This window comes from Gossypium arboreum, chromosome 13 (assembly GCF_025698485.1).
Source record: "Gossypium arboreum isolate Shixiya-1 chromosome 13, ASM2569848v2, whole genome shotgun sequence".
NCBI classification, from domain to species: domain Eukaryota; kingdom Viridiplantae; phylum Streptophyta; class Magnoliopsida; order Malvales; family Malvaceae; genus Gossypium; species Gossypium arboreum.
Window position 1 is genome coordinate 118,509,333 of NC_069082.1, and position 72,089 is coordinate 118,581,421.

General features: G+C 31.6%; 2 protein-coding genes and 1 non-coding gene across 4 annotated transcripts; 1 reads left to right on the forward strand and 2 right to left on the reverse strand.

The window, feature by feature from the left end:
• Nucleotides 1-794: 794 nt before the first annotated feature.
• LOC128287209 (small nucleolar RNA R71) lies at nucleotides 795-897 on the reverse strand. Its single transcript, XR_008277905.1, has one exon. It is a non-coding gene; the product is annotated as a small nucleolar RNA R71 (small nucleolar RNA).
• Nucleotides 898-26,749: 25,852 nt separating this feature from the next.
• LOC108463300 (transcription factor MYB54) lies at nucleotides 26,750-28,490 on the forward strand. Its single transcript, XM_017763248.2, has 3 exons — nucleotides 26,750-27,410; nucleotides 27,536-27,925; nucleotides 28,054-28,490. Exons 1-3 carry the CDS (start codon nucleotides 27,101-27,103, stop codon nucleotides 28,290-28,292), a joined length of 939 nt encoding a protein of 312 aa, XP_017618737.1. The 5' UTR covers nucleotides 26,750-27,100; the 3' UTR covers nucleotides 28,293-28,490.
• Nucleotides 28,491-39,676: 11,186 nt separating this feature from the next.
• LOC108462997 (WUSCHEL-related homeobox 11) lies at nucleotides 39,677-42,592 on the reverse strand. Of its 2 annotated transcripts, XM_017762923.2 has the most exons (4): nucleotides 41,945-42,592; nucleotides 40,791-40,966; nucleotides 40,086-40,108; nucleotides 39,677-39,862 (listed from the first exon to the last, which is right to left on the reverse strand). In XM_017762923.2, the coding sequence occupies exons 1-3, from the start codon at nucleotides 42,483-42,485 to the stop codon at nucleotides 40,091-40,093; spliced, it is 735 nt and encodes a 244-aa protein (XP_017618412.1). In that variant the 5' UTR covers nucleotides 42,486-42,592; the 3' UTR covers nucleotides 39,677-39,862; nucleotides 40,086-40,090. The 2 variants fall into 2 exon arrangements, with proteins under 2 accessions (XP_017618412.1, XP_017618411.1); XM_017762922.2 differs by lacking the exon at nucleotides 39,677-39,862 and having other exon boundaries at nucleotides 40,011-40,108.
• Between the last annotated feature and the right edge of the window lie 29,497 nt (nucleotides 42,593-72,089).

The following is a 72,089-nucleotide window of genomic DNA, read 5'->3' on the forward strand; positions in this document are numbered from 1 at the left end:
CTCAACATTTTACAATTGGTATCAAAGCTAGATAACTGACGTACTAGGTGAAGATCCTGTTATTGAATTGTTTAAGAAATGGAAGGAATCTTAATATCAAGAACCTCAAGAATGATGACTTTAACTATGCCTACTAGATGATCAAAATGAGAGCATTTATCCTGTCGATAAAAAAAGAGCTTGGAAATTTGTATTAACTAGTTGGAAGCATCCTACAATTTATGTTAGTGGCATGAAGACTCCCAAGTGAAAAATCACTTAGACTACTGATCTGCCGTAATTTGTTGTAGCAGATTAAACTATTTTTCATACTTAAGGAGCTCGTATAATAGCAATTTAGTTATATTTTTATTTAGTTTTCATTTCTAGTTCATAGATAATAAAAAGTGTAATTTGAGCCATTTATATGACCTTAGGGGCTAAAGTAGGCCTAAAGGTAAGCTAACGTATTCGGTGAGTGTGCAGGACATCATTTCAAGGCATAGGAACATGAGACTGACCATAATGTTGCAACATAGAGTGTCGATGTTGTAACATAGTGAATAGAGCACTCAAAAGGAGCAAACTGGCTTCAATGTCGTGACAGAGCCAGAGGGTGTCGCGACACAGCCCTGTAATTAAGCCTTAGCTTGTAAACTGCCATCAGTGTCACGAAACAGGCCAGAAGGTGTCGCTACACCGGCGTGACGAGATGAGTTAATGAATCAAGGGTGTTTTAGTCCACACAAAAAACTTTAATGCAAAAATATCAGCTGAATTAGTTCAATGGGCGATGGTCAACCCTAAGCCTATAGATAGACAGCTCTAAACACTTTATAGTCAATTGGAAGGAGAAAGCTTTCATGAAGCTTGGGAGTGATTCAAGTTGATAGTACAAAGATGCCCTCACCATGGTCTACTTGACTAGCTATGGTTGCAAATTTTCTATAATGGGCTAGATGTACAATCAAGATCAGGACTAGATGGAGCCGTAGGAGGAGCCTTGATAAACTAAAGATACGAAGATGCGTATGAATTGATAAAAAAATATGGTGATGAATTCCTGTTAGTGGCCAAACAAGAGATTCACTTACGGGAAAAAACCATCTACAGTTAAAGTTGTGCACGAAGAAGACAAGTACCAACAAATTCTAGATAGGCTTACCCGAATAGAATCGACATCTATTAGGCTCATGATGAACAATGCAGATAAACCAATTGACCAGTACCTTGAGAATCCAGCTGAGAATGTAAACTACATCAGAAATAAGGGTGGAAATCCCTATTTTGACACTTATAATCCCGCTTGGAAAGACCATCCAAATCTGAGATGGGGCAAAAATCAAGGAGGAGGTAACAATGCTAACCTGATTAAACAAAATATTAATTATCAACCTCTATATTTGCAGAAACCTTAGGAAAGGGTCAATCCCAATGACCATACTGTATATGGTCAAAGACTAGACCAGATTGAGGGAGAGATGCAATCAATGTGAATGAAAGTAAAATAGGTGTAGCATAAGTGTACCCAAATGTCGAATACATTGACGAAGCTCAAAGATCAAATGAGCCAACTCATAAGCATGATGGGAGACATAAAACGACAAATTGGCAGGGGTATTGTAACACCCTTAACCCTTATCCGTCACTAAAACAGGGTTATAGATTATCACCGGACTTTACAGAATAAATACGGACATTTCTCCACCTTTATTAATCATATTAAGAATCAATTATATAATATTTATATTGTCCCTTAGATGTGCCCTCGAGACCCAAAATACACCTTAGAAGTGATTCGGGACTAAACCGGATACTCAGAATTTTTTTCCCAAAATTTTAAAAAACATTTCTTAGGAACAGGGGACACACGCCCGTGTCTATGCCCGTATGGATGAAAATAAGAAATTTTTAAGGCCATTTTTCTCTCCCAATCTCAGTATCAACTTAGGCACAACCATTTACACATTCGCAAAACACAATAAGATCTTCAATTCAAACCAATACCAAGTCTTATAACTAACATATCATTACATATATTCAAATATCCAATCTTACCAAATCAACCATATACACATTTATGCATATTTTACTAAATTTACTAAGTCAAATTATACCTCATTATACCTATTAATTAACCATCAATTAACCATTTTAAACACACCTCATGCATGTTTAATTCATATTTATATAAGTTGGTTAGAAACTTAAACAAAGTATACATCATAACATTACACAAACCAACTTTACTTAAAATCATACCAATCCCTATACATGCCATATAAACCATAGTATGTATAACAAAATCTACCAGAGCAAGCTGGATAGTGTGGCTCGATGTGCTGATCCGATCTTCCAATTTCACGTTAATCTACAAGAACATTAAACAACACGAGTAAGCTTATTGAAGCTTAGTAAGTTCATTAGGTTAGGTTAAACATTGATCTTACCGAACTCAATATAATAAATTAAATTGCAAATAAATCATACATTCTTCCTGTCAAACACAACATAAGCCAATGAACACACTTCCTTCAAATTAATAACAATAATAATCAATAAAACTTTCAAACTCCAGTCACATAAGTCTTTTACCAATTCTTACTAAATTGAAGAATGACTTACGGATATAAGTACATCGTTTTCTTTGGGCCATAGTCCAACTATGGTCTTACATATATGTTGCCATGGCCCTACCATGGTTTTACATTCATAATGCCATAACCAAGTTGTGGTCTTATCATCAGAATGCCATAACCCAGCTATGGTATTATATAAAAGCACTGCCATGGTCCAACCATGGTCTTACGTTTATAGTGTCATAACCCAGTTATGGTCTTATCCGTCAATTCATCATTTACATTAATGGCATAGCCCAGTTATGGTCTTACATATAAACACTGCCATGGTCCAACCATGGTCTTATCCGTTAATTCATCATTTATCGTAAAACGATAGTGCTAAATCCCGTGTTCTACTCAATTTAATCATTCAATTCGTTTTCACAATTTAACAATAATTTTTATTTTCAACAACAACAAAAATGACTAATTACATAATAACATCCATCAATTAGTAAATAAACATTAAAATTTAACCAAACGAACTTACCTGGGCTAATTGTGGAATTTGTAGTAGTTAGGTACTATTCTGTTAATTTTCCTTTTTCTCGTTGATCTGCGGGCTTTTAATATGAAGTAAAATAAATAAAACCAGCTTAAAACCTTCTCCTATGGCATTTTTGGCTAAAAAATTGAAGAAGAATAAACTAGAAAAATTTAGAATTCAATTTATTTTAGGCATAATTGCTCCTTAAGTCCTTCTTCATTTAACATTTACGCTATTTTATCACTCTGGCAAGTTTTGCACCTTTTTCAATTTAGTCCTTTTTAATTAATTAAATATCAAAACGTTAAAATTTTGTAACAAAACTTTAATACTAACTTAATGACACTCCGTAAATATTTATAAAAGTATTTATAGCTTGATTTATGAAATCGAGGTCTCAATACCTCATTTTCGGAACCACTTAACCTAATAAAATATTTTAAATCACAAATTACTAATTCAGAAGTCTTCTAAAATCATACTTGACTCATAAATAATATTTAAATAATAAAATTTTTGAAATCACTCGTCGGATTTAGTGATCTTGAATCACTGTTTCTGACACCACTAAAAATTGCACTGTTACAACTCTCCCCACCTTTAGGAAATTTTGTCCTCGAAATTTGTTACCTGAGAATAAGTTTGGATATTGTGATCTCATTGATTCTTCTATTTCCCAAGTAGCCTCCTCCGAACTATGACAGTACCATAATACTTTTATTAACGATACCCGTTTATTTCACAATTCTTTAACCTCTCGAGCTAAAATCTTTACCGGTTCTTCTGAATACGTCATGTTTGGTTGAAGTTCAATCTCATTGTGAGGAATCACGTGTAAAGGATTAGATCTGTACCGTCTCAACATTGATACATGAAACACATTAGGAATTTTCTAAAGTTCTAGAGGTAGAGCTAATTGATAAGCCACAGGGCCAATTCTTTCTACAATTTCATATGGTCCAATAAATCTTGGGCTCAATTTTTCTTTCCTACCTAGTACTTTTTTCCAAGGAGAGACTTTTAAAAACACTTAATCACCAGCCTCAAATTCTATATCTCTTCTTTTCAAGTCTGCATATGATTTCTGACGGTCAGAAGCAACCTTCAAACTATCCCGGATGAATCAAACTTTATCTTACGTTTCTTGGATCAAATCGACTCCCACTAGCTTGGATTCACTCAACTCAAACCAATACAATGGAGTTTTACATTTTCTTCCATAAAGAGCTTCAAATGGTGTCATTTTTATACTGGACTGATAACTATTGTTATAAGCAAATTCAGCCAAGGGTAAATACCTTTCCCAGCTATCTCCAAACTCGAGTATACAATATTTCAACATGTCTTCTAGAATTTAAATCACTCGTTCTGATTGCCCGTCAGTCTGAGGATGAAATGTTGTGCTGAAATTTAGCTTGGTACCCAAAGTTTCTTGTAGTTTACTCCAAAACCTCAATGTAAATCTCGGATCTCGATTCGAAATAATAGATATTGGAACCCTGTATAGTCTTACAACCTCAAATATATATAATTCTGCCAACTTCTCAAGTGAAAAGTCAGTTCTGACTGGGATAAAATGTGTCGGCTTAGTCAATCTGTCAACAATCACCCAGATCGAATCTTTCTTTCTAGGAGTCATAGGTAATCTGGATATAAAATCCATTGTAACATGCTCTCATTTCCACTCAGGAATCATGACAGGTTGTAACAAACCCGTTGGTACCTGATGTTCTACTTTGACTAGCTGACAAATCAGACACTTTGCTACAAACTCACAAATCTCTCATTTCATACCCAGCCACCAATACATTCTTTTCAAATCACAATACATCTTTGTACTACTCGAATGAATGGAAAACATACTATTGTAAGCTTCATAAAGAATGTCATTTTTCAAATCTGAATTATTTGAAACTCAAATTCTATTGTGATAATGTAACATTCCATTATCATCAATGGTATACTCTGAACTCAACTTGTCCCAAACCATTTGTCATTTCAAAACCAATTTTGGATCCTTATTTTGCAACTTCCGAATTCGTTGAAGGAACATAGGTTTCATTCTCAATTCTGCTAATACAAAACCGTCTTCATTAAGAGACAATGACGACTTTCAATTAAGTGCATCTGCAACTACATTAGCCTTCCTCGGGTGGTAATCAATAACCAGGTCATAATCTTTTAGTAACTATAACCACCGTCTCTGTCTCAAATTCAGCTCTTTCTGAGTCATTAAGTATTTCAGACTTTTATGATCTGTGTACACATAACATTTTTCACTGTATAAATACTGTCTCCATATTTTCAAAACAAACATAATTGCAGCCAACTTAAGATCATGTGTAGGATAATTCTTCTCATGCAGTTTTAACTGCCGAGAAGCATAAGCCACCACTTTACTTGACTGCATCAATAAACAACCCAAACCATTAAGAAATGCATCGCTATAACAACATACGATACACTTGATTCTAGTTGAGCCAAATTGGAGCTTCTGTCAACATCTTCCTCAACTAATCAAAGCTCTGTTGACATTCATCAGACCATACAAATTCAACATTTTTCTACAACAATCGAGTCATTGGCAAAGAAATCATCGAAAATTTCTTAATAAAACCTCGGTAATAACCTGCTAAACCCAGAAAACTTCACACTTCTGTAATATTCTTCAGAATTTTCCAATTCACCACTGCAGATACTTTACTTAGATCTACTCAAATCCCACCAACTGATACAATGTGACCCAAAAATCCAACCTCATAAAGCCAGAATTCACATTTGCTAAGCTTTGCATATAACTGATTTTCTCTCAAAGTCTATAACACAATTCTCTAGTGTTGTGCATGCTCAGATTTTGTCTTAGAATAGATCAATATATCATTAATAAACACAACCATAAATCTATCCAAATAAGGTTGAACAATCTGATTCATTAAATCCATGAAAGCAGTAGGGACATTGTCAAACCAAAAGGCATTACCAAAAACTCATAATGATCATATCGAGTTCTGAAAGCAGTTTTCGGCACATCACACTCTTTAACCTTCAATTGATAATACCTGAATCTAAGGTCTATCTTCGAAAAGACTGCAGCACCTTTCAGTTGGTCAAATAAGTCGTCAATATGGGGTAAGGGATATTTATTTTTAATTATGGCCTTGTTCAGTTGTCTGTAGTCTATACATAATCTCAAAGATCTATCTTTTTTTTTTTACAAATAAAACAGGTGCACCCCAGGGAGACATACTCGGCCTGATGAACCCTTTATCTAATAACTCTTGCAACTGTGTCTTTAACACTATTAACTCAACTGGTGCCATACAGTATGGTGTTACTGATATCAGAGCTGTTCCCAGAATTACATCAATTACAAATTCAACTTGACAATCAGGTGGTAAACTTGAAAATTCTTTAGAAAACACATCAGTAAACTCATTAACAACTGGTAACTGTTCTAACTTCGATTTAGAACCCCGAGTATCAAGAATGTAGGCTAAAAATGCCTCATTCCCTTTTTGCATTAGTATTAGAGCTGAAAAAGCTGAAATAATTCTAACAATTTCTTTCGGATTCTCAGACTCAACAATAATCATTTCACCTGTCTGACATTTCAAATCAATCCGTTTTTCTTTACAATTTACTACAACATCATGTTTTGTCAACCAATCCATTCCCAAATTAACATTAAATTCTCAAAAAGATAGTAACATCAAATCAGTAGGCAATTCATAGCCTTTTATTTTCACTGGACAGTCATGATACACTAAATTAACTATTACACTTTGGCCTAATGGATTAGTGACTTGAACATCATAATTGGTAGATTCAATAGACAATTTCTTTTTTTATGCTAATGTAGTGCAAACATAAAAATGTTTAGACCCAGGGTCAATTAATGCATATAAGTAACATCGAAAAGATAGAATGTACCAGTAATTACGATGGAGCTGTAGCTTTTTCCCTTGCTCGGATAGCATAAATACGTGCTAGCGCTTTAATCTCTGACCAATCAGCCTTATCTCTCATATTCGAACGAGCAGCCCCAATAGCACTATTTTAACCTGAATATTTACTTTTTTGGGAAATGGCTAATTTTCTTTTCCTTTTATTCTTCTTCCTCTTTTTGCAGCTGAGGATAGTCTCAAATAAAATGGTCAGTGGCCCCGCATTTGTAATAAGCTCTTGCCTTACCTGAACATTCACCAAAGTGATTTTTCCCATAATATTTACATTTGGGCTTAGGAACATTTTTCACACTACCCACACTAGTCTTAGGTCTAATAGTTATCCCGAAATCTTGTTGAGTTACTTTATTCTTATTTGATCGTTTAGGCATTGAAATAGCTCTATTGAATTCCCTTATAGGCTTTTTAGCCGGAAATGCTAAAAATGATTTGGAAGAGCTTCTCTTGTAGGATTCTTTATTTCGTCTATCTCTCTGCATCTTTCTATTGTACACTTCTTCCATCTTTTGAGCACGATCTGATAAAACAACAAATTCCCTTATTTCAGTGCCCCCAATCATCATTCTAATTTCATCATTTAGTCATTCCTAAAACCGAATACACATTTCTTCTTCAGTTGGTCTAATTTCTCGGGCATATCTACTAAGGTATACAAATTCCCTTTCACACTTAAATACCGATAGATTACCTTGTCGCAAATCAAGGAATTCCCTCTTCTTTTTATCTAAATACCTCTTGCTGACATATTTCTTTTTAAATTTAATATGAAAGAATTCCCAAGTAATTTTCTCTTTCGGCACCATGGCCACTATAGTCATCTATCAATTATATGCTTCCTCTTTCAGTAAGGAAACAGCACATCTCAAATAATCATCTGGGGAACAAGCCATTTCTTTAAAAACTCTTACTGTATTCTGAAGCCAATATTTAGCTTTGACTGGATCATCATCTGATCTACCCCGAAATTCTTCAGCCCCAAATTTTCTGAGTTTTTCTATCAGAGTACCCTTACTAGATTCAGTTATCGAAAGAGGTGGAGAAGCAACCGGAGGCTCTATAGATGGTGCAATAGGGGAAGGATGTTGTTGAGCCTGATTTCTCTCTTGCATAAATTCGTTAAACCATTGATTCATAAACCCAAAGAACATGTTTTTACGTTCTTGTTCTTGAGCCAGAGGAATTGGGATGTTACTACTTGTCCTGTGTTCGGATGTCTGAACTCTACTATTAGCCTCATCATGTTCAGCAGGTTCAGATCTATCTGACATCTTTACAATCTATAAGAAAAACAAGGGTTAGATCGAATCATACACATCACACTATCACATATTTATATGGCATGTATTTCTAGACACTTTACACACTACATTCATTCCGACAATCGGCTTAACCGAAGCTCTAATACCAATAAATGTAACACCCCTAACCTCTTTCTTTTTCACAAGCATGAGTAGGACTTCTAGTCTTGGGAAAGTCACCCGACTAAGCAAAGAAGGAGGACCCAGTTTCGGAGGAATCGACCGAGGTCAGGGAGAGTGAGCCACCCTATCTAGCACCAGAATAAGGTTATAGAGCATTACCAAACTTTACGTAATAAATACGGACATTTCTCCACCTTTATTAATCATATTAAGAATCAATTATGTAATGTTTATATTGTCCCTTAGATGGGCTCACGAGGCCCAAAATACACCTTAGAAGTGATTCGGGACTAAATTGGATTCTCAAATTTTTTTCCAAAATTTAAAAAAAAAATTCTTAGGAACAAGGGACACACGCTCGTGTCTCTGCCCGTATGGATGAAAATAGGCCATTTTTATGGCCATTTTTCTCACCCAATCGTGGCATCAACTTAGGCACAACCATTTCCACATTCACAAAACATAATAAGACCTTCAATTCAAACCAATACCAAGTCTTATAACTAACATATCATTACATATATTCAAATACCCAATCTTACCGAATCAACCATATACACATTTCAAATTATGCCTCATTATACCCATTAATTAACCATTTTAAACACACCTCATGCATGTTTAATTCATACTTATTTAATTTGATTAGAAACTTAAACAAAGTATATATCATAATATTACACAAACCAAGTTTACTTAAAACCATAACAATCCCTATACATGCCATATAAACCATAGTATGTATAACAAAATCTACCGGAACAAGTTCGATAGTGTGGCTCGATGTGCTGATCTGATCCTCCAATTTCATGTTAATCTATAAGAACATTAAACAATATGCGTAAGCTTATCGAAGCTTAGTAAGTTCATTAGGTCAAACATTGATCTCATTGAACTCAATATAATAAATTAAATTGCAAATAAATCATACATTCTTCTTGTCAAACACAACATAAATCAATTAATACACTTCCTTCAAATTAATAACAATAATAATCAACAAATCTTTCAAATTCCAATCACATAAGTCTTTTACCAATTCTTACTAAATTGAAGAATGACTTATGGATATGATTACATTGTTTTCTTTGTGCCATAGTCCAACTATGGTCTTACATATATGTTGCCATAGCCATGCCATGGTCTTACATTCGTAGTGCCATAACCCAGATATGGTCTTATCAATAGAATGTCATAGCCCAGCTATGGTCTTACATAAAAGGACTGCCATGGTCCAACCATGGTCTTATGTTAATAGTCTCATAACCCAATTATGGTCTTATCCGTCAATTCATCCTTTACATTATTGCCATAGCCCAGCTATGGCCTTATATATAAACACTGCCATGCTCCAACCATGGTCTTATCCGTCAATTCATTATTTGTCACAAAACGATAGTACCAAAATCCCGTGTTCTACTCAATTTAATCATTCAATTTGTTTTCACAATTTAACAATAATTTTTATTTTCAACAACAAAAAAATTGACTAATTGCATAATAACATTCATCAATTAGTAAATAAACATTAAAATTTAACCAAACGAACTTACCTGGGCTAATTGTGGAATTTGTAGTAGTTAGGGCCTATTATGTTAATTTCCCTTTTTCTCGTTGATCTACGGGCTCTTGATATGAAGTAAAATAAATAAAACCAGCTTAAAACCTTCTCCTATGGCGTTTTTTGGCTGATAAATTGAAGAAGAATAGCCTAAAAAAGTTTATAATTCAATTTATTTAAGTTAATTTCACAAAATTTATAATTTTTCCCTTTAATCACATGATTTTTGTTTTCTTTTCTGCTTATGCCGCCTCATGCCTTTATTTTAGGCATAATTGCTCCTTAAGTCCTTCCTCATTTAACATTTAGGCTATTTTATCATTCTGGCAAGTTTTACACTTTTTTCAATTTAGTCCTTTTTAATTATTTAACTATTGAAACGTTAAAATTTTCTAACGAAAATTTAATATTAACTTAATGACACTTTGTAAATATTTTTAAAAATATTTAAGGCTCGGTTTATAAAATCGAGGTCTCAATACCTCATTTTCGAAACCACTTCACCTAATAAATTCTTTTAAATCACAAGTTACTAATTCAAAAGTCTTCTAAAATCATACTTGACTCATAAATAATGTTTAAATAATAAAATTTCGAACTTATTCGTTGGATTTAGTGATCTCAAATCACTATTTCTAACACCACTAAAAATTGGGTTGTTACAGGTATCCCAAACAACACTGAAAATAATCCTAACCAATAGGAAGACAAGGAGGATGCCAATGATCTTCAAGATGAAATCCCTCAAAACGACAATGCTAAACAAGAACTAGAAAAGATAGCCAAGCCGGCAGCAGAGTTGAAAGCCAAGCAGAACATAGAACCTGTCCTCATAAATGTACCATTCCCTTCATGGCCAGAGGATAAATGAAAATGGGATGAATCGGAGTTTGTAAGTTTCTAAATTTATTTAAATCAGTAAACGTTAATTTGCCTCTCATAGAATTAATCGAAAAAGTTCCTAAATACACTAAATATTTAAAGCAAATAATGGCTAGGTGTAGGAAAATTAAAACGGGAGAGCAAGTTAATCTAAACGCATCCTATAATGCGATCATTACAAAATAGGTACCTCCAAAATTAACAGACTCGAGGAGTTTTACAATTCTGACAGGGATAAGGGACATTAATTTCAGTAAAGCCCTATGTGACCTAAAAGGCAGTATTAATTTATAAAAAAACTAGAGTTAGGGGAGCTCAGAAATACACATATCACATTACAACTAGCTGATAGATCTTCGGTACAATCAAAATAGGTACTTGAAGATGTGTTGGTTAAAGTGCGTAATTTTATCATCCCGGTAACTTAGAAACATCTAGGTCCACCATTAACTTAGAAAAGAATGAATTAATAATGAGAATCAAAGGTGAGACTGAAATTTTCAAATGTGGTCTTTTGCAGAATGAGGGTAATAAGGAAAGCATATGGAAAATGTGTTATGAAATATCTGTAAAGTTCCCTAAAAATATTGATCCAAGAAGGGTATTTTCTGTGATTGATGCAAGGCGAAAAAGTAAGTTCTAAGAGCAAGATAAAGGAGTACGGTGGAATGGCATGATAGAAGTTGGATCAACATGGACAGAAAAATGACCAATGACACATCCATATACAGCCGGACTAAGCTGATGAATGAGTCAAGTAGAAAAACTTGATGATTTCTAGACATTATATTAATTTTGTTGTAAATTTCTGTAAAAATAGTTTTTGATACTTTTGAATAGGAGTAGGGCTAAGTAAATACATTAGGATTTATATTATTTTAAAAAAAACTGTTTAAAAGTAGGGCTTGTTTGTACTAAACACCTTGGAATTCAAGAAAAAAGGCCAAAATAGGCCAATGTCACAATTCGACACCTCTGTGTCGCAATACCGAGGCCAGATTGATTGAGCATTTGGATAACGAGGTGACCTGCATCGACAAGCAACCGACCCTATTGGGAAATCAGATTAAACTCTTAAACAGGAAGAAGTGTAACACCTCTTAACCCTTATCCGTCCCGGTAATAGGATTACGGGGCATTACCAGTCAATACAATTCAATTACGGACATTAATTAAAATAATTGTTTACACTTATCCTAAATTTAACATATCGTCCCTTTAATGGGCCCTTGAAGTCTAATATGAACAGTAAAATCAATTCGGGACTAATTTAAAATCACTACGATTTTTTCTCAAAATTTTCAAAAATTTCTATCGAACAGTACCCACACGCTCGTGTGGTCTAGAGGACACGCCCGTGTCCTTTATCCATGTAACTCTCTAACTTATTACTTATGAACAAATTAGTTTCACACAGCCAAGACACACGCCTGTGTGCCAGGCCGTGTGGACTCAAAATGAGACTTAGAATTCAAGTTTACCAACTTTGCAAATCATAAACCACAAGTAATTCAATTTCTAAACTTTTAACATGTTATATAATCAACCATAATCATTTGTAACAATATTTACAATAATATCCCAAAATGACCACTTTTAACACCCAAGGTACATGCCATTTACCAAAGGAAAGTACTTTCCCACTTTGAGTTCGAGATCGGCTTGGATGCTGAGTTGTTAATCACTTTCGTATCTAACCTGCGCACGGAAACAAACCGTACACTGAGTGTGCACTCAGTGGTATTTCTATAATCCAAACACTTAACAATATATCATACACTTAAATCAGAATTATATATATATATACATATATATATATATATATATGTATATATATATTCATTACAAAAATTAAATCTTTTATAACTCACTCAATTTTTTTTTCTCATCTACTAACCCGATTAGCTTTCAAAATAAATTCACAAATCATTTGAACAATAATATTGTAATGACCCAAATTTTAAGGTCATTGAAAAAAAATTGAAAATTTTGGGTTATTATTTTTGCAAAAATGAATTAGTAAATATTTATTAGAAATATTTACGAAGCTAGTACTGTAGTTGATTGGACTTTGATTAAGTGAATTAGCTTGAATTAAGGCTAATTTAGTGAAAGGACTAGATTGAATAAAGTGTGAAGGTTTAATTATAAACTGTAGGAAAGCCAAGGGACTAAATTAGCAATTAGGCCATAAGGTGACAAATGTATGGTAAAATAAATAAAATGTGTAAAAATATAAATGTTACACATGTAATAAACATGTGTATTTACTTATTTTATAAGAAAATAATAATAATGATTAAAATATATTATAATAATATAATATAATTAAGTAATTAAGTAAAACAAATAAAATAAAAGAAAGAATGAAAACGAAACAGAGCAGGGAAAGAAAGAAAGAAAAAGGGAAAGAAAAAGAAAAGGAAAATTTAGGGTTTTGGAGTTCCAAGCTTGATTGGTAAGTTAATTTGATCCCTTTTTTTGTAATTTTGATGTCTATGGAATCCTAGAAAAGAATACTACTTGAGTTATGTTGAAATTTAGAAAGTTATTGAATTTTTAGATGTTGATTAAGTTGAATAAATGGAAAAATTAAGTGTTAATTTGATGGAAATTCAAGTTAAAAGTGGGAGAAGGATTAAATTGTGAAAGAAAATATAGGTCTTGCAATAATAGGGATTGAATTGAAAAGATGTTATAATTAGTGTTTTATGCTGTAAATTTAATAGTTGGAATAGTTTAAAATGATAATTGGATGAAAATATAGGATTTGTTTTGAAGAAAAAGAATGGTTATGGTGGAAGGACTAAATTGGAATTTAAGTAAAAGATACATGGAAATACAAGAGTGTGTTATTAAATAATATATATTGATAATTTTAGATGTTAAATTTTATGTAGCCAACGTAGCACCAGAAACATTATCGAAAAAGGGAAAGGAGAAAGTGAACGAGGATATCGAGTAAACTTGAGAAATTCAGTTTGTATTTCTATAAACTATGCTTAATCATTTAATACAATGTGATTGCTATTCTTAGTAGTTAGAATGTATAATGAATGATAAGATAGAAATTATTACTGCTTTTGTTTTGAAATGTAACGATTTGTACACCCTATTAACAAGTGTCGGACTAGTCGGATATAATTGGCATGCCATAGGATTGGAAATGTTCAGAGATATTCCGACTGTGTGTCGATGAGACACTATATGTGTCGACTACTGTCACTGTTCCGGATTTGTTCCGAAGAGCTACTCTGTACCTGACTATGACTGTTACTGCTACTGTTATTGCTACCCTATGATGTATTCCGGTTTCGGCTGATGAAACACTGTACATTATCCCCGGTGTATAGGTTGGATCCGTGTATCCGTCCAGGTCCGAGTTATGTTAATAGGGGTAATTGAAAGTACTAAAGACAAAGACTGACTGTTATTGATTCTGTGACTATGACTGTTATACAAGTATTGAAAGATATTGAATGATATGAAAAGTATAAAAAGAATTGTTTAAATACATTTAAGAGCTATAAGTTAAAGGTAAGTGATAAAGCTAATAAGATTATGAAATAAAAAGTTATGTTACAATGTATATACATAGCTTATTATTATTTTAAGTATTAGTTTATAGAAATACCACTAAGTGTATACTCAGTGTACGGTATGTTTCCGTTCGCAGGTCTAAGTACGAAAGAAAGTTAAGGACTCAGCATCCAAGCCAATCCCGGACTCAAAGTGGTGAATACTTTTCTTTTGGTAAAATGGCATGTACCTAGATTGTTAAGGTTTTATTTTGTATATGATAGTGTATAAACATGAAAGTTGTTGAAGCATGGTATGAAATATGCATATTTTGGAAGTTAAACTTATATGAGTTTGACTAGTATGATAATGTTGTATAATTTTGATATGAATTGTGGTACATAATTCTTAAGAGGTATTAAAATGAATGAATGAATATTTGCTATGTTTGAATGGCATAATGAATGATATTTGATTTAAGAACTACTAGTAAATAATTAGGCATGAAATAGATGTGTTTAGCATGTGAAAATAGCTTAAAAATAGTTGCTTTCTTAGCATATGTTATTAACTTCAATTCAGCTGAGAGTCAGTGCAATAAAATTCAGACTGTATGTGAATTTCCTGATGTGTTTCCTGAAGAATTGTTTGGATTACCTCCTAATCGGGAAGTTGAATTTGCAATTGAAGTATACCCGGGTGCAGATCCGGTGTCAATACCTTCATATCGAATGTCACCTACTAAGTTGAAGGAGTTGAAGGTACAACTACAAGACTTATTGGACCGAGGGTTTATACGACCTAGTACGTCACCGTGGGGAGCTCCAGTGTTATTCGTTAAAAAGAAAGATAGTTCGATGCGGTTGTGTATTGATTAACAGTGTTATGTATGCGATAACTGTATGGGCTAAGGCCCGATTGTTCTGATTCTGTACCTGAGTGGGCTAAGGTCCACACCGATTTCGTAAAGGGCTCAGGCCCGAATTATCTGTACTCCATTATATGTTTGTATGTATGCTGTTTGTGGGGTTGTACACACTGAGTTTGCGAAAACTCACCCCTTTATTGCTTTACCTGTCAGGTAATCCCCAGCAGTAGATGGATTGGTGCAGCGGAGGGCTCGACGATGACCACAGCTACATATACTCTGGTTTTTTACAGTTTTAATGCTTTTATTACTTTAACTGCTATGATTGTGAGTATTTATGTAATTTCTGGACTCAGAGGGTTTGGATTAAATTCGGGATTTTGGAACTACTGCTTATTATTTTGAAACTGCAACATGTCACGATAACTTTATTTCTTTTTTTAGCTTCCGTGTATAAAGAGACGTTTTCAAGCAAATTAATCAATATATATGTTTTCTGAGTTAAGTAAAAGGTGGTAACTGGAACGGGTTTTGGGTAAACACGGTTTTAAATACATTCTTATGTGACTTCGCCAGATTTGGCCATAACGTCTAGGCCGGGTTTGGAGTGTTACAAGCTACACTTAGATTTTAGACTTATGAATTAGAGGAAATTAACTCTAGCCAACCGTCACTTTTGTGGGACCCTCTTACAATAGATCATCACTTTTCAATGGCGAATGCCACGCCATTTTATCTATTGGGCTTGACAACCACTGACGCAGTAAGCTAACAAACCAACTATGCAACCTTTCCAAAATATACAAAGTGGTCGTTCTTTGCACAAGTTGAAAAGATCATTTTTGAAGGGACATGGATGGAAGCGTCAGCTCCGTAATGCAGAGAAACGTTGAATACTCGTTGAGAAGGCTAAGCGCGGATTCTAAGCCTCATGAACCCTTTTGGGGGAATTTCGAAAACCTTTGGCTAGATAATTTTAATGGCTCATGCTTGTTGGAGAAAAAGAAATAAACGTAATGAAAATAGAATTTTATTTAACAATATGAAAGGAACGAAGGCTAAACTTTTTGGGAGAGGGAGTGTTTACCGAAGAGATGTGTGAAATTTGTGTCACTCCATTCCTTATTTATAGTACTTAGAAAACCTAGACTATTCCTAATTAAATTCTAAAAGATAAATAAAGATAAAAGCTAAAATTAAATCTAAATAATAATCTTAACAATTATCCTAATATAATTAAAATTTAAATAGAGTCTTGTGTTTTTAAAATCTCTTCTTTGAACTTTTTCCCCCAAGTCTTCCATACTTTGCATTTTCGGCACCACTTCTTTCGTATTTCGCATGTTGGCCCATTTTATCTTTAAATTCATGCTTTTTGCCCGTAAATTTCCTTTTTCCTTCAATTTAGTCCCTACAAGATAAAAAACCATAAATAGCTCAAATTAGTAGGATCATACCCAAAATAAATATGTAATTAATACATAAAAATATGTCATTCCAGATTATTATCAAATTCCCCCTACTTAGCTCATGCTTGTCCTCAAGCATGGTTCCTATCCACTGTGTAATTTAGATTTTACCATGAAAGAAATATCACTCCAAAGTTTTATAAAAATTAGGCATAATGCATATGAAAAATAAAGAGAACCTTTAGCTTACTTTAAGTAAAATTGAAAAAGTATTCCAATTTAAACACACAAAAATCAAAATTGACTTAGATTATTTAATGAAAATTAGGTAATTTACTAAACTTACCAAGACACCCTATTTGTTTCCACCTTTAGTCCTTAAATGCAATTTTATTATTAATACATCTCTTTTTTTTTTTTTTGCTTAAGAATATATTGAACCTTTTAACGAGAAGAGAGATGACAGTCACGCACCCCACCCCTATTACTCAGCCCAACATACTCCTAATTTATTATATTTTTATATGTTTTTTTCTTAAGAATATATTGAACCTTTTGACATGAAGAGAGATGACAGCCAAACACCCAACCCCGGTTACTCAGTCCAACACATTCTTAAAAAAAAAATTTGTTTAATTTCGGTTAGCAAAGTTTTACTTAACACGTCACACAACCTTAGACCGATGTAAGATGACAACCCAAGTACCCTACCCCGGTTACTCAGCTAGTCACGTTTTTAAGCTGCATTCATAACTACGGAGACATCAAAATTTATTGTTATCATTAAATAAAATTTTAATTTTGGAGGACTAGGAAAAACAATCAAGTGTCAAAATAAGTTTCAGCAACCACCTAACAGCCATGAACATAATTTTAGCATGCAATTATATTAAGTGTCCTCTTTGCATTTAGACTTAATCGATTTCACTATAAGTAAGATAGGGTTAACTCTATTAATCATAATTATTTTAGCATAATAGAAATAAAACAGTGGAGACGAAATCAAACTAGCAAAATCATAATTAACTCAGTAGACAAGAATCATGCTCGCAGGTCAAATAGTGGGCAATTCCTGGTTAAAATCTTGGGCATGAAAAGAGGCAGAATATTCTAAAAAATTAAATGTGGGCAGAAACGAACATAAGGCAGCAGCAATAGTAACACAACAGTAAAAATAGTAGATAAAATGACAGAAATAATAAGCAATGCCTCCCCCTACTTAAAACACATTATCCTCGATGTGAAAGAAAAAAGAAAACAAATATGTGAAAGAAAAAGGTTTTAGGAAAAACTCTCCATGTAGTCACTGTCGTTCATTCATAGCTGGAAGGAGGAGAAGGCTCGGCGTCGCGTAGAGGATAGGAAGGAGGGGAAGGCGTTTATTGGCTAAGTTGACGTGTTGGGGCATTGAGAATTATCGTCGGCCGCTGTTGATGGCAAAGGAGGGTTCGGCAGTGGCACGACTTCTAGCCCTAACCATGGTGGTGGGAAAAATCAGTGGTAAGGGTAAGGGAGAAGGGGGACGGCGGCTGGAGGGTTATTTGGGTGAAAATAAAGAAAGCTTTAGGGTTTGCATGTGTAGAAGAAAGGTTGTTTGACTATAGGGTGGGTGTTTGGATGTAGGTTTTAGGTAAGTGCAAAATAGGGATGCACTATTCCTACTTAGAATAGGGATGGAATAAGATATGTTTGTGAAAGTATGCCAAATCCTGAGTTTTTTCCTCGTCGGTTTACTTAGACAGAAGAAGAGAAATTTATTAATATCCAAAAAAATTAAAGTAATAAATAATAATAAAATAATATATAATATATAATAAAATAAAATAAAAATAAAGAAAAATAAAAATTGGGTTACCTCCTAACAAGCACTTGTTTAACGTCATTAGCTTGATGTCCCAACTAGTATTGGCATTGTTCCAACTAAATTATTTCATTCGTATGGGCTTGGAAATTCTCCTTTTTTACCATATCCACCATACTCTTGCTTTGACACTGTTTTTTCCTCTAAGGAAATCTTATGTGTGTCTATCAAGGGGTTAATCCCTTTTAAGTCGGCAGTGGTCTCATTATTCTCTAAAAATGCGCATTTAAAATGCTCGGGAAGTGGTTTTAATTCTAAATTTGGTGCCTGCACAACAAAAGGTAAACGTTTAGTATCCATAAGAGCCAATAATTCATTAACAAATTCACAAATAGAACCTGAATCGAAATTATCATCAAACAATGTTTCAAGTTTATCTTCATAAGGTGACTCAAAAGTTTCTTCTACTAATGAATCAATTATGTCGACACTGTGTATGTTCAAGATCTCACTCGGGTGACTAATAGCATCATAAATGTTAAACTTCACGATCTCCCCGTCAAACTTCATAGCTGGAAGGAGGAGAAGGCTCGGCGTCGCGTAGAGGATAGGAAGGAGGGGAAGGCGTTTATTGGCTAAGTTGACGTGTTGGGGCATCGAGAATTATCGTCGGCCGCTGTTGATGGCAAAGGAGGGTTCGGCAGTGGCACGACTTCTAGCCCTAACCATGGTGGTGGGAAAAATCAGTGGTAAGGGTAAGGGAGAAGGGGGACGGCGGCTGGAGGGTTATTTGGGTGAAAATAAAGAAAGCTTTAGGGTTTGCATGTGTAGAAGAAAGGTTGTTTGGCTATAGGGTGGGTGTTTAGATGCAGGTTTTAGGTAAGTGCAAAATAGGGATGCACTATTCCTACTTAGAATAGGGATGGAATAAGATATGTTTGTGAAAGCATGCCAAATCCTGAGTTTTTTCCTCGTCGGTTTACTTAGACAGAAGAAGAGAAATTTATTAATATCCAAAAAAATTAAAGTAATAAATAATAATAAAATAATATATAATATATAATAAAATAAAATAAAAATAAAGAAAAATAAAAATTGGGTTACCTCCTAACAAGCACTTGTTTAACGTCATTAGCTTGATGTCCCAACTAGTATTGGCATTGTCCCAACTAAATTATTTCATTCGTATGGGCTTGGAAATTCTCCTTTTTTACCATATCCACCATACTCTTGCTTTGACACTGTTTTTTCCTCTAAGGAAATCTTATGTGTGTCTATCAAGGGGTTAATCCCTTTTAAGTCGGCAGTGGTCTCATTATTCTCTAAAAATGCGCATTTAAAATGCTCGGGAAGTGGTTTTAATTCTAAATTTGGTGCCTGCACAACAAAAGGTAAACGTTTAGTATCCATAAGAGCCAATAATTCATTAACAAATTCACAAATAGAACCTGAATCGAAATTATCATCAAACAATGTTTCAAGTTTATCTTCATAAGGTGACTCAAAACTTTCTTCTACTAATGAATCAATTATGTCGACACTGTATATGTTCAAGATCTCACTCGGGTGACTAATAGCATCATAAATGTTAAACTTCACGATCTCCCCGTCAAACTTCATCGTGAGTGTTCCATTACGCACGTCAATCTTAGTATTTGTAGTACTAAGGAAAGGTCACCCCAACAAGATGTCTAAAGACCCAGGAGCATTATCCTTTTACATTTTTATCACATAAAAGTCTGAAGGAAAGATAAGTCCGTTGACATTCACTAATACGTCCTCAATGACTCCTTCAGGATGCACAATAGACCTGTCTGCTAACTGAATGATAACACCTATTTTTGTCAAAAAAATCTTGTTAAGTTATTCATAAATAAAAAATGCATTACATTTATGGAGGCCCCTAAATCATACATAACTTTTTTAATTCCTAAGTGGCCTATTTTGTATGGTATTGCGAACATGCCCCTATCTTTGCATTTCGCTCACTTCTTCCGCTATAACACTGCGAATACATTCTCACCAACACTTACCCTTTCATTACCAGTTAATTTTCGTTTGTTGGTGCAGAGCTCTTAAAGGAACTTGGCATATTGCAAAATTTGTTCGATGGCATTCAACAGTGGTATGTTGATCTTGATATTTCTAAATGTTTCGAGGATCTCCTTGTCCTCTTTACCTTTCTGACATTGGTTCAATCCTCCTTGAAATGGAGGTTGAATTTTAGGCAATGGAGGTTTCGTTCAGACTTGTTCGTTGTTCTCATGTTTTTCTTGGGTGGAATCTTAGCCAAGATTTCTGCCAAGAATTGGTTCCAGTATTTTTCCACTTCACAATACCACTGCATTTACGTGCTGTCTTGGATTATGTTCCATTTGTGACTGCAGCTTCCCTTGTGAGTTTATTTTCTTAATTGATATGGTAAGTTCTCTTATATATGCCTCGATTTTCTGTTGAAAATCAAGCATATTAGCTGCTAATTTATTAACCATGGTTTCTAGAGAGGTATCTGAATCTCGCGGCTGTTGCGGAAACTGGTTTTGGTATGGTTGGTTGTACTGCAGGTTTGCCCTATAACTCAAGTTAGGATGGTCTTTCCATCCTGGGTTATATGTATTTGCATAGGGGCCATATCGCCTTTGAGGCGGTCTAAGAAAGTTTCCCATAGCATCTAAATAGGCCATAGTATCGTCACACAAACTAAGGCATGCATTAGTTGTATGTTCAGGTGTTGCACAAATATCGCACAGTCAGGACTATTTTTACTGCAAAAAGAGAATTCATGATATTAGTAAGGTGATCAAATTTATCTACTAAAGCTAAAATACTTAGCTAGTGAACCCTTCTAGTGAGTTTAAAATTGGCTCGAAATTGTTGAGTATTTGCAGCCATCGTGGATATCAAGTCCCTTGCTTGTTGGAGAGTCATGTTGACCAACGTTCCTCTACTGGCGACATCTACCATATTTATTTCTATAGGATTCAAGTCTTCATAAAAGTATTGGAGTAGAGACTATTCTGTTATACCATGTTATGGGCAACATGCACACAACTTCTTAAATCGCTTCCAATAGTTGTAAAGAGACTCCACATCTTTTTACCTTATCCTAACGATCTCTCTTCTTAATTTAGCTGCACGCGATGCTGGAAAAAACTTGTTGAAACAAACGATAAATATCAGTACAAGTTGTAATAGATCTAAATGGTAGATAAAATAACCATTCTCTAGCAGAATCTGCTAGGGAAAAAGGGAAAGCACGCAATTTGATTTGATCCTCAGTTACGCCCTGAGGTTTTATGCTAAGACAAACCATATGAAACTCTTTTAGATGTTTGTGGGTATTTTCATTTTGCAATCCACGCAAAGTCGGCAATAACTGGATTAATCTTGGCTTCAGTTCAAAATCAATATCCATGGTAGGATACGCAATGCATAATGGCAGTTGTTCTGCAGGAGCTTCAGCCAATTGTTGAATCATTTTAGCCATGGGTTAAGATGCTAGATTCGGGTTTTCGTTAACCCTAACGTTAAACACTTCTTCTGGTGGATCGACTCATACTCTTTTGCTTTCAAGTGTTTGAGTAAGGTTTTCGTTAACCCTAGACTTAACTTCGTCGTCTACTTCAATTTATGATGGTGGGTTACACTGAGTCCCAACCACCCTTGACTACTTTTTCAGTAGCTTTGTTTCCTTGCGATTAGCTCTCGGAGTCTTCCCTATTTCTGAATTAAATGCAAGAATACCTGGAGCAAATCTAGTCATAAGAAACAAAAGAAACAAGATTAGTACGTTACTAGTCCCCGGTAATGGCACCAAAATTTGATGTATCGTTGAGAGCACTAAAAATATATTATCCCTATAAAATAAAATAAAAATAGCATAAGGGAAGTAGGGTCAAACCTCAGGGACTAGATTTGTACAAGTTCTTGTTCCTCGAGATCTCGGACAGAGTCGTGCCCAAGAAAACCTACGTACATGGAAAAAGAATAAAAAACAGAATTAAAAGTTTGATTGAATTGAAATTGCGAAAATTAAAATTAAAATTAAAATTGTAGAGATAAACAGATTTAAGAAAAAAGAGTTTTTATGGAGAAATTCCAGCCTTCGGTTGTTTCGATCCACCTTGGGTTCAATCCTAGGCTTTTAGGTAATCCTTCTTGAATAGAATAAGCTAGTTATAGTGGAAGAGAACGCCCACGACCACCAGCTACACTTAAATTTTAGATTTACGATTTAGAGAAATTTGACTATAGCCAACCGTCGTTTTTGTGGGACCATCTTACACTAGATCATCACTTCTTAATAGCGAATGCCATGTCATTTTGTCTTTTGGGCTCGACAACCACTGGCATAGTAAGCTAACGAATCGACTGTGCAACCTTCCCAAAACATACAAAGCGGTCGTTCTTTGCACAAGTTGAAAAGATCACCTTTGAAGGGACATGGACAAAAGCGTCAATCCCGTAATACGGAGAAACTATAAATACTCATTGAGAAAACTAAGCACAGATTCTAAGCCTCATAAACCCTTTTGAGGGAATTTCGACAACCTTTGGCTAGATAAATTTAGTGGCTCATGCTTGTTGAAGAAAAAGAAATAAACATAATGAAAATGGAATTTTATTGAATAATATGAAAGGAACAAAGGCTAAAATTTTTGGGAAAGGGAGTGTTTACAGAAGAGATGTGTGAAATTTGTGTCACTCCATCCCCTATTTATAGTACTTAGAAAACCTAGTCTATTCCTAATTAAATTCTAAAATTAAATAAAGTTAAAAGTTAAAATTAAATCTAAATAATAATATTAACAATTATCCTAATATAATTAAAATTTAAATAGAGTCTTGTGTTTATAAAATCTCTTCTTTGCACTTTTGCCCCCAAGTCTTCCATACTTTGTATTTTCGACACCATTTCTTTCCTATTTCGCATGTTGGCCCTTTTTATCTTTAAATTCATGCTTTTTGCCCGTAAATTTCCTTTTGCTTTCAATTTAGTCCCTACAAGATAAAAAACCATAAATAGCTCAAATTAGTAGTATCATACCCAAAATAAATATGTAATTAATACATAAAAATATGTCATTCCAGAGTATTATCATTTAATATCGCAGCCTTCAAACAGCTCGTTGATTTAACATCACAGCTGATATCACTAGGGCTCGTTGATTTAAGATCACAGCCTCCAAACAACTCTCAGATTTAATATCGCAGTTGATATCACTAAGACTCGTTGATTTAAGATCGTAGCCTTCAAATAGCTCGCTGATTTAAGACCACAGCATCTAAACAGGTCGCTGATTTAACATCGCAGCTAATATCGTTAGGGCTCGTTGATTTAATATTGTAACCTCCAAATAGCTCTCTAATTTATTATTGCAACTGATATCATTAAGGCTCGCTAATTTAAGGTTGCAGCCTTCAAATAGCTCGTTGATTTAAGATCGCGACCTTTGGTATTCTAACAGTTCGCTTGATTTAATCTGGCGGCTATCATTTTTAAAGCTCGTTACTTTCTTCGACAAGGTGATAGACAATTTTTTACTTACAAGAAATACATTTCGCAGTATTTTACAACACGGTTCGTTTCTTTAGAACCACTCCTTTTAACTTCAATATCACACCGTTAGACAACGAAACCTACTCAGTAAAGTTTCGTATTAAAACTTTCGAAGTAAGCCCCCAATTACATGTTACATGCATCTAAGTTTGTCTTAAAAGAATCACTTTATAACTCTTCTTCGACAAGGTAGGGAAAAAATTATTATACAATTATAATAAAATATATAATAACCTGACTCGGGATCAAACTCGAAATACCCATTATTCAAATAACCTCAAGCACTCCATTTGAGGAAGGGACTCTATGCAAGCCACTAAATTGTCTTAATCTTCTTTGCGTCTTCATTATCCCCATTTTTTCCATTTCCATTAATACCATGTATCAACAAAGTTTATCTATATACACATATCCTATCCACCTGTTTTGATTGATCCATCAAGATTTTATTCTATTTTTACTATAATTTAGTGCTATAATCTTTCCTTACATAATGGTATTGCTTGTTCTAAAAGAAAAAGTACTTTAAAATATTGTATCAAATTCTTAATTTAAATTCAAATGAACTCAATTTATAATTTAGTAATAATAATTTAAATATAATTATAAAAAATAACTATTAATATAATTCTTTTACTATTTTAATATTTTTTGAATGATGAATCAAGGTTGGCTTTGTGCAAAGGTAAACAAAGTAAAGAAAATCAGACGACAATTGGATCCGACCTAATTCAAGATCTATAAGAATCCTAGCAATCACTTTGGAAACAGAGCCAAAACTCAAAACATTTGATTGGAAAGGTTGTTGGTGTTATGGGGTAGTCTTATTATCCAAATATTCCATTTAGAACAAAGGTGGAAGATGTGTTTCCTTTTTCTTGGCTACTCATTCAACAAAGGCTGCTTTTTATGTCCTTTTCTGTTCAAAGTTGAAACAAGACCTAGCTAAATTTCTGTGTATATTTTCTAACCATCATTTTGTTTTTGGTGGCAATCACTATATTTGTTTTCTTTGATGTAGTATTTTCAAACACAATGCTATACATGGTTTATTGTCTCCATCAATATTAGGTGTTTTTTTTTTCGTAATTCGTTAGATTATTCATAGAACATGTATGTATGAAAAAACCTATCCATATATTTTGATTTTCAATCCCCATACTTATCCTCAATAATTTGCCATTAAAGAAAAGCATACAATATACACAAATCAAACTACAAATTAGAAAAAAAATTCATTTGACTATATATTTGAAAGTTATAAAATAAAATTTTCAAATTCATAAAAAAACTATTCCATGCTTGAGTTTGGAATATTCGGCGTGATTTGATATTTGAAAATATGTTTTTGTTTTATTTTTATTTTTTAAAAAATTGTTATTTCTTATATTTTGAATTCAAAATTATATTTAATAAATAATATATATATTTTCAATAATGAAAATATGTTTCGTAATTTTTCTCCAAATAGAATAAAGAGAAATAAAATAAAACAAGTCCTATATAAATGTAGATTTGAATCAGTGCTAGAAATTTATATTTAAAACTTATGGGTTTAAATTTTAGCAAAGTTATTATTTTCAAAAATTTCCAATTTTTCAAAACATTTTTAAATAATGATTTTTTATTTTCTAATTTTCACATATTCTTATTTTTATTTTTTTCAAAATATTTTTAAAACGAAAATGTCATATATCTACTAAAACAAATTGGAGTATAAATTTGCAATTTTAAATTTAAATTTTGCTTGTTATATAAATGGTAAGAAAGATATGCATACATTAATGTATAAAGTAGTTAAATTTTGATTATATATTTGAAATGAATATATTTTGAGATCAATCTTATATCTATATTTTATAATATTATTTCGAGCCTAAATTTGGTAAATTCTTTTTTCAAGTTAACCTCTAAATATAGTAACTGTTTTATATTGGGACTTGAATTAGACAATTATTCTCACATTAGGACTTAAAATTTTTTTTCGAGCTAATCCTTGATCTCTAAAATTTATGCTCTAATGTGAGAATAATTGTCAAATTCAATCTCAAAAATAATTTAACTTTATCTTTTACAACTAAATAATTAAATATTTACTTTACTAAAAATTTTGCTTGCATGATGATGGGCGTACCTGAATAGAGCACCAGATATGATCTAACTAAATAATTATAGATTTTATAGAATTTTAAAATATGTAAAAGAATAAATCAGTTTTACACTAATACAGTCATAAAAATACTCAACTTTCTAAGAAAGCATAAAAGTTAATGATTTCACTATTAGTAGAAAAGATTCAACATAAAAAGTATTGTATTATAATTGGAGTAAATTCAGTTATTAATCATTTACCTTCTATAAATTTATCAATGAAGTAAAAGCTAATCGCAAATTTTAGAACTACGGATGAGAATCAAATCTAAATCACATGTTAGAGTTAAAAAAAATCATTTCCATTCCATGATTTACATATTAAGCAAGGAAAGTATACAAAACATAATGTAGTTAAATTAATTCATTCTCACTAAATCAAATGATATGATGTGATTAAAAACTTTGAAAAGCAAATTCAATATTACTATACATATATACTATCAATACATTTTAAGTTTTTAAACTTTTATCTTAAACTATGTTAAATTGAAAATAAAATTCAGACCATAATTTTAAAGTTGAATTTATTTATTTATTCATTTTTGGAGCAATGAAAGGAAAGAAGGAAAAACAAGAACCCAAGAATCGTGTGGGTTCTGCTCTCCTTTTTATTCTGCGAAAAGAGCCAAAGATTTTACCTTTCAAACCTTGTTTTTCCTTTCTGATTCTCCTCTACTCCCATCCATTTGATTACCACCAACTCTCCCTCCTGTTTTCTTTTTCCTTTTCTCAAATACTCCCTTCAAATGGCTCAGATAGATAGCTAGCTTCTTTCATCTCCACAGATCATTTTCTTGGATTTTTGTTTCCAGGGTTTATCCTAAGTTTCGAGGGAATATACAATAAGTCTCAGTGGGGTTTCAGACCCCTTCAATGGAACAAAGTAATAAATGTTTGAGCTTTGAGCCATTAGAAAACAGGGAAACTATGAGAACAGCAGGTTGTGATGGAAAGAATGAGATTTGGGGTGTTGAAGAAAAGGGACTGACTTTGAACTTGGATGGTGAAGAAGATGAAAGTAATAAGAACTCCAGTACCGTTTCTGGTTGCAAAAGCGGAAACACTAAACTTTGTTCTAGAGGCCATTGGAGACCAGCTGAAGATGCTAAGCTAATGGAGCTTGTAACTTACTATGGTCCTCAAAATTGGAACTTGATAGCTGAACATCTTGAAGGAAGATCAGGTGATGAGTCATTAAACTTTACATCAACTTTCATGTACATCACGACGTATGTTAGCTGAATTAGCTTTTGTGAAGTTCAAAATTTTTGCTAAAAGAAGACTGGTTTTTGTTTGCATGGATGGCAGGGAAGAGTTGTAGATTAAGATGGTTCAACCAGCTTGATCCAAGAATTAACAAGAGGAATTTTACGGAGGAAGAAGAGGAAATGCTGTTAGTTGCACATAGGCTGCATGGTAACAAATGGGCGAGGATTGCTAGGCTTTTCGATGGTAGAACCGATAATGCAGTGAAGAACCATTGGCATGTGATCACGGCTAGGAAACATAGAGAGAAATCAGGCGTTTACAAAAGGAAAAAGCCGCCTTCTTATGCCTGTCGAGCCCTCCCTAAAGGATTGGGTTTGACGATTGTAAACAGTTCTTGCAGCGCCAGTGATCAATCAACCATTTCTAGCAATATTGATCAGTCAGCTAAAGTTTCCTCGCCAGTTCACCAAATGGACGTGTCCAGAAGATGTAATTATCATTTTCTCTCCAATTCTTTATGTGATGATTTTATGTTTGAGATTTGAATCGCGGTCGAATTTATTGCAGTTACGTATAATTTATAGGTTAAATGTTGTGAAATGTTTGTCTTGTCACAGGTTCATTGTTTGAGAATGTTGCGACCAGGGGCATTGGCTACGTGGTTTACCAACAAGGGTTGATGGAAGCGGTTATGAGTGTGAACAGATCTGCTACCTCATTGGATTCGAACTCGGAAGTATCAGCTGAGTCGGTGGGAACAAATTGGACCAGCCATTTCATTTCTGGTGAAAGTTGTGGAAATGGAAATGAAAAGATACCCTTCATTGATTTCCTTGGTGTTGGAAGAGCTTCTTAAAGACTAGCGGAGATTTTTTGCTTTTGGTAATTAGAACTAAAGAGATCCAGCTGAAAACACAAGGGAAATAAAAAAAAAAAGAAAAAAAAAAGAGCAACATTAGTTTGCTGAAAACTTCGTTATTTAGATTCAAATTTGTGTAAGATATGAATATATTTTAAAGTTATTTTTGTCTTTAGAAGATTTTTTAAGATGAAATTATTGAGTTGTTTGTCAGTTGTTAGTCTAAGTTACAACACGAAAAACAACCGGAAGAATAAAAAATAAAAATGGACGCAAGAATTAGTAATGCATTTCGGAAACCTTTTCTATAAAATGTGGTAACTTAAATTTAACTCACTTACCAACTTTCAATCTTATTCTTATACATAAAAAAAAAAAATCACTCTCCTATTAAGATTTTCTTCTTAAAAGCTTAACTATAAACTGGGCCTCATCACATTTTGATTACAATGTACTTGCGCTGAAATAAGTTTATATGAACTAGTTTTATTCTATTTAGTTTGTACCAAATCAAGTAAACAATCTCATTTAAGTAGGCATTGTAAGCTTGCAAATCTTCGGTGGGAACATGATATGTCATGCAATTGTGCCTCAATGTGGCTTTTATGTGATGTAAAATATGTAGAGATTTTTATGAATTGAATTTTTATAGAAATTGGATCTTCTCAAATATGGTAATACAATCAGACAAACTCTTCATATAAAGTCCTTACTTGACTAATATTCAATAAGATCACATCTATATAACTGCTGCTCAAAATCTTTAATGATATATAAAATGTAACACCCCAATCTCCAACAGCGGACTGAGGCGTTACACCCAAAGCAAACGTATACTTGGTTCGATCTTAATTTAGTTTCAATGTAACAAATTGAACTAGATTATTAACTCAGAAAAATTTAAAAAAAAAAAAAAACAAGTAATCAAACTGGTATTCACCATAATATAAATTTGATTGAGTTTAGATCTTTCGACGAAAGGCTTTCCTTTAAAATACAACACTGGCAATAAAATAACGTATAAAACAGTTTGGCGTATATAAGTAGAAATCACTTCATAAATCATAATTCATAAAAATTTAACTAATCCCTCAAGGGTAACATTCTTTTAAAACATTAATTTAATAAAAAAAAAGTATTTTTACTACAAATCTAGTTACAAAACAAAACTACATGCCACTCTAAAAGAACATATGCATGTTACAAAACAAACACAGGCGAAGCTCACAATAGAGGTCACTCTTTATAATTGAGTCCCTTCAACAAGCTCTACGACGAAGTACCACCTAGAAAAGGGGTAAGTTCAAAAGAACTTAGTGAGCTCCAGAATAGAAATACTCAACCCTTTCCAGAAAAATTAAAAAAGCAGTAATACTACAACTGTATATACATACATATAAACTAACATATCAATATTCTACGCACAGAACATTTTGGGCGGATACTTCTATATAAAGGTGGATACCAATCCTTGGTGGATAATATCTCTGGGCGGATACCTTACTTCTCTACTTTCACTAAGAACTATTGACTTAACCAAACAAATATTTTCCTTCGCATACACAATCTTTACCACACTTACCCTGTTTCATCACAAACATCTCATCGGGCTGATTCTTACCCGCTTTTTGAACTCTTTCATTAGAGTGCATTTAATACGCCAAATTCAAACACCTAACGAATACGCTACATGCTCAACACAACAAAAGGGATAAAGACATGATTTACCACTTAACATTCAATATTATCAAAAAAATTTATTCAGTGTCTCCTTCCTTTCTACAAATAAACATAACATGCAACACATCCAGAATTAATATTTTCTTACTCTTTTCTTGTCCTTCCCTAGGCTAAACCTCGAATCCCATAATCACACATCAAAACAAATATCACAATTCTTATTATTTTGAACACATGCGTGTTCCCATGAGTTTAGGGATCTTTGTCATGGTTAACAACTAACATGTCCTACTGTAGGCATCACCCATATCACTAGGCTAGTTAGCAAATAACATTCCCTTCCAGAAACCTAGCACTCACAACAATATGGTTTGTAACTAACGTACCTTACTAGTGGCCCATCATTCATGCCAATCTAGATAGCAACTAACATGCCCTACTAGTGGCCCATCTTATTCTCCCACCTGGTTAGCAACTAGCATGCCCTACCAATGGTCCATCATATCTGCCATTTTGTGTAACCTCCCAAACTCAGCCTAGACGTTATGGACGAATTTCAAAGGTTACATTGGCCACTGAAATTGCTAAGTAAAAATGTGCAGCACCCCAAAATTCATGTTTTTGAATTGTTAAAACATGTCGCAAAGTCGAGGTAAAAATTCATTTACTTAGTGCTATTAAATGAATACCAATAAAGGATTATGGCCCCTCTCCTTATCCTTTTTCTCCCCTTACATATCATTCACGCCCTAGGTTTGTCATTAGTGCCTCAGCGCGTGAACTTCAACTTGTTCGCACTATTTTGTAACAACACCTTAGCTTTCAATTCCACTGTTTGCACCCCTGCGCTAATCTCGCACTAGACCTGCCCATGTGTCAAATCAAAAGGCTCATCTAAAAAGCGGAGGTTTGGCTAAAAAATAAAGTAGTAAAAGCGGGTTAGGCCTCAGGTAGGTTCTTTTTTTTTTTTGCATGAGTCACCTTGATAGGACTGAATTTGCAAAAAAAAAAAATTGTTGTTTTCTCGCTGTTTTACTATCATTTCACTATTATGTGATAAACCATAATATATACATATTTTTACCCCATGCTTGGCATATTTTTGGATTATTTATCATAAGATTTAATGAATTTGATGCTCCTAATCCTTTAAATTCATGTTTTATACTTAGGTGAGCATAGGAAAGTGAAAAGAGCAAGAAACGGGCCAAAAACGAACAAAATAGGCTTATCTCAGTATTTCACACAGCCTAGGCACTTTCACACGGGTAAATCACACGCCCGTGTGTCATAACTGTGCCGACTAAAAACTAACTCAGAATTACACATGGCTTGAGCACCTTCACACGGGCGTGGCACACGGCTGTGTCCCTATCGAGCCCAAGTCTAATTCTACTCGAAAAAGACTAATTTTTAGGGTTTGAAAGCATTCCAAAGTCTATACAAACACCCTAGAAGAGGATCAAAGGGACACGCAAAATAGAAAGTAGAAAATACTCGAAAAACAGCCATTGAATCAGCTCGGAAGCAAGATCTCCTTCAAAACTGAAAATCTCCATTCAATTTCCTTAGAAGTTCTTTGGGTTTCGTTATGTTTTGTTGTTGTCCCTGTAACGCCCCAATTTTCGGGAATCATGTGAATGTTGGGATAGGTTTAATTATGTTAGTGGGCCTCTAGAAAGCCCAAACTTAAGATAGAACCCGACAATTTTAGTTAATTTTTGTTCCATAAGAAAAAGGGGGTGGAATTATGAAATAGAACCTATGTGAAAATGTTTGAAAATGCTATAGGCTAAATTAAAGTGGCCAAATAAATAGGAGTGCAAAATAGGAGGATTTGCGTGACAAACCTCCCATTTTACATGAAGTGGCCAGCCATCATGTTGTTGTAGACAAAATGTGCACTTGATATCCATAATTTATGGTACAAATTGATACAAATTGATAATAGGTTAGGTAAATGTTCCATGATAATAGGTTAGGTAAATGTTCCATGATAATGGGTTAGGTAAATGTTCCATGATAATGGGTTAGGTAAATGTTTCATGATAAGAATTTCATGTCTTTTGTATTAAAGAATTAAATGGATGAAATATGAAGTTTTATTAAAAGAAAAGGGTGAAAAGAACAAAGTTTTGTCCATCTTTGTTCATCATAGCTGAAAGTTAGAGAAGAGAAAGGAGAGGAGAAAGCTCTTGAGTATTCGGTCATTAGGAGGAGGAAAATTGAAGGTAAGTTCTTGGTACCTTGCTTCTATTTTGAGGTTCATGAGTTCTTCTTGATTCTACCTTAACTCTTGAAGTATATTTTGATTTTTAGTTGTGTTGTGAGCATTTAGTCATGAATTAAAATGAAGGAAATGGTTGTTGTTTCATGTTCTTTTGATGAAAAATGGAAGATAGGTGAAGTTGAGCCAAACAAATGAGCATGCATGTGCCTTAGATGTTAAAGGGAAAAATCAGCTAACATGTTGTGCTTTAAAATGATGAAATGGAGATTATACTTAAGTAAAATCATAGATATGTGATGATTGATTAGTGATATACATGTTTAAATAACAAGCATGCAAGTTAGGTGTGAAAGAGTGATTTGGTAATAAATCTGCTTGGGACAACAGCAGTAACGTGACTTTGGAAAATCACCATAAATTGTGGGAGATGAGTTAGAAGCTTCATAAATTATGTAATTAAAGCTTAATGAGTCTAGTTTCAAATGGAATAAACAAGAACATATTTTGAATTCTGTACAATGAGAAATTTGATTCGTAATGAAGAGTGGTCAGATTAGTCAAACAGTGAAACATGGGAAACTGTGAGAAAAATCTGGTATTGATTGGCTAAACCAAAAATACTGAAAATTTTATGGATAGAAGATATATGAGTCTATTTTCAAGGAAAATTAACGGAACTTGATTTGGAGTTTCGTAGCTCCAGTTATAAATGATTTAGTGACTGTTGCTCAGGAAGACAGCTTGCAGTGAAATTATGATTATGTTGTAAACATTGACAAAAATTTGTTAATGAGTTGCTTATTGTTTTCTTATAAGCTTACTATGATCTGTAGGTGTAGTTGGCCGAATATTGTAAGGGGTTAATACGTAGTTTGTATTTGAATAGTTAGATTAACGTGTTAGTAATCCAATTGTAAGCGGTTCGTGTGTGGATTTTGTCAGCATATCGTCGCAAACAGGTGTGTAACTAACACCCTCTTTCTTAGTCTAGATCGGCAAAAGTCGAAAAGCCGAAATGCCGAAAATCGGTATTTTGTAGATTTGCGAGTGTGCGAATGCTCGTGAGGTAAATCGATTAATGCTTTTGGTAAGCTGCAATGTTTGGACTGCAAAGTGCATGATTTCTGTGCCCTCGATATTTTTAGGCTTAATGGGCCAAAATTGGAATGATGGGCCAATGGGCCCAATTCAGTAAGAACCTTGATGCACGTGATTTCGTAGTACGTGAAAGGTAGGAATATGCATGAAAAACCCTAAAATAGATAAATTACTGAAATACCTTTAAAATGGAAAATTTACGCTTTTACCCCTAGGAGATAAATTACCGAAATACCCCTAGGTTAAATTGACTTAAATGCATGTTTGATTGTTGTTATTTATCGCATGCCATGTTGTTATTATCGATGCATAGGATTGGGATATTGATAGAGGAAGTACTGAAAGTGGCTTGTCCACGTCTTGGAGGCTTTGCCTCAATTCTTTGTTAATCGGCGCAATCTTTGCCGCAATGTGGAGTGTTAAATTTGGGTGGGTTGAGCTATCCCCACATGGAGTGTATGGTGATACGGGTGGAGTGTAGTGGTTGGTGGGTTGAGTAGTCTCCCAAATGGGCTTGCATATGTTATTGATGTTGCATGTATTTTGAAATGGGCCTATGGGCCATCTTGTTATCTGAATAAGGGCTAAGGCCCGTTTATTGTAATCTGAAAAGGGCTCGTCCAACCACCATGTTACTGAATGGGCTTAGGCCCAATAGGCTTGAGTGACTTGGGCTTTGAATAGGTTTTCCTTACACATCGAGTTTCCCCAAACTCACCCCTTTTATTTTCATCCGCAGAAATCCCCAACCATAGTGGGCTTGGAGTCGTGAGGGAATTTGGAGTGGCCACCGCTTTGAAAGTTTGATTTTCTTCCGTGAACTGGACATCCTTTTATTTACGTTTGAAGTTTTGGGTTTTAAATGTAATAAGGCCGCTTAATTATTTTTGATGGTTTTAATATGTATTACTAAGATAGGTATTACTTATTTTAACTGTTGAAATTGGATAGCTTTAGGCGCGTTTTCAAAAACAACAATTGATTTCAAAATAACACGACAACAAGCAAAGCTTCCGCAATGAAAGTATTTTCCAAAATTAATCACTTTTCCTAAAATGACTTAATCAAATCGGTTTCTAGAAATATCCATGACGTTAAGGTGTGGCAATGGCGGTATGCATGTTTAGGATCGGATCCGAAGGAGCTTGGTATTTAAGCGATCCGATGGACTCACCACCTCTTTTCCGGTTTCCTACCGGTGCATGACTTCCATTCACTTTAACCCTTAATGAATTAATCTTTTGAACATCAAGTACGATTTTCTGGACTTAGAATGGAATTTTTTTTTTTACGTTTTTGATGTGGCATGCCGGATCCGGCCATAACTTTTGGGCCGGGTTTGGGGTGCTACAGTCCCAATTTTGAGATGTTTTTCTCTATTGTTATAAACTAAATTCCCTAAATACCTAGGAAGTTGAAACCTAAGACGGATCTTATTACTATTTGAATTATATGATAAATACTTATTCTTATTCTTAATTGTGAGATTTAATCCTTGTTTTAATATTTCAGGATATTAATTCAGGTTTTGATGTGCTTATTCAGTTGAGCAAAAGTCCCTGTTTAAGAGTAGATCCTCTATAATTAAGCGGAGTTGCATGCAATCCTAGAGATAGGACAACATAAATCTGCTGGATTAGAGTCAAATCTAACAAGGGAATCCATAGGTCGAGTTAGTACGACAATAGGGTTTTAATTAGAAAGAGATTTCAATTAATCAACCTAGAGTCAGTTGTTTTTAGTCTCGAGAGAGATAATAACATAAATCAGGGATTTCTACGAATTAAATCAAGTGAATAAATCGTCTAATTCAGAAGTAATAAGTGAAGTCTAGGTGGATTCTTCCTTGGGTATTGTCTTCTCCATCGATTTTCCAAATAATATTTTCCAACTTTTATTTCTGTCGCGTTCTTAGTTAATTAGATAATTAAGTTTAGTTTAGAAAACATCCCTTCAATTCTTAGGCTAGATAATAAAAATATAGTAATTACTAGTAATTTTAGTCCTTGTGGATACGATATTTCCGGTCTCACCTTAACTATACTACTGTTCGATAGGTGCGCTTGCCTTAGTCGAATTTTTAGTTAGTTTAGCGGCCATCATTATGTTGCTACTATTTTTTTTATTGTTTGAACATTGTATAACTCTTGTTTTATTGTTAATTTTGCTACTAACTTAGAGGCATTTACTTGTTAAGTTGCACCTATTTTAGTGTTATTTAAGTATAAAGATTTTTTAAATTTATTTTCAATTTATTGGGAAACATTTATTTTAATGTTTTTGATGTATTATAAATTTTTAATTTTTTATATAAAAAATAAAATAAAAAATTTTAATACGGGTCGAGTCGGGCCCGAGTCTAGCATCTAAAATTCAGGCTGGGCTTGGAAAAAATTTAGGCCCATTTTTCTGACAACTTGAGCCCAGGCCTATCAAACGGGCCTAAAATTTTATTCGAGCCTGACCCGACCCAACTCATGGATAGATCTATCTGGCACTTTGGCGTGAATGAAAACACTTCCCGCTCAAAATTTTCCGTGGAGTGGACAGCCTAAACTTGAGTTTTAAGGATATTTTGGTATTTTAAAATTTTTTTATATTATAACCCTATATCTAACTTTCTAAAAGTTATTTTACTTGCTTTAGCCATTTTTCTATTTTCTTCGAACTTAAGCATAAGAAAATAAAAGCTTCAACAACAAATCAATGGAGCAACTTCGAAAATTTGGTGAGATCGTTTTAGTATATTATTTGATTATTTTTTTCTCATTAAATTTTCATTGTTGTTGGATTTTTTTTTTCATGTCATAGGGACCACACTTTAATAGAATGAGATTTTCACGCCTCGAAAGGAATTAGGAATAGGTCAAGTTTGATATAATTTATGAGCGAAGTTTTCTTTTGGGATGTAATAAATGTATAAAATTTATTAAAATAAAGTGACAATTTAAAACTTATTTATTTATATAATCATATGAATTTTTATTCGTTTTAAGGTCTGAAACTAATCGTATTGAGATTAGAAATGACATCTAGATAAAAGCTTCTCAATAAAGACAATTTTAAAATTCAAACCCACCAAATGGCTAAAGAAAAAATTGAGTACTACTTCTTCCAATCACTTGTTGATTTATTATTATTATCATCATATCCTGTTTATGTTTAATAATCTCATTGCATCGATTTTAAAACTAACCTTTCAAACTTATTTATTATATTAATACATAAACTTAATATATTTTATCTTATCTTGATATATTCATATTTTCTCTCGTGTTTTAGTTATTATTATTATCATATCCTCTCTATGTTTAATAATTTCATTGTGTGGATTTTTGAAATTAATATGAAAAAATATAAATACGTAAAATTGTTTTTTTTTGAACTAAACTCGAATAATTTGTTGACATCTTCTTATGAGAGTTTGAACCACTTTATTTTGAGAGAAAATAGTATAATTATAAAAGTTATATGGTTTATAGACACAATTATATATTATTTATTTTTCACTTTAGGAATTTTTCTGTATGTAATAGACTATTTTGATTGAATATTTAGTTTTCACTAAATTTTTATGCAAAGGTGAAGATAATTTCGAGCAGGTACTTTATCTAAGGCCCATCAAAATAGAACAAAATATTACAAATATAGGCCTTTCATATTCTTGTATTAAATGGGTTTCAACCCATTGGGCTATCTCTTTTTTATTTTAAATTGCTCAAAAAAAATAAAAAGTATAGAGACTATTTTTAACTAATAGAAAATATAGAAAAACAGAGGGAGAAGTAGAAAATATAGAAATGGAGAAAGGAGAAAAACAGGGGGAGAAATAGAAGATAATAGAAAATAAAGATAATTAAAAGAACATAAAAGAAAAAAATATAAATTGCTCAAAACGAAAAGATATAGGGACTAATTGTATAAATTAACCTAAATTTTTTATTTGAAATGATGATTTAACGTGTCACATCAGCTTATCGTTACACCGTTAACAATAATTAAAGACTTGGTAACTAAAATGTTACAATGTGATAACGTAAGTGACTAAAATGTAACTTGAGGTAAACAAAAGTAACTATTTTGGTAGTTTACCTTAACTATTATGGGTAAACTGCACCACGTATAACTCTAAAATAGCGTAATTCCTATTTTGCTCACTATAAATTTTATTTTTGTTGATTTAATCACTCTAATTAAGATAATTACTCAAATTAATCATGTCGTTAAAAATTCTGTTAATCCATTAAGGGATTGCTGATGTAGTTTTATTTTAGTTTAGTTTTTTTTTACTTTTAACAAAGGTTAAAGACCTCTCTATAACTATGTGATAATATCGTTACAAAAGTTTTTCTTTTTAAGTTTTGTTACCAAAGTTAATTAGTTATTAAAGTTTAATTATCTATGTTTGTTCTTAAGGGTTTTAATGAATAATTCATGGTTCGATGATTATTAGTGTATAGATGGAAAAATTAAGAAACTGATGTATATAGGAGCGTAGAGATAAAATTATAAAATTTTAAGAAGGTAAAGCTAAAATTATGTAAAAAGTGTTAAATTAAATTATTAATATTTTAAAGGATAAAAGTGAAAATTTTGATTTAATTAAGAGGCAAAAGTGTATGTTTCCATTTAGCAGGGTCAAGGTCTAGTAATTATGCCCATGTGTATAGATTTATATTTTAAATATATCTATTAAAAGTTTTTTAATAAAAAGGTAATTATTTACTCAAATCAGCAGTAAATAAATTGTTGAACATCCTCAATGGAGCAAACAAAAAGAAATCTAAATTGAGTAAAAACAATCTCAAACCCAGTTTGTAAATGTAGAGAAGAGAAAATAAAAATAAGATAGGAAAAAGGGTATAGTGGGATAATAAAAAAAGATAGAAGTTGGGAATTATGAGGAATTTCTTAGTAAATGTGCCAAATGTATCAGTATTAAAAACAAATATCCGTCTGATTCAGATTGGTTATATTGGTCGGTGGTGAGTGAAGGCCAACCTGCTTTTTTATATTATTTTTCTTTGGATTCTCAGCTCTTTCTTTCCATGGATAACCCACGTACTGCCCATGCATTCTAATATTACCCAACATATCAAAATATGCTCTTTCTATTCAATAATTTATTATAATATTCGATTCTTATTGTCCCTCCTAATCTTCTTTTTCTCTTTTTCTTTCCAATCTTCCAACTCCATTCTTGTTTTAACTTTTATTTACTTTTTTTTCATCAAATATAATTGCATTTAGTAATGAGGAATGGCAATGTTAAAAGTTGAAGTTTATGTCAAATTTTTTATTAGATGTTTCATGTATGGATTTTATTTATATATATATTTTTTAAAATTTAGATTCAGGTGTATTTTTATTTTCAATTTCTTCTTGATTTAATTCTAATTAATGTCATTTTATTTATAAGTAATGATAAATGGAATTTTTCTTAAAATAGATTCAAATATATGAAATTGACTAAAAGTCAATAAAATTCTTAATATAGTCTTGAACGTGCATGATATATTTTATAGACTTGATTAAAACATATTTTTCTAGATCCTTTGGAGGCCAATGTTTACAATTTTTCAATTCAAATTGGGAATTGCGACTGTTAAATTAATTTGTTTGACCAACTAATATTTAAATATATGTCCAATACAAGTATAAGGTACTAATATTAAAAAAAAAAATTACATCAACAGATTTTGAACATTGATTATGAGGGTGGTTTAAATCATTATTCTCTTGTACTATTGATAAAATTTTTTAAAAAATACCCATCTTAAATTGACATTATTCATATTCATGATTGCACTTTTTATATTTTTGTTGGAATATATATCAGATTTATAAAAGAAAGAAGTAAATTAAATTATTTGTATATATGTTACGTGTGTTTAGAATTGCATAAAAGAGAATTGAATCCCCAAATTCATTGCCTTCCATACCCATATATAAACCAACCGATCTCTCTTTCTTTCAAATATCCAACATAAATGGTAAAACCAGATGGAAAGCATAAACCTAGTACTCAAATCTACTAATTGTATTAGACACCACATGATTCTATGACAAAATACAACATTAAAAAAAAATTAAAACACAAAGCGGCACAACAAAAATATATTAATATATTTCATTGGTAAGGGTGTTTTTCGGTTCTCAAATCTTTATGGGCAACTCTCTGTGTGTGTTTCATGGAGCTTTGGATGGATTCAGAGATTGTTTTTTAGTGATTTGTAAGTGTTTAAGAGTCATGGATGATGTCTGATGATTCATTGTGTTTACTTTGTTTTGTATTTTTTAGTGTTGGTATGAATAACCTTCTGATTAGCTTAGGCATTTATGTTCTTTTAATAAAATGCAATTTGGGTTAGTAAAAACACAAATATATTAATATATCAAAATTTATACAAATCATTAAATATACCAAAATTTATGTAAATATAAAGTATCGACTCACATGGCAAATATACGAACACGAAGCATACATATTACCAATCCAGGGTTGGATTGTGGAAAAGGTGTATGTAGATTTATGTAATATTCAGGTTGAGTTGAGCTCCTATGAAACAAGAGATAATAAAAAGGAAACAAATTAAGGAGAGATATATGAATAAAGCAAAATAGCTAGGAAAACTTGGGACTTGTTACATGATATGTAGCTGATACTAGCATATTTATCACTTAATACTGGCAGCTCTCCCACTTGCTTGCAACTTTTTCTAGTACAAACTTGAAAATAGAAAAAGAGATTGTGGATGTTGAAATTTTAAATCCGAACTTACAAGGTTTAAGTTACTCTAGAAACCTGCAATTAAAAAATGAGATGTATTGACAAGAGGTACAGATATTGAATTCGAAACGGGTGATAATTAAAGACTTAAACACAATTTCTTTATCACCTCACACAAGTTTATTAGATAATTAAATCAAAATTATTCAATTTAAAATCAAGCTTTAATTAAGGGTAAGGAATATGATCTCAGCATATCTTTAAGTTTTATAAAATGAGAATTTTCAAGGAAATCCAAAAACTTCCCAATTACCCAGTTTTTAACCCCAAAAAATGTCTACTTTGCCTCGAAAAGTTCTAAAACAAAGTACAACTACAATGTGATTTGTACTAAATGAATAGTATTGGAGCCAAGATTTCTGTACTTTGAAGCAAATTTCCAAATGTAAATGGTATTTTTGACAACAGAAAAAGGTTATGTTGCAAATAAGTAAAATGGGAAAGGAGAAAAAAGAATTAGGTAAATTTACAAAGAGGAACTATTTTTTTTGCATAGATGAAAATTAAATACTTAATTTTGTTTAAGCCGAGATTTTATTAGGGTTTGACCATTAAGAATTAAGTTGCAAATTTTTAAATCCATGTTAGGGCTAAAACCTTAACTTGATTGAGATTAAGGTGGAACAAAATTTGGTGTGTGTTGGAAATATTGAAAGAACACAGATTAGTAGAGGAAGAGTGAGGTGAATGGAGTTACCAGGAAATAGCTTTCTCCATGTTGCAAAGTCTGAAGTAAAAAGCCAAACTCGTTAATGGGGATAGGCACACCTGAGGAATGAACCAAGTCCACATCTTCACCAAACATGGCTTTCACATCAAGGGGTCCCCTTGGAACTTCTGTTGGAACTCCATTGATGAACACTGTGATGAATCCTAAAAAAAAAAAAAAACACACTCACAGCTTAAACAAATCCTAGTAAATTAAAAGGGGAATTCATGCTCTTCCATCAACAGTTTAACTCAAGTCAGTTTGCAGGATTTCAGCACTTAAATTGCTGCAGATTTGTTGCTGAGATTCTGCAAACTCAACTACTGCTTCAAATTGATCGCATAATCACGTGATGTGACCGCAAACGTGTCCACCAAAGTTCAATTCTCTATTGTGAGGATTCTGTAAAACCAATTAAGGTTTCCCTTTTCATTCTACTCCCTTAAATATTGGGAAAAAGGTTTAAAAGTTGAATGTTAATTAACACAGGTGAAAGTTGAGAATCTTTGTAAAGCTTCACAAAAAAATATAAAGTGTACATATAATTGGCTTACCTTCATAGGGTTTTTTTCAATCATTAGTTTCTCTTGTGTAAAATTGATTTCTCTTGAGAACTCATAAAATTTCTTAAAATAAGGCCAACAGAAAGCTTGAATATGAAATATTAAATAATGTAGCATAGTGCAACTACATTTTCAAACATTAAATACATTGTTATTTTATAATTAATCGTTAAAAGTTTTTAAAAATTGTGTAATTTCAACTTAAAACTGCTATTTAATCCCATAGTGTAAAAAATGTACTAAAACCCTTTTTTTTAATGAAAATATTAATCAGTGTTGAAGGATTATTAATACATAAATAATATTTAAGGGTGATATTAGATACTAATTAAAAGTTGTAGGAAAAAACAAAAAGAATAAACACCTGACATTTTCAAATCCATGAATATTAATTAAAACATAAATTTGGGTGAAGAAAAGGGTATATTTTAGAATTAGATGACAAGGATCCACAGTAATTCTGTCATCAACATGAACCAAACGAATATAACATATTAAGTTTAATAGAAATAAATAAGATGAAAAACAAAAATATTAAAACCAAGTAATCAACTTTTTCTTTTTCCACCATGCAATTACCAGTTTGATAGTGCAAATTTGAAGTTTCTGAAACACTTGAGCTTTGCCCAAGTTCTTGAAACCCCATTTGAGCAGACATTGAAAGCAGATTCTCGAACCCATCATCCCCCATAACACCGCAAGAAGAAGAGGAACCGACGTGGAAAGGTGGCGGTGCAAACCCCATGGCGGCAGCAGCCGCCGCACCACTGCTGTCATACTGAATTGCACCGCCACCGTATACTGCTTGAGCTTGGGGGTTGTTATTCCTTTGTTCTGAACCTGCTGCGAGGCTGGCTTGCAGCTGGCGTTGACGGCGGCGAGACCTAGAACGCCGGTTTTGGAACCAGTAGAAGACATTAGCATCCCCAACGGAACCAAATTTCTCAAGCAGTTTTCTAATTCTCACAGTTTCATCTTTTGAAGGGTTGACCATGCCACTATTGAAGATGGACTCAAGTATGAGGATTTGTTCTGGTTTTGGCGTCCACCTTGATCTCACTGGTTCACTTCTTTCGGAAACATGGCTCGGACTATTAGGGTCGGGACCATTATCTTCCATTACTGCGATGAAGGCTCAAAAAAGAAAAAGAAAAAAGCTAAAAAAATGGTGTTGAAACTGAAAACTAGGTTTATAATATAGGAGAAAAAACAAAGCACATGAATACACAGTCTAGAATACATGAGAGAGGGGGTTGAGTTTATATAGGCCTTGATGGAATGTTACTTCCTAAAGTTACTAAATCACCCTTATGTTGTTTCCACCTCCAAGAGTTGAAATTACATCATTGCCTCTTATGGCCATTTGTGTATTTTGTATAATTTTTTTTTTTCTTCTCTCCACTTTAACAATTTATATTTGAAGTTTATGATTGTCTTTCCTAATAATATTATTTTCAATATTTGAATCAATGTCCTTTCTTGATAGTATAATGTCACTTACCACTTTACCCAATACTTAAAAGTTATAAATATTGTCTTTTAAGGTTCAAACAATATACCTCATCTCTTTAAGAATACAATATACCTTATCACTTTACTCAAGACTTATAAATACATTTTATGTTATTATAATCATGATTTAAATCTTTTATATTTTAATTTTATAAATTTTTGAAATATTAATATACTTTTTTATACCAATTTCATGTCATATTTCTAATTTACTTTCATGCCATGTCGATCATGTTGGTGTTTATCTAATAATGTTTGGCCTAGTAAAAGCAAACTTAGAGAATGTTGACAAGTGCCTAACTACACTAGTTAAAATGATTTTTATAAAGAAAAAGTGTAGTTATAACACTTTTTCTTTTAATTCAATAAAATGAAATGTATTAACAAAAACAAGTTCTAAAAATGAAAATTAAATAATCTGTTGATGATTCAGACTCCTATCAATTTCTTAATACCAAAAAAGAGATGATTCATAATCAATATTTATACACACATGTTAATTGAATCCTTTAAAGAGAGATGTTGTTAGATTCATCAACCGATTCATGAATTCTAGCTATTTAGCTTCCTTGGTTTAAGGATTTTGTATCCTATTGTTCAAACTTTTTCATCTCTTTTCCTTTCATACTTGACGAAAGGTGAAAAGCATACTTTTTGGTTTGTCTTAGACTTTAATTTATTCTATTAAATATTATATTTAGATCAATATTGAAACATGCATAATTAGCCTTTATGTCAAGTGAATGGCAATGTTGCACATTTCCCCCCCTTTTTGCATAGTAATAATGCCACCCATTTGATTTCTATAAATACTAATAGAAAAGCTAAACACAAATAGTATTTTATTACGCATTGGCTATTATTGTTCCTACCTAGCTTCTTTACTTTCATATGGTAATTTCAATTCTAAGATAATTCACTCTTTTTTACTTAAGACAACATTTTAGTCCTCATCTAATACTTTAAATTCTCTCTCTCTATATATATATAACTAAAACTACTTTGACTCTATTTAAATACAAATCATGAAATTATATTCAAGAAAGTAGAACTTGGTTTGACCGAAACTTAACATATTCTTATTTATAGGACACTTGGGTAGCAAACAGAAAGAGAAAGAGTACTGGTCAAAATGGTAAAGAAACAAAGAAGAAAAGAGGGATGGAGAAGGAAATTAGGGTTTCGGCTAATATGGCTAAATGCATGTGAAGAAATGCATGGAAAGCTGGGCTCGCTGTTATTTATATAATTTTGTTTTTGAATTTTTCATAATAATAAAATCTGAAAGAGAAGCAAAACAGTCCATCCAAAGTGATGGTCAAAAAATGGTGGTATAGTAATTAATAATTTTAGTAAAATAAAGAAAGGGTGACGTTAAGCAAAACATGGCTTACAGTAGCACTGCCATCTTCTGTGTTAATAACATTTTATATTAAACGAGAGGACCAAAATAGGTATTCAAGGTTGGCTTAAACTTCGAACACTTTGTCTCCCCTTTTTTTATATTTCTATTGTACGTAGTTAAATACGTGTTCTCAACCCAACCCATCATTTATCATTTAATTAATATTTTTATTTACATTTTATGGTGGGATTTAGAAGTATAAAACAGGAACCGACTCTGGGTTTTTTCTGTCCTCCCTTTCCTTTTTTTTTTTTTTTTTCCTTGCCCAAGAACTTAGCTTTTATTCCATACAACGGTGCTTTGCTTTGCTTTCTTTGATCACTCAAAGCTACATTTATTTAATATAGTAAAATGGTGTAGGCGTGTAGCTACCACTTGATTAATTCGGTTGGGAAAAATTAATTAGTCGGCACAGCCAAAAATCTGTTCAACCAGGTGAAATCGATTCATATATTCTAAAATCCCAGTAATAGACATTAGAAACCTCTTATTCCTTAATACACATTAGACACCATTATAAGGGTGAATATATATATATATATATTCTTTGTAAAAATATTGAAAAGAAGTATATATAAATAGTTATTAAGAAAAATAAATAATGTTTTAAAGGAGTATAAATTTTAAATATATATATACATATAAACTGAAATATCCTCAATATTTGATATATCATTTAAGAAAAATGAACATGTGCCAACTTTTAAAGTATTAAACCATTTAAGAAAAATTATTTGATATATCTAGAAAGTATTAATGAAAATTTTAAATTCCACAAATCTAGTTTAAAAGATAACACACGGAAAAGTAATTAAATATTAAAAAAGTTATAAATGGATGTTGTGGAATTAATACGTTTCAACGGTGGTGTACTCAATAGTTAAATTATTTGATATACTAATGGTAAAAATTTAAAATTACAGGTAAATTTTAAGAGGGTGATAAATACCATCTTTTAATATTTAGTAAAAAAAGAATTTTAAAAGAAAATGAGACACATGAAAACATTTCAATTTTACTTGTGGAATTAAAATTATCTACTAATGATATATCAAATATTAATAAAATTTTAAATTCTACAAACAACGTTGAAAGATAATACATACTACATTTAGGGTATAGTAAATAAATAAATGTCAAAAATAGACACTTAAACCCTACTTATTGAAGCTATGTATAAAAAAATTCAATTAAGCTTAAAATACGCTATAAGTCCATGTATTCTTCATAAATTTAGAATTTAGTTCATATACTTTCAATTTTAGTAACTTAGTCTCTCTATTTTTAAATTTCAAAATTCAGTTTAAATTGTTAACACTGTTAATTTTTTATTAAATTTGTTGGTGTGATATTTTGAAAAAAAACTTATTTGGTAGCAATATAACTAAAAATGACATTATAATGAACATGTATTTAACAAAATGGTTTTAACAGTTAAACTTTAATTTTGAAATTTTAAAGTACAGAGACTAAATTCCTAAAAATAAAAGTATAAAGACTAAAGACTAAAGACTAAATTCTAAATTTACTGAAGAATACAAAAGCTTTTATTATATTTAACCTTTAGTTTATTTTTCTTTCTAGTATATAATTATTTTTAGTAAATATTATTTTCACTGATAATATATTAGAAATTGTAATTAGTAAATATTTTTAAAATTGAATAAAAGGATTTATATTAGAAGTATATGTTTTCCAAAATATAATTAAATAATTAAACTATAATCTAAAAACTTAGTAACAAAAATGGTGAAACGCACACGAGGTGAGACTAGCAAAAACGCTCAAATACATGTGCCCTAAAAGCAGAACCAGATGCTGGTCGGTGTCCCCCCAAAATTTACCGGCATTTTCCTCTTTAAAATATTGTCAAAAGTATATACATACACAACCCATTTCAACTAATCAAGAATTTCTTATTTGCTGTTTAATCTCTCTGTTTATTGGGTGGACCGTCCGGTTTAGTATACTCTTTTCAGTCTAGTTCAAGTTGGAACAAGATATTATCATTCCTTCGATCTAACTCAAATTCAATTTAAATGATAAAAATATTTTTTGAAAGAATGAAAAATAATATATTAATATAAAATATTTTTAATATTTTACTCTTTTTGGATAATAAAATAGGTTGTTGGGCTAAGCCAGCCTTCTTCTTTTAAATCAACTCGAAATTTGATTCAGTAAATAAATTTATTTAATTTTTAATCTAAATTTTATTTCAAGTATTTAAGAAAAAATAAAGTAAGGTACTAATTACATGCTTTCTTCTATGGAGTTAGAGGTATTATTAGCTTGGATTGAATTTATGTATGGTATTAATATTATATATTATTGTCTAAATTTGACCTACTCTATAATATGAACCTTAAATTTTATTTAAATTTATTCATTTTGTAAATAATTAATTCTCAACCCATTTAAGCATACCCATATTATATTATGTTATATTATTAAAGTACTATTTAATATTTAATATTTTTCTTAAGGCAATTTATCAATATAAAACGTTTTACAAGCATTAAGATATAAAAGCACCCCAAACATGAAGCCTTCTATCATTAATAAGGCATTAAACATACCAATACTAGTTAATAGTGGCAAATTTTGATATTAAATTTGATGCTTACTTAATTTTTTTTAAGGGATTTAATGATAAAAGGGCTCCAAGCTCGCACTACCGTCTGCCTTGCCAACGAGAAAAAATGCATCAACACATCACCAGCAAAAATATATGATAGCTCAGCTCATATTTTAGATTAACCTATTTTTTAAATTAAAATTAGTTTTTAATTTTAATATTTTTATTTAAATCTGTGAATAATTTCGACCATTGGACAAATCTAACAAATCATCAACAGTGGCTGTTTATTTGACAAACAACTTTATATTTTTACTGCATTCAAAATTTGTATCCAAATAAAATTTTAATCTCTAACTTGTAATAAAAAAACCAAAAAAAAAAAACTAGCCTTTACCTTAAAAAACTAGCCTTTAAAGAAAACCAAAAAGTAGCCATTAATTGTTATATAAATAAACCCATAGCATCAGTACATTCAGTAGAAGTGGTTACAAACCATAAAATAAAATAATATTTAGACTTCACAAATAAAATTAAGATGATAATAATATGTATCTTATAGAATATAATAAAATGGTGAGTATTTGGCATTATATTTTTTATTTCACAAGCAAGTTTTAAAGATTTATTTTTCTAATATTTTATTATATTTGTATAAAACACTTGTCAACCTCTTAACTCTGCTTGTGGACAAGGGCGAATCTAGGGGCTGGTAGGGGCCTCGGCCCCCTAAAATGTAAAATTACTATTTAGGCCCTTGAAATTTTTTAAAAATTTTAAATTAATAAATATAAAATTATACTTTGACCCCTTAAAATTATAAAAATTTAATTTAATCATTCAAAATTATAAAGATATAGACTATAAAAAAATTAAAATTTCATCTCGCCCCTACAAAATTGTTCGCCTTACTTTGTTTGTGGAATCTAAAAACTCCACATGTAAGATACTAAATATTTCCCATAAGAAATATTTAAAATAAGGAAATTAGTTGGTACACTACCGGTGGAGTTTTTAGACTCCACAAGCAATGTCAATGATTGATAAGTGTTCTATAAAGGTATAATAAAATATTAGAAAATAAATAAATATTTTTAAAAAAGACACATCAATTTTTAAAGTTATTTATAGAATAAAAATTTATATTACCAGTGCCTCAAATATTCACCCTAAAAATAAATATATTAAAAATGAAACACAAAATAATTTTTAAATATGCTTATGAAATTAAATAAATATAATACTAAACCTAAAATAAAAATAAAAAAATTAATTTAAAAGTGAAACCAATAAAGAACTTTATTAGTATTTTAACCTAAATATTTCTTTAATTACATCTTTTATATAAATATCACCTTACGGATTAATATTTATTGATATATATATATATATATATATGTAGAGTGCTACATCTTTATTAGTCTAAAATTAATGTAACTTCTATAATCTTTTTTATATTATTAATATTTAAATAATTTAATTGTCATGAATATTATATAGGTAGGGCAAAATAAAATTATACAATTTTGAAGGTGAATGTTAAAAATTGTATTAAAAGGACTTAAATTGAAATATCAATTTTAGGGTTGAAGTATTATTTAAAAAAAATAAAGAATTACAATGTATTTATTTATTTATCAAGAAAGCCAAGGGGCCAAGGCATTGAGTTGTTTTTTTTTTGGTAACTAAATTATTTTTATTCATTGTAGTACTTAAATTATTATTTTGTTTTACTTAAATTATTATTTTGTTTTAATTTACTTGTGGATGATGCCATGCAGTTTGATACTCTAGGGTAAGGTAGAATAAATTGATAATTTAAATAGTAAAGCAAACAACAAAACTAAAATACAAAAGGGTATAATTTAAGAGGGTTAATACAAAAAGAAAAAAGTAAATTAAGAGCTAAATTGATAGTGTTGCAATGCATGGGGTGATGGAATGGGTGTTAGGTAGATTGCCACTTATGCAAGAAGTACAAGGTTTTGATGGGATTTTGGAGTTTATCTACAAATGGAAAACTGCCTACTTTCCTACATTTATCACTGCAAGTGCAAATATATGCAAACCAAAGGAATCTTCACTGTGCTTAGTGTTGACACTGACGCCCCCTTTTTATTTATTTATTTTTTTGCCTACTGTGTTCTTTCTCATTACTTCTGCTGCTGCCGCTAGTCCAGCTGTTTTAATTATTTATTTTAACTCTTTGCCTACATTTTAGAATATCTTACTCTAAACATAAGTTAAAAAAAGACAAATGAGTAAGCAATTGGATGGGACATCAAATCGATACTTTGTCTATTGGTGTGAATATATATCTATTAAAGAAGTTTAAACATCAACAACAAAAAAATATATTTGCCAAAAACAGCCAAAGGAAAGAAAATTGGAGGTATAATTTAAATTTTATATATTGTGGAGATTTGTGTATAGGTGATATATTGAACTCAAATCACTTTGTATTGTTTAATGTGAAACGTTTATTTGAGTGCATTAAGTGAAATAATTAAGTAAGTGATTTGGTTAAGTTTTTAAATTTTTAAGGGAAAAATTAGAGAGGGGATATTTATATATTAGGTATAAAGGTCAAAAGTTAAAATTGGTGAGTGTTAGAGCTTGAAAGTACTTGTACAAGGTGTTAAGATAATGAATATTCTCAATGGGCAAGGTTCATAGATGTAGGGAAATTGAACTACATAAAGATATCATATGTTCATAGAATTTTTGCATTTTTCATTATTGGTGCTTTAAACACTACTTTTTTTTTTTTACCTACAAATATCAATTTTGGACTCAACAATTGGGATCAAAGCCTCCCATTAAACACACCTAATGGACATCCTAATATTGATATTTGTGTGCAATGGAAGGTGCTTCAGTGTCTTGTCTTACTATGCTTGATGGTGCAACCTATGCCTATTGGAAGATCAAGATGATAGACTTTATCAAATCCATAGATGAAAGAGCTTAGAGATATGTAACAGCCCTCCCGGCGAAGTCTTGGTATCTGATTATTGTTTAAAGTGTTTTGGTGAATTAAGTGTAGAGATGAATAAGTAAATTATTTGTTTCGGCTAAGTATAGAATTATTTGTATACGCCATTTGGCGAACTCTTAGCTTGGCGAAGATCTACAGTTTGGCAGACTCTTCCGTTAAGTGTATGCCACCCAGATGCTTCGGCAAACTCACTTGGTTTACTGCTAAATGGATTTGTTTATTATTAAATAAAGAAATTTAGTTAGTTAAATTGAGACTTAGTTAGAATGGAACTAAGCTACTGTAGGTGAAAAGACTTAATTTTTTATAAGCGCACTTAATCACGAAAATCAAGAATGTTAGTAGAATTATTTGATTTTTCCACTAAGCCTTGTCTCCATGCTTAAGTATATAAATATAGCAGTGCCTTCACTGAAAACCTTTACATTTTCTTTGTGTTCATCTTTCTCCTTGATCTTCTTTGTATTTCTTGAAAACCAAAATCCAGAAAACCTATCTGAAGTTGGGTTCGCTGTAGTAAGCCAACTTATACGTTTGCCATAGCTCTCTATTAATTACTGATGAACCCTAAGTTATTTTTAAGGCTATTTACATGCTTTCAATTCTACATGCATAAGTGTCAAATTGTTGTGTAAAGAAGGAAACTTCCTGGTTCTGGGTTAAGTGTTAATGTTTTATGCATGCATGTTTAGATTTGATGAAGTAGTAATCTGATATGTTTAAATAACCTTATTTTTAGCACAAGGCACTACTGAAGGTCCAAGTGACAAAAGCCAACGACCTACTATTTAAACTTTTGTCATTTTTCTGGTGAGTTTCTTCTTAGTTCCATGTGATATGATTATCTTTACTTTATAACATTGTAAGGTAAGTATTCTTACTCTGTAAAGGATGATTAGTGTATGTGTGTGCGAAAAATGGTTGTCTATCCAAAGTCATTAGTTTGAATTCTGTATGTTTGGGATAAGAAGTATAGGCCATTTTCATGTCAAGTCATTACCATCTGCTCCTGAAAAGAATGATATGATATAAACTAATCTACGAAAATGGAGTTAAAGGAAATATGTTATGTAGCCTCCGGTAGGGCAGATATATATTACAAACCGAATTTGCATAACACAATTAAAAATGCTACTGAATGATTCTGAAATGGGAGCTATAATGAGAGAATGTATATGAATGAAACAGAAACATCTGATATGAATCTGACTCTGAACTCTAGGTATGTGGCTGGCATGAAAATTAACTGTCTGAGTTATGATGTGTTGGCATATAGTATTCGCCTATGTGACACGCCATTGGCGTACTAAGTCTGAGTTTTGTATACGCCATTGGGCATACTCTGTAATGTTGAATGATTCCTTTGAAATATTGGATTGTGTTATTAGCATTCTGCTTAATATCTATATGGAACTCACTAAGTTCTTTTGAACTTACCCTGTTACCCTTTTCTTTCTTAGGCCTATTGTTGAAGGAAGACTTTCTAAAGGATTACACCAGAGGATATTTGCTGCTGTGAGACATTTATTAATTTGTACTATGCATGACATATGAGGGTGATGTCTAGTTTTATTTTGAGATGAAATTGTAATTGAAACTTATGGTTGTTAAACAATGCTTTAATAAAATTATCTTATCGAAGTTTATACGCTAGTTAGCTTATACTTTATTTTAATATTTTATTAAAGGTTTAATTCAAACACTACAAATTATACAAAGTTTTTGCCAGGGCCAATATTAAAGATGGATGATTTTCTAAGTAGTGACACGTCATACTTGGTTCCTTCTAAAGGATCAGTTTTGGCGTGTTACAAGATATATTCTAAATGGTTGGGGTAATTTGTTTACTAAAGAATTAGGTGTTAAGAACTAAAAACCTAAAGTGTAATGGCCTATAGAAGAAGAGAGGCTTGAAAATGTTAATTCAAAAGTTGTTAGTGCAATCTTTTGTAGGGTAGATGGACAAAATTTTAAATGGATCTTTAAATTCAAGAGTGAAAAAGAGGCTCGAGATTTCAAACAACTCATAAAGGTACAAGCATAGTAAAGCGATCAAAGCTGCATATGCTTACTACTAAATTTGAAAATCTGATAACACAAGAGAATGAAACATTAGGGAAATCTATGTCAAACAATGCGATTTATCCAACCAGGCTTTTGACTTTAGAGATGAATACACAAAATGTAACACATTGTTATTTGAACCAATCGTCGAGTTCGAGTTAAAAGGTGTCACATTCGTTGTCAAAGCAACTTCAATCAAACTACATTCAATTTATATTATTAAATGATTAATTTAAACCAATACATGCATACAATATGATATACAATCGTTTTTGGTTCTTAAATGAGCTTATGAAAGTTGTAAAGCTAACCCGAGGTCAAATTAGGACCAAATTGTAAAAATTTTAAAACACTGGATTGACATTACGATGTCAGGGGGTTCATCTCTGTGACGCAAAATACTGACTAGGTCTCTTCGTAGTGATCAATACTCAACATCGTGTTGTGACATGGCAACTCAGTCTCATCGTGACGACAAACACTCGACGTTGTGATGTGACATACTATTTCTCAATAATACTATTTTGACACCAACAAGCTCCACCTAGAGATAAATTCACTTTAATTGCATACCATTTCAACTTAATTATATCATTCTCAACTCTACATTTCTAACATTAGGGTTCATAAATAAATATCGAATTTTAACACTTATGAAAATTATTAACATCTACCACATTTACATAATCATTCATATATATAGATCACTAATAAGGCAACATTTTAAGCAATTTCATTAAGTACCAATCCCTAGTACAAGATTTCAAACCAATTTATATTCCCAAGTTACCATTCCAAACATCGAATATTCGTAAGTTCACATTTTATACCAAAACTGGCTTCACCTATGTTGGAAAAAAATCTAATTTGAAAACGGTTTTCTTGCACAACAAAAAATAAAAAAAATTTGAAAACAAAACTGGTTTGTGATATTTATAGTAATAAACCCTTTAACAAAATTGCACCTGGGTTTTCGACTAAAAAGATCCTTGTTGTTCCTAGCATTCAACCGAACAGTCTTTTCCTCTTTTCTCGTACCACGAACTTCTTCGAGTGTGGGCTCGAATGATTCGAATCAAACATAGAACCGAAAATAGTATTCTTTACTTTCAATGTGAAAGTAAAATATCTTCTCAATAGAAACCGATAGAATTGTTATTCAGGAAAATATATATAATACTTAAAGACTAAACTCTCACTATTTTCAAGCAAAGTAACAATATCTGAAAGTTTTTTATTTAGCCCTACAGGTGCCTTCTATTTATATGGAGAAGAGGTAAAACCCTTGTTGAATTATGGAAGCCTATTTCAATAGAAAAACGTACTCCTAGTCTAACTAAGAGTAGGTGAGGTGGCAACTCTAGTTAAACAAACTAGGGATTTATCGTCCCTCTCATAAATAAGATAAATAAGAGGGAGTTTTGGGCCTCTCCCGTATTGATAGCTTATTCATTTTGCATAATTTATATGTTCAACTCAACTTATTCTCGAATTAATCCCTACTAATTGGTGCATTTTGTGTTTAATTATTGTCAGGAACGAAATTCGGGCACTTTAAATCAAAGACAAGCAAACAAAAGGTTAAATAGAAGCATGGAAAAAAAAAAGAGACCAAATTGTAAATTTGAAACATTTGAGGGGCTAGTCAGATTTTGACATTGTAAAAGCCAAAACTAGTAAATTAGATCTGAAATTATTTTGCATAGTTGGTGGTAAAAGCCTAAAATTAGTATGTAGATTTTGTATAAATAGGTAAGGTGGTACACTTGAAAAAACACACCTGATTTGCTTAAAAAATTGAATAGAAAAAGCAACTTCTTTCTTTCTTATTTTGTGTGAAAGTGTGCAGGCATTCTGCCATACCTACACTACCCACCGAAGGACAATTACGAGGGTCTCTGAACTTTTCGACCTAGAGCATCGTGTAAGGTATGACAACATTCGACAACGTCCACTCCTGGTACACGAACTACTCGCAGCAATAAAGTCTTTCACCAACGTCCAAATTTCACTACTAGAGAGCAAGAGAAACAACCTCATTCATCTGTAGAGGCACGACTTAAGACAATGGAAACCCAAGTCTCCACAATCCTCGACATCCTACAAAGTCGTTACTCCCAATGCCGGCAACATCATTAGAAACAAATGGAGAGTATTCTTAACCTTTCTCTTTGCTTGTTGTTTGAGTTACTATACTTTATTGCATATAAAACATGCTTGAGGACAAACATAGATTAAGTGAAGGGGATTGAAATGGTAAGTATGCATGGTTGATTGTCTTTTGCTGCATGTTTCTCTTTTGCATATGTTCAATCTTATGCTGGATTTATTCGATAATTTGTTTGACATTGAGCCTCTAATTTCTTTACTTAGTTAATTTGGACAATTACGTAAATTTTGAATTAAAGTGTTGAAATATCATCGACATATGTGTTTTAAAGTTGATATATGTAATTAGATTTTTCATGAAAATTGATTGTTTGGTAAAAATATTATATTTTCTTGTAAATAAATAAATTAATTTAATTTAAAAAATATATAAATAAATAAGGCTCAAGTTATGAATGAATGTTTCGAAAAAGTGGCCGAATTTAGTAACTGAAATAAGGTGCTTAGGTGTCATCTCATCTCGCGTAAAAATGTTCAAGTGATGAATCGAAAACTTGCAAACATTCCACTAACCGGCTGCCAAAAAAAAAAAGGATTGTTTGGAGACGTGTCGAACTGAGTAATTGGGTTAGTGTGGTTAGGTTGTCATCCTAGTTAGCGTAAAAAGGTTTGACTACGTCCCAAAAATTTACTGCATGATTAATTGGGAATAATACCTTGCAAATTTTGGTTCAAACTCAATTTAGTGAAATGATTTAATTTACATGTTTCAATTTTATAGACACTTGTTGATCAAATTAGGTATTTTGAGCACTTATTCATTTTTTTTACCTATATTGTTTGCGTTGATCATGGATGCGGAAAAGACGCTTGATTTCTGATAAGTTATCGAAAAATTTCTAATGTATGAAAGTACAATATACCTTAGGGCAAGCATGAGCTAAGTAGGGGGGATTTGATAGCTTGCTTATTTTGCATAATTTACGTGTTCAACTCGACTTATTCTCGAATTAATCCTTATAATTGGTGCATTTTGTGCTTAATTATTGTCAGGAACGAAATTCGAGCACTTTAAATCAAAAACAAGCAAACAAAATGCTAATTGAAGCATGGGAAATGGAGGAGGGATCGAATTGTAAATTTGGGACATTTGAGGGGCTAGTTAGATTTTGACATTGTAAAAGCCAAAATTAGTAAATTAAATTTGAATTTATTTTGTGTAGTTAGTGGTAGGTGGAAAAAGCCTAAAATTAGTATGTGGATTTTGTATAAATAGGTAGGGTGGTGCACTTGAAAAAACACACCTTATTTGCTTAAGCAATTGAATAGAAAAAACAATTTCTTTCTTTCTTATTTTGCATGAAAGTGTGCAGATATTTTGCCAACTTTTTTTTTTCATTTCAATTTTTGGTACATATTGGGCCCAATTACAAATACTTCTTGAACTTTTAACTCAGTACTTTGTAATTCGATTTGACTTGATATTTATTTTTCTATTTCCCAAAATAAACATATCAAGTAATTTAAATAAATTAATTTCTCAATTAAATAATTTTTCCAACCTAATTCTAATTCTATTAAACCATAAAGACCTTACTATAAAAGAATCTATTGAGAAAATATATTTAATATTTTTACATTCAACGGATTTACTATGACCAAATAATTTAGGCATAATTGCATAAAATACCCTCAACGTTTAGAAGTTTTTGGTTTCGTGCCCTTTACCTTTTTTTTAATTGACACCTTCAACGTTATGTTTTTTTCAGAAATTAGCCCAATTTTAACAGTAAATGTGAGTTAACCGTCAATCAAGCGGCGGTTAACGAAGTAAGCCTATGTGGCGTGCCATATAAGCACGATGTCATAGATGACGTCATCTAAAAAAATTGTTTAACAATTTCTTTTTCAATTTTTTTCATCTTCTTTCTTCTTCTCCCTTTTTGTCTTCTACTGTAGCATTCTATGTGTGAAAAAAGTTGGAAAAAGAAATGAGAAAGATCAATGCTTTTAAACGTAAACTTCCTCTTTGCATTCTCCTTGTCAACAATGATTTGTTTCTTCAATCCATATAAATCACACCCCATTTTTTCCCCTTATTAATAGGTTCCTTTTGATTTCTTTTTTTTTTCAAAAAAGAAAAACCCAGCTCTCGATTGCGAGCTTCAATTAAAAAATGTTTGTCTTGAGCTTTGTTTTTGTTTTTCTGATCGATTTTATAACTTGGGTTTTTGTTGTTTTGGGATTCTAATTAATCTATCAAATGTAATTTGATTTTCTGTTTGATTGCAACCATTGTAGCTTTGAAAAAGGAGTCAGTGCAATGTATGTCAAGAAATGTTGAATTAGTTTTAAAAGAGTTCATTCTATTAAAGAACAAAAAGGAAAATAATCAAAGTGAAGAAGATGGTGCCTTAATCACTAACAAAAAGGAAGAAGATTATAACAATAACAACTTCAATAATAATAAGGACAAGAAAAATTGGATGAGTTCTGTTCAACTTTGGAACACTAATGGTGATTATAGTTCCATTAGTCACAAACTAGGTTCTAAGGTACCTCAAAGTAAAGAAAAGATTGAACCACATTTAAGCTAAAGAATTGTAGTTTATAATGAAATAAAAGTGCTAAAAATTTAATATTATTTGTTTGTTTTGCAATAGAGAAATGATGGAGATTAATCTCAAGGATGTAAAAACAAGGGAACAACAACAGCTTTATGCCATTTAAGATGAATTTGGGTTTTACAGTGAGGAAAGAAGAGAAAGATGAGATACCGATTCATGGATTAATGCTTGTGATTCCTGGAATCAATAATTTGAAAGAGGAATCATGTTCTACAGGGTTAAGACAAGTTGTAGCAGAGTGAAATGGGTTGTTGAGAGAGTGAAATGCAAGTGTGGGCTTTGATGAAAATTGTGATGGTTTTTTTTTTTCTTTTTTTATATATATACTATAATAGCGCTACAGTAGAAGAAAGAAAGGAAGAAGATGAAAAAAATTTGTTAAAACAATTTTTTTAGATGACATCATCTATGACAACGTATTTATATGGCACACCACATAGGCTTACTTCGTTGACCGGTGCTTGACTGACGGTCAACTTATGTTTACCGTAAAAATTGGATTGATTTATGAAAAAACATAACGTTGAGGGTTTCAATAAAAAAAGGTAAAGGGCACAAAACCAAAAACTCTAAACATTGAGGGTATTTTATGCAATTATGCCAATAATTTATTTACATTTTCAAACTTCATTTAATTTAAAAATCATAAAATCATTTTCAGGCCATTTTCATTTTCATTTGGAGAAAATCACATTCATTTTCAAATGTTTCTCATTTCTCTAGCTTTACCATTTCTGTTCATTTGATTCAACATGCAATTTATTTTTTGTTTCAACGAGCTAGCGGAGGGACCGATTGGACATATGCAATTAGAGCTCAAATCATTTATAATTAAGTTCCAGCTTTTTGCCTATTAATTATAAACACATTTAGCCACAAAGTCATTCCATTATAATATTGTAACTAAGCTCTCCCCAATGACATACCATTATGAAAGCAACTCGATCAGTGCTTGTCTAATGACCTTGTTATAAGTGTGTTACCCTCATAGGATATCCTTAATCTTTTTAAGATAAATCTGTTCTTCCAATATGATCCTATTTTATCTCATGGTAACAATTACATCTTTCTTCATAAAAAGTCAATTATTATCAAACAGTAATCAAGTCATTCATCATAAAGACGAACAATCTATGGTCATGTTTACTTTTCATCAACCATGTAATGCCAATGAGAGGATATCATTTACCTAAGTCTTAGAATTTGAATTCCACTGTTGCGAATGATGCTACATATTGTAAAAGTTGTATACCTAACGCACCAACTTTGGGTACCTTATCTATTCGAACTCAAGCTTTTACTTACATCAATTTATATGAGGCACACATACATAGCCCGTCATCCACTCAGGATTTAGGTATGCCACACTTTGAATGTCACAAGTAAATAAATCCAAAAACAGATTAAAGATCTATTCTTTTTGGGTCCAGCCCAATATACTACCAGTCTAGCCAGTCACATATATGCCTTTATCTTCTGGCAATCATTTGCTTCGATACCCAAGATAAAGCATTTCTAGATTTTCTTTTTACTTTTTAATATTGATTTAAGTTTATTGTGTATCTATTTTTGTGTTGTTTTCTCAATTCATTATGAACTAAATCCTATTTTCTTAAAAGATGATGCATCCTATTTTTTAGTTAATTAATTAATTTTCTTGGAAAAGAGAATTAAGGTCGAGATTTAAATTGAATAGGTTAGGGTTAACTTTAGTAGCATTCACAAACAAGTTAATTTGCAAGATAGGAACATACTTGATGCTTGTCACACCCCAAATATGATGAATCCAAGATTTAGGCGTGTAATGGTGAAATAATATGTTTGGGAAAATGTAATCCACCCAATTGTTTCCTTTGGGGAATATGTGTGGGCGTTTAGTAACTGCCGTGTAAGTAAGTGAAAATTTCTATTTCAGATTATTCTGCTATTAAAAGAGAAATATTTTGCTAAGTGAAATGGTATCTGTGGTATGAATTATAGCCAAATACATTGTACGTCTTGTTTTTTTTAGTATTGTGCTGGTTGGATTATAAAGTGACTTGGTTAGGAACTAACTAGATTGACTGGTCTAATATCTATTCTGCAGGATTCTCATTTATGTTTCTTTTAGAATATGTAGGCCATTAAGAAAGACAAATTCTGAATTGAGTGACACTTTTTGAGTTCCACTGGGTGGGTTGGGTTATATATATATGAGTGAGAAGGGTTCTGAGAAAGGTTCTTCTTTTTCTCCAAAATGTTACTCTTTGATTCTTTTTCTTAAATCCAATTGTATCTCTTCCTCATTAAGCTAGAAGCGAAGGTTCTTGGTTTAATCAGTGGTCATTCCATATTCGGGTAATTATTACAACTCTACGTACTAAGTTCTTAAAAAGTAAGTGTGTAAGAGGTATATGAACAATAAGTTGTAAGTACAAGGCTTTCAATATGGGTTGTTAGTGGTTGGGATGATAGTAATTTGTATGTGAATGAGTTTTAATGGTGATCCTATGTTCTTGAAGTAGTTATTGCTGTTGGTTTGAGAAGGATGTCTGAGTTTAAAGCTTAGATCGATAGTGGGTGAGTATCAGGTAAGTCTCCATCTTGACTCTTGCATGAAAATCGTTCAAGTAAAAGTAAATATATATAAATGATAATAGCGTCTATGATAATTGATAAGTATAGGAAGAATAGTAAATATGATATGTGTGCTATGATAATATGTATAAAGTTCAGTTGAAAAGAATGTTGATTGGAAAATATGCAAGTAAATTTTGATATAAGGAAAATTATGAATCGATCAAGTGTATGAACAATCTGGTAAGCGAATTTTGAGTAATGTCCCTTTTGTAAAGCCTCTGGTAGGATAATTATAATGCTAACCGGACTGGAAGATCACGATATGAAAATAAGTGTAAGACCATGTAATTTAGACACATGACAATATATGATATGAAAACACTCATGGTGTAGCCTCCAGTAAAATAAAGACTGGACTAGCAGATCACAATACATGAAAGTATGTAAATCCATGTGGCTGAAACTCATGGTAAGATATGACTGTATGAATGTTCATGGTGTAGCATTCAATAATGTGTAGATCTAACTGACAAATCATGATACATGAAATTTATGTATAAGTCTATGAGAGAGAAACCCATGAAACCTACTGTGAAAGTCTACCTGAACAGTAAACACGTGATTTTGTATGTTGCCCTTATGTCGTATTTTGTTTGGCCATTGTGGCGTACTCTACTAAGTATGTATGTTAGAATGTGATTATTCGCCCTTGTAGTATGTTTTGGATAAATTCTGAGCGTTTTGTGAATGATGTTTCTATGATAAGGTTATGGTTCGTCTGAAGTTAATTTTATTGAATTAGATCTATGATGTAGCCGAATAAGCTTTTAAAGGAGTTCTTGAAAAGAAGTGTGTATCTGTATGTTAGAAAAAAAGAGTATCCTCTATAGTAATCTATTAGTTTTTAATATGGGTGTATTTGTAGTTATGAAAGACATAAGAAATTGACAATTTGAGATCGACTGTGTTATATAGTGCTGAAATCTGAGTATCTGGTATCCACCATATCTGAATAGTAATATGCTTTACTCTGAAATGTTATGGAATTTGAGTTGTTTGTCAAATTGGGTAGATTTGTGTTCTATAACAAATATATGGGTAATTATTTCGAACGATTTGGATAATTCATTATCAGTATAGGCATGTATTGAGTTTGAATTAGAAAATGATTTGATTTGGTAAACTAGTGGTATCCAACTTATCGAGGGAATCCATCAAGGTGTAAGAATCCACCAGTAAATAACATCTATGAACAGCCGTTCTGGAATAAGTGTATGTGTGAAATGATAGTTCGTATGATGTAGGCTCTGAAGGTCTATTCTTTTGAAAAGTACTTTTATGGTTTCAAGAGAAAGAAGAGATTAATAAAATGTCTAGAAGGATTTTAAGTTAGTCGAATAGTTAAGAGAGAACTGGTAAGCTAAGAGTATGATATTTAGTGTGTAAGTGTAAGCTTGTAATTGTGAAAACATTCACCGAAACAGAATTAGGATGTTGAGAATGGTAGCTAGCGCACAGATATTTATTTAGATACTATAAAAGTATCTGCCAAGGTATTTTGTATTAATTCTCACTAAGTTCTCCTGAACTTATAAATGTTATGTTTATGTTTCAGGTAGTATAGTAAGAGAATGTGCCAGGATTATGCTAAGGAAGCGACGAATTGGGTTATTATGCATACAGTGAAAAATGATGTATTGTAGGATTTCACCCTAAAAGTCAGTCTTTAATAACCTTTTGTGTTGTTATAAGTTGTGCCAAGTCTAATGTAATACTTTTCTTTTTTAAATATTTTCTCGTTTCTTTGAATTTGTGTTTTTAATTAAATAATAAGAAAAATGTTTTAAGTAAAGAGTATCTGTCAATTGTTTCGGAATTTTGTTATGTACTATGAGTAGTAACACTCGAGATTCGAACCTGGTAATTTGAGTCAGGTTGAGGGCATTACGATGCCCTAATCAATCCAATAGGTTTGTTCTTAATCACTTCATCCAACTTTTTAAGTATCAACTATTCAATTTTATCAAGTAATCAAATTTCATTTTATTGACCTGGATTAGATAAAACTGAATAGTTGATACTTATTAACATAAAAATTGGTCTTTGTTAGAATGATATCTTCTTCTTATTATATTACTTGAAAGACACGTACACTTCATGTTACAATTTTCAATCATTATTTATTGGTAAGATTGTACTTTCTTCTATTGATGAAATCAATGTTGACAAATTACTTTTATCGATATCTTTCTATCAAAAGATAAAAGGAATTACAAAATATAAAACAAAAGTATAAAAATAGTTAAGGAAAAAGAGATGATATTTTTTTCTTAAAATTGCAATAAAAATATGTAAACTTCATTAATTAGAAAATATTGTAATCTATTAAATTATTTAAAAAATAAAATTTAAACAATAATTTCAAGTATATAATTAAATATTCACTTTAAATATCTGAAATTTTTAATGAATAATTCAATTTTAGTAATGAATTCAAATATTCTTTGGCTAGTATTCTTTTACACTTTTAATTAATAATCAACAATAAATTTAATATTCGAATATAATATATATATATATATATATAACTCCTGAACAAATAAGTTGAATAATGTTGAATATTTATTTATTTTATTACATTCAATTACTACATATTTTAGGGATGAGTATGTTAGGTATGGTTTTGATTACTCTATTATCTTTAAATTTGTGATTTAATTTCTATATTTTTATTTGATATAATTTAATCTCTTTAATATTAAAATGTCATTAATTCATCTAAATTATTAACACCTTTAATAATTTCTATTAAAATGTTTACGTGGATATTTTAAACACCTAATCCAACTCATCATATTGCAATAAAACTTCTTTTTGTAAGAATGGTGTTTTAAAATAAATTCACATTAACATTTAATTAAAATAATTAATTATATTAATTATTTGAATTAATTAATAATTTTATAAAATAAAGACAACAAATTATACTTAGAGCTGATCATGGGTGGGCGGCCTGCCCGGTCCAAGGCCCGCTAGAAAAATGGGAGGTTTGGGTAAAATATAGGTCCAAAAATGGGCTTGGGTAAAAACGAGGCCTGTTTAAAAACGGGCGGGCCTCGGTAAGAGTTTTTTGGCCGGGCCCGGCCCAATTATATATTAATATATTTATTTTATTTTATTTTTAATTATTTTAAATTTTAATATAACTATTTTTATTATATTGTTAATTTGTGTATTGTTTTAAGAATTGTTTTAGTATTATTTTTATTTGTTTTAATATTTATTTTTATGTTTTTAAATATATTTAATTTATTATATTTTTAAATTTTTTGAAATAAGAAAAAAAATTAATATGGGCCGGGCCGGGCCGGGCTCGGGCTTAGTAATTTTATTTCGGGCCGGGCTTGGGCAAAATTTTAGGCACATATTTTGGGCCGGGCCTAGTAGACGGACCTAAAATTTTATTTGAACCCGGCCCAGCCCGGCCCATGATCACCTCTAATTATACTAAGTATGAAAAGAAATAAATTTAAGTATAATAAAAATCAAAATTAAGGTAAAAAGAAAAGAAAAAGAGATGTGAACAGAAGCCACAAGTGTCCCTATGAGATTCCTTCTATAAATAGCTTAATAATAATAATAATAATATATCCACTAATTAGATGTGATAATTTCTCTAAATTTACATCTTACAACCATCTTATCAAACTCCAAATTCGACTAACTTAATGTTCTTTTTTTCCTTTTGTGAAACGACAATTTGAATTGGACCACTAACTAACTCCAAATTCTTCACTACTTCCTAAACCTTTGCTTCTTTTCAAACAGACCAAACGTGTTACATTTGACATCATCCTAAATTAAACATGCAAACCCAATTTTGACTTGGAAATTCATTTTCTATTTTAGAGATAAAATCATGAAATTTAATAAATCTAATTTATTTTACGAAATTAAAAGCAAAGTGTGCTGTTAATCAATATGAATGATGATTAACATAGCAATTATTGGAGCAATTCCCCTTTTAATCTTTTTTTTCTAAAGTGGGGGCGCACTTTGGCATCTTCATATACATGAATTTGAGGAAACTATAAGATGATAGGCCAATTATTACTGTCTATCTAGTTTTAAATAGCATCAAGGTGATCATCAATATCATATTTTACTCTCTCTCTCTCTTTTATTTTTATTTTTTTAATTGAGGCCTATGAATTCAACCTAAGCACTTTCTTTTTTACAGGTAGAGATGTTTCCATTCAACTTAATCTGTTGCAGAAAAGCATTGATGATTGTCTAAAAAGAGTGTACAAAACATGAGTTATGCCTTTTTATTGTCCCTTCAACTTGTACTATCTATTCTTTCTTTTAAGAATTCAATTTTGAATAAATTAATTTAATTATAAAATATAAAGAATTAATATTTTATTATTTTTAGTAGTAAATCAAACTTTTGAATCAACTCATGGACAAATATAAATACTATTTAATAACTTTTTTACTTACTAATTGAAAAAAAGGTTTTTTTTATACATTTAAGGTTACTTCTTAAATTAAAAATAATTATAGTTTTAATGAATAAGTGGTTATTAGGCTCCTTAGCAAAACCCTCACCTTAGGCATAGGATTTCTTTTAGGGTTATAATGGTTTCTTGGGAAAAATAATAATACGTGAGATGTTTATATATATATATATTTGTTTCTTGAATTATAATATAAAATAATAATTACTTGTTAGTGAGATCTTAACTTAATAGTAAAGAGGAGGCTTTGATAAATTTGAAATCTTAGGTTTAGAAAGCATTTTGTGTGGTTTTATTTCATATTTATTTTGGTGAATTGTTTAGATAAATTATAATTTCTCAATTTGATTTTAGTTGATGATTGTAATGATTAATTCTATTATTTTATCTCAAACATTTTTCACAAGAGCAAATTATTATTGTACGTCACGATTTAAATTCACGATATAGGTTATGAGATGAACACCTATGACTAATAGATCAAACGTTAAAATTCGTTATTATTTTTATTAAATTTTTAATATAATAAATAAGCATTAACCAATGCAACGTCCAACTACAATTTGAAAATTAAATTAACACATGAAATTATTCATCATAAATATTTTTTTTAATTTTATTTTTATAAAAGAGATTGCAGTTTAGAGAAAATAAAAGAGTAGGAAGATATTGAGATGTAAACTTCAAATTTAATAAATGTTAACTTTTAAAAATGGCTATGTAAATCGATTAGGAAAAAAATTGAATTTATAATTTTTACTTTTTTTTTAATGTTGATTTTGATTTTGGAAAATAAATAGAGGGATGTATAGTTTATAGAAATGGAAATGGAGCGTGGCCGGTAAATGTTGCTAAATCGATCATTGTTTCACGGTTGACACGTTCTGCTACATCACCCATCTCATTCCATTATGGATGTATAATTTTGAGGATCATTACCACTTTTATGGATGTTGGATGATCTATTCCCGCCCTACCCTACTTCTCTTAAATTTAATTTTTGCTACTTATCTTTAATATTTTCAATCTTTTGGAATGCAAGTAAATATTTAAACATAATTCTTCAAAAAATTTAAACATATGGATTTTTTCTAAAATATATTTTTATATTTTTACCTTTTAATAGTTATATAGACCAAGATAAAATGACAATTTCATATAGTGGAGCAAGTTAGGGCGGGATAAGCAATTACCATAATTGTTTCATATCCACTGTCCAAAACAAAATCTAGCTCACCTCACTCCATATCCACTTTTCAAAAGAAAAAATTCACTCTATTCAGAATGGATCAGATTGAAATCCATCATATGGTTCAGGTTTTGTCATCCCTAATAATTTCACTTCAATGTAAGGGAGATTAGAAAATAAGAGAAATTTAATAACATTTATTGTTTTAGATATTTAATAGCATGCATTGTTACATCAAGGTGAATAGAAATTCAAGATAGTTAATATCGTATTAGTGGACGTATTCTTTTTTATTAGTACTTGTATGTATCGCTATTGATATGTGTTAGTGTACCATTTTATTTTTATAGATATGTTACACTCATGGCTCAAAAAGGTGTCATTAATGAGAGAAATATCCAAGCATCTCAATTTATTAGACATGATATTGAAGTGTTTCTAGAAAGGGATGACCTAATGCAAACTATGACACACGCAAAACCTTATGTCAAGAACGTGGTGCTTGAATTTTATGCTAATCTTTAGAAGATAATAACTGATAAGGATGATAAACACTATATGCAAGCCTATGTGCGTGGGAACTACTTCATTTTCAACCCTATAGTCATCATCAAGTTTTTATGTCATAGAAGAGAAGAATATGATAAATTTGTTCTAGATTATGACCATCTTGCTACACAACAATGTCAAGACTACTTGGCCTGAAGGTTAAGATTTCAAGACATCAGAACACAAACCAAACTATGATGTTGTTCAAGCCATTGCAACTAAGAATTGGCTTCCATCCAAATAAATCATTAACAAATGGATGGAAGCACTTCTGTATAAGGTAACTTCTTTTATTCATGTTGATCTTGCACAAATAATCTTTGATGAGGTTGTTAAGCCCATAAAAACCAAGAACAAAAGGTACCTAGTATCATTTCCCTTACTTATCTACAACAAAAGAAATACATGCATAGGAAAGAAAATTTCCTCAGCCACCACAACCTAAGTTGAAGTATTTTTATAAGTAGAACAGAGGGAAACATGTAATAGCCCGATTTTAGCTAAATCGGAATAGTAGTTTCGGAACCACAAATTTGAGGTCAAAAAATTATTTTAATATTATTTTATATCTTTAAAGAATTTGATTATATATGTGTGAAAATTTCGTGAGCTAATTTTATTGTTTAATATCTCAATTTGAGAAAAAGGACTTAATCGCATAAAATGCAAAAGTGGCATTCCATATGTTAAAAGTTTCTTTTAGCTATGAAATTTAAATTTGGAAGTCCTTATGATCTAATTAGACTATTATTTTGGTTAGTTGAAGATTTGGTTTGGCATTTTTGAAATTTGTTTTATTTTTAAAGGATAATTAGGTAAATTGGTAAATATGGATAAATAAAACAAAAAAAAAAATTCTTTCATCTTTTATCATTCTTCCACCGAATATTAAGAAATAAGGAAGCCATGGTTGAGCTTTAAAGCTTCGGCACTTGCATAGGTAATTTGGTAAGTCCATTTTAACTCGATTTTTGATGATTTTTACGTTTTTGAGATCGTTGCTTTGAGTGCTAGCTAGCCCGTGCCATAATTTTTGAAAGTGTTGATGATTTTTTGAAATTAAATTGATGAATGCTTGAGCTTTTGAATGTTTGATGGTGAAAAATGAATATTTTTTGGTAAATTTTTATGTTTTGTAAAGTGATTTTTGATGAAAAAGCCTAAATAGGATTAAATTGTGAAAATTGTAAATTGAGGGGTTGAAATGTGAAATAAATGAAAAATATGGGCTTCTAAGGGCACTATGGCAATTCGGCCAAGCATGGGTCTTATTGAATTATGTGAATTTTGTGTATTTGTGAAATAATGACTAAATTGTAAAAATGTGAAACTTTAGGGACTCAAGTGTAAAAATGTCCAAATATGTGTTTTTGGACTAAATTGAATGATTTTATGAATAAATGAGTTAATTTTGAATGTATATAGATCAAGAACAAAAGAAATCGAATTTAGATTGGGGAAAATCAAAAGTTATTGAATAGTCGATCCAGTCCGTTTATCCCGAAAACAAGGTAAGTTCATATGCAAATAAATACCTTTAAATTGATTTATAAATGTTTATATGTTATTGAATTGTTATGAATGTTGAACGAGCAAATACAAGTAAGAATCGACGAAGTTATGATATTCGAAAGTCCCATACAAACCTTAGGAATAATATAGGATACAAATGTCATGACATTAGGATTACCGAGATGTGATTACATGTAAGACCATGTCTGGGACATTGGTATTGTATTTTGATTATGTGTAAGACCATGTTTGGGACATTGGCATCGTTATATGATTTTGTGTAAGACCATGTCTAGGACATCGGCATCGATATGTGATAACATGTAAGACCATATCTGGGATATGGCATTGTACGAGCTATATATGATTTCCAAGTATCCTTAATGATTTCGAAGGGTTCAACGAAAAGTCAAGTTGAGAAAGAATGTGTGAACGATTTAAGTGACTCAGGTACGTACGAAATTCATACGAATATTGAAAAGGGAAGTATTTGATGAATTCACATGTGATATTGAAAATGTATACATTGGAAAAGGTTTGTGAACTTATATGTGCTTATTCATAGTTTGTCTATTTGATAGAAATGGTGTTGAATCATGTGGTAATTTTATTTGTATATGGCTTACTAAGCTTTTAAAGCTTATTTTGTGTATTCTTTCCTATTTTATAGATTATCAAAGCTAGCTCAGACATCGGGGATCATCAGGAACCATCATCACATTATTGACTACTTGTTGGTACTTTTGGATGCTTTGTAAATATGGTATATGGCATGTATAGGCTAGTGAGTTAATGATAAGTTTTGAGTATGATATTAGCCATGTGTATTGGTTGTGAAAGGATGTAATGTTGGTGTGTATTTAGCCATTTAAGTTGGCTTGATTTATGAGTTTGATAAGTGATATATGTGGTAATAGTTGCCTTGTGTTTTGGCATATTTAATATGGTTCTTGTGATGGTTATGAGTTACTCAAATAGCTAGTTGTTAATTGGTGTATTATTGCTTGGAAAATGACATGTTATGGATTGATTTTAAGGTGATGAAATGGTATATTTTGTGGCATGAATTAGTTGATAATATGATGAGAATATGCATAAGGAAATTAGATGAAAAATGTTGGTTATGACATATTGATGTGGTATGTTTTTGGTTATGATTTTAGGGGTGGAATGAATGGTTTATAAATGGCATGAAATGTGTATGAAATAGCATGTTTTTGTTGCCTTTGAATGTATTAAACTGGTATGAAATGATTTGGTATAGGTATGCTTGATGTGGGTGAGAAATGTGGCTTAAACCAAGCCTATATGCGCCCCACACGGTTGAGCACACAGGCATGTGACTCGACCTTGTGTCTACTGTAACTTAGTTAAAACAAGTCAGAGAGTTACACAGCTTAGACATACGGGAGTGTCTACTGACCATGTATGGCATATGGGCTAGCACATAGGCGTGTGGCCAGCCGTGTTGCCAAGTCAGCATACCCTTTATATTTTACACGGCCATGGCACACAGGTGTGTCTCCGGCCATGTGATGTGAGTCAGTATGTATGCCCTGTTTCCACACGGCCTAAGACACGGGCGTGTCTGGTGGATGTGTGAGGCATAGGCCTGTTCACACAGGCGTGTGAACCCTGTATGCATGAAAAATTTCTAAGTTTTCCAAAGTTTTCAAATGTTATCAGTTTAGTCTCGAACCTCTTCCAAGCATGTTTTGAGGTATTGTAGAGCCTTATAAGGGACAATATGATTATGTTTGATTAATGTTTATGTGATAATGGATTCATGTATGAGAAATGTATGTTATATGCTGTGATTGATCGGTAATTCCTTGTAGCCTTATTCCGGCGACGAATACAGGTTATGGGTGTTACAAAACATGCAACTAATAGTTCAAATCCTAATGGTGAAGACTTTGAAGTTAAGGAGAAACGAGTGCAAGGTGTTGCACTAGTTGTAATTGGGCCTGTAACTACCAATACAACTTCAGTTGATAGAGCTAGGTTGATTGAGCATCTGAATGAGGAGGTGCCTTGTATGGACCAACAATTGACCCTCTTGGAAAATCAAATTAAACTCTTTAACTAACAAATGAATTATATGTTATACTACAAGATTGATCTTCTTGTTCAAGGAACTTGATCAAACTTTTGGGTTTTTTATAATAAAAAAAAAAAAGAGAATGGAACCAAGAAAAACTAAGTTGGTACTTCTGCTAATCACATTTTGATGTTTTGGTGTTGTTGATGATATATTTATTTTTTTTGCTAGTATTTATTTGGTTTGTTTTATGGTTTAATGGTGAAATTTTATTTGACATGTTGTCATACGCAATCCCTATTAAAGCCCCAAAATTAAGAAAGAGTTGAGTGTTAATTGAATAAAATAAAAAGTCGACAGGTTTTATTGAAAATCTTGGAAAAATTTAGTAACTAAATGGCAAATAGTTTAGTTTTAATTATGGGTTAGTTAAGTTGTAACTGGCCAGTTCCTTAGTAGGAAACATAGTGATTATCGACTCATGATTTAGAATTGGGTCTTTGATGACCATGTGTGGGGGATTATATATGTGAGAAATGTTATTCTCCTAGGGGATTTTCCTCATTTTTGTTTCATTATCTTCATTTTCTTCTTAAGCTTCCCTTGAAGAAGAGAATGTTTAAGGGAAAGCTCTACATGGAGAGTTGGAACTGGCATTTGATGTCTACCAATAGAGAATTTCATAAATCGGTAAGATTCTTAATCTTTCTGCCTTCATGGATTTGAGTAAAGAGAAATGAGTTAAGGATTTTTGGAAAAACTTTGAAAGGTTTCTGTAACACCCCTATAACCCGTGTCCGTAGCCGGGGTGGGTTATGAAGAGTTACTGATTCAAAATTTAATATTTTAAAAACATACACAATAAAAAAATAAAATAAAAATATACATCGCCAAACTCAGTTAAAGATCGAAATTCAAACTTGTATCGACATTCAAAAGTAGCCATATTCACATGGCTTATATATAAGTACATCTCAAAATATCATTCGCTAAGTCTATTCCATACATGCCATACTAGCTTCAAAATATAGTAGTACCCCAAAATGACGAGATAGTGTGACGAGTAGTGACGATTCCCTTTCCGAAAGGTGTACTGGAATCAATAATCTATAAAACAGAGAACGTAACAAACGAAGTAAGCTTTCAAAGCTTAGTAAGTTTTAAGCATCACAAATAATTAGCCTGCGGACCTTAAGTCTGGTTATAATTCCAGCACATAGCCTGCGGACCTTAAGTCCGTATAATTCCAAAGATATAGCTCATGGGTCTTTAAGCCCGGATATAATTCCAGCATATAGCCTGCGGGTCTTTAAGCCCGGATACACATCAAATATCATGCATATTTAATCATATATTAACACAACTTATTCAACATATCACATTAGTAGTCATTTGCTACGTTCGGATATAAGCTCCATATGATTACCATCATTTACATTTCGATTCGAAAGCCATACATAAATATCACATATCAAGGCATCATCAATTATATACTAAAGGTGACTACTCAAAACTTACCTCGAATATTTTCAAACAGTCTCGGATCGGCTATTCAACTACTTTCTCTTTTCCCTTGTCCAACCTTGGTTCTCTATGCTCCTGAGCTTAAATTCAACAATTTTAAACTAGTCATTATTCGACTATTCAAGTATTACTTTCAGAATATAATATATATATTTACATATATACGACTTTCACACATATAGATCATAGTAAGTTTATAAGAAAACATTAAGCAACTCGTTAACAAATTTTTATCAATATTTACCACATAATCACAAATTCACAATAAGCTGTCTTCCTGAGCAACAGTCACTAAATTATTTATAATTGGAGCTACGAAACTCCAAATCAATTTCTATAAAATTTCCCTGAAAATATACTCATATATCTTTTATCCATAAAATTTTCAGAATTTTTAGCTTGGCCAATCAATACCAGATTTTCTTAAAGTTTCCCCTGTTTCACTGTTTGACTAATCTAACCACCCTTTACTTCAAATCAAATTTCTAATTTTACAGAAGTCAAAATATGTTCTTGTTGATTTCATTTGAAACTAGACTCATTAAGCTTTAATTACATAGTTTATTCAGCTTCTAACTCCGCTCCCACAATTTATGGTGATTTTCCAAAATCACATTACAGCTGCTGTCCCAAGCAGATTTACTACAATTTACTATTTCACAACTCTTTGCATTCATATCATTTAAACATGTATAGTTATGCAACCAAAACACAAATCATACATACCTTATACTATGCATATCAAAATAACTCCAACCATGATTGGATATAACCGAATTTAAACATGAAAATTAAACCATTTTCGAACTCCTATAGCTCATTCGGCAATTTACAAAATCATACCATTAGAATTCATGTACAATACCGAACCTTTAGACATTCAAACATCTACCCTTTTCTTTTCAAATCATCTAAACGGCAATACTCATATTTTAGCATTTAACTTCAAAACATTTATTCAAGTAACTAAACAAGTCCAAGTTCGGCTATTACACATATAAATACTATCAAATTAAACTTTTAACTAGTTCAAACTTCTCTCATCAACATTTATTCATCAAAACATAAAGAAAATAATCCAATCTCTTCATTAACAACCATGGCCGAATGCTCCATTCACCACCCAAATCCAAAATTTTAACATGGCCTAAGTAAGAAACATGATGATTAACCTAAAACAAGCTAGAATTTAAAAAAAAAAAAAACCTAACACAATTTACTAACCTTCCTTATGATTCAAATGGCTGAATGTCTTGCTCCATTTTTTTTTCTTTCTTTAGATTCGGCTAAGAAGAACAAAGTTGAGACTTTGTTTTCTTCACCATTCTTTCTATTATTATTTTATTTTATTCATCTATATTACAAAGTATAAAGCCATTTAACTAATAATTAATACATATATTTAATATAAAAGCATCATCATGGCCGGCCACTATAAACAAAAATGTATATTTGACATGCAAGTCCAAACCTTTTGTGACATGCATTAATAAACCCCCTTTTTAAAATTACCTATCACCTTCCACAATTATTTCAC

Bases quoted from the DNA above. Each gene is read 5' to 3' on its own strand.
- LOC108463300 (XM_017763248.2), top strand. From the start codon at position 27,101: ATGGAACAAAGTAATAAATGTTTGAGCTTTGAGCCATTAGAAAACAGG. The intron at 27,411-27,535 runs GTGATGAGTCAT...CATGGATGGCAG, and splicing joins ACATCTTGAAGGAAGATCAG to GGAAGAGTTGTAGATTAAGA. The intron at 27,926-28,053 runs GTAATTATCATT...GTCTTGTCACAG, and splicing joins AATGGACGTGTCCAGAAGAT to GTTCATTGTTTGAGAATGTT.
- LOC108462997 (XM_017762923.2), bottom strand. From the start codon at position 42,485: ATGGAAGATAATGGTCCCGACCCTAATAGTCCGAGCCATGTTTCCGAA. The intron at 40,967-41,944 runs GTAATTGCATGG...TTTTTTTTTTAG, and splicing joins AAATTTGCACTATCAAACTG to GATTCATCACAGTGTTCATC.